Here is a 72,089-nt window from a genome sequence, read left to right as displayed (position 1 = left end):
ACTGTATGGTACGTAAGAAGTGCCCATCAAGCCAATCCAACTTGTGGGAGGTGCTTCAGGAAGCATGGGGTGAAATCTCTTCAGATTACCTCAACAAATTGACAACTAGAATGCCAAAGGTCTGCAAGGCTGCAATTGCTGCAAATGGAGGATTCTTTGACGAAAGCAAAGTTTGAAGGACACAATTATTATTTCGATTGAAAATCATTATTTATAACCTTGTCAACATCTTGACTATATTTCCTATTCATTTTGCAACTAATTTCATGTATGTTTTCATGGAAAACAAGGACATTTCTAAGCGACCCCAAACATTTGAACGGTAGTCTCTCTTTTAAGCTAAGGATCCCATCTCCTGCTTCCAGGCAATTCACCACCTACATTACAAGGTTTGGACTTGCACCAAAGAAATGACATGTCAGCACAAGGCATATACAGAATCTAGTATAGTGATTAGCCTCGGATACATTGTCTACTGGTATCTTTTTTTAATTTGAGAACATATAGCTGAACAATATGTAAACAGCATGTGAGTTAAGCTATTCTCTGCTTCAGATGCACCATGTCAATGTGTGCATTGCATAGCCCATAAGGCTAATGCCATCATACTGTAGGTCAGTGGTTCCCAACTCCGGACCTCGAGTACCCCCAACAGAACAGTTTTATTGTAGCCCTGGACAAACACACCTGATTCAAAGGGTCAACTAATCATCAGGCCCTCAATGAGTTGAATCAGGTATGTTTGTCCGGAGCTACAACAAAAATGTGTGCCGTTGGAAGTACTGATAATGGTGTTGCATGCTGCAAAATGGGTTCACATGGCTGATATCCTGAAAGAATTGTGACAATCAAATAAAACAATATAATTGGAGCGCTTATGACTGAACAAAAAGGTCATGTTCATTTGAAAATACAACACAGAAACACAGACAAATGAGAGACAGACTCCGTTCCCCTCTTTATTGCAGGACTGTGATATGTGATTAATCAACATTAACACTAGTTCATCTTGAATAATAGTTAAGATAACAATTAAAACACGTTTTTTTTATTACCTAAATGAATCAACACTTTCATATAATTTCAAAGTGTACAAGTAAGCGAACTCATATGTATAGGTTAGACATTTTAGTAACAAGAAGGCTATTATTACTAAAACGTAATTTCAGGTGAACAAAAAAAGTCAATACCAGTGGCCAACCTCACTCCATTGATCCCTGATCTACTGGGTGAACAGACTTCTGTTCCAGCCCAGTAATAGCACACTTTATTATTAACTAATTAAGTTTGATACATTGAATCAGGTATGTTAGTACTGGGCTGGAACAGAAGCCAGCACACTCAGCAGAGTTGGTCTGCTCCAGGTGTAACAGTTGTATACATTGTGTGACTTTTAAAATTCATTTTTGTTCACAAAATTTGCTAACATAGGTACACATATAATCCATGGTATACAAGGATTATTCTCTTGGGACATTCATTGGGACCTCTTCATCTTCAGACAGGTTTTGACACATCTCTTTATCTGAGGACAGAAAACATCACAAAGAAACAGGCTACATTATACTCAAGTTACAGTAGACAACCCTGAATATTATGTTGCTATATCTCTCTGTCCACAGTTTCTTGCTAGAGACTGGAACTAGAGAATAGTTTCATAATATCCTCCCACAAAGGTACCTGCCATATCCGAGAAGCCTAATCTCCCTTCTCTGACAGCTGAAAGTGCTGGCTAATCCTTTCACAATCTTCCATGGCTGTTAGCTAGCTACCTACCTAGCTAAATCAAATACAATTGTATTTGTCACATGTGAAATGTTACAGTGAATGCTTACATACAAGCCCTTAAACAACAATGCAGTTTTAAGAAAATACCCCCCCCCCCCCCCCCCCCCAAAAAAAGGTAAGAGATAAGAATAACAAATAATTAAAGAGCAGCAGTAAATAACAATAGCGGGGTTATATACAGGGGGTACCGGTACAGAGTCAATGGGTGTGGGCACCGGTGTCAAGGTAATTGAGGTAATATGTACATGTCGATAGAGTTATTAATGTGACTATGCATAGATACTAACAGAGAGTAGCAGCAGCGTAGAAGTGTGTGGAGTGTGGGGGCAATGCAAATAGTCTGGGTAGCCATTTGATTAGCTGTTCAGGAGTTTTATGGCTTGTGGATTAAAGCTGTTTAGAAGCCCGTTGGACCTAGACTTGGCGCTCCAGTCCTGTTTCGGTGAGGTAGCAGAGAGAACAGTCTATGACTGGGGTGGCTGGAGTCGTTGACAATTTTTATGTCCTTCCTCTGACACCGCCTGGTATAGAGATCCTGGATGGCAGGAAGCTTGGCCCCAGTGATGTACTGGGCCGTACGCACTACCTTCTGTAGTGCCTTGCAGTTGGAGGCTGAGCAGTTGCCATACCAGGCAGTGATGCAACCAGCCAGGATGCTCTCGATGTTGCAGCTGTAAAACCTTTTGAGGATCTGAGGACACATACCAAATCTTTCAGTCTCCTAAGGGGGAATAGGTTTTGTCGTGCCCTCTTCCCGACTGTCTTGGTGTGCTTGGACCATGTTAGTTTGTTGGTGATGTGGACGCCAAGGAACTTGAAGCTCTCAACCTGCTCCACTACAGCCCCATCGTTGAGAATGGGAGTGTGCTCAATCCTCCTTTTCCTATAGTCCACAATCATCTCATTTGTCTTGATCTCATTGAGGGAGAGGTTGTTGTACTTGCACCACACGGTCAGGTCTTTGATCTCCTCCCTGTAGGCTGTCTCATTGTTGTAGTTGCAACGAAAAAATACAACAAGACAGCTTACTAGCTAATATGAAGTTAACAAGATGGTGATATTTAATTCACATAGCTAGCTACAGTATATAAAGATAGTTAACTATCGAACATTACATACCAGCTCATTTGAGATAGCCTGCACACTAAGCTTCTGTATCAAGCTAGTTAGTTAATAATACATCTCTTTCAAAATATATTTACTTACTTGAATAGGTTCTCCCACTGACTCCGTTTTCTGGGTTCTTAATAGTGGGCCATCTTCCCAAAGTGTCTGGCGGTAGCAAAACTTAGCCGATTGGAGGATTTCCAACAGACTCAGTTTGGTCTTCCAACATGGTGTTTGGTACAGTTGTTAGGTGCAAGCCTTCTATACAAAAACCCCATCCAGCCAAACAAGCTGACATATCAGGCGGTCTTTTCAAACACTAAAAGTGCATTATGATACTGCAATGTAACTTGCTAAATACATAACCTCTCCCTAATGTGTATAACTAACATTGCACCTGATGTTAAGGTTTGATAGGATGTAACATTAGCCAGCTTGCAACCTTAGCCATGGTTCAATTCGAACTGGCTAGCTAAGAAGATCTCAACTTATTTTAATTTGCTAGGTAAAGTGTACGCATACTGTCTTTACAAGCAAATCAATATGATTGCATATTTACAGCAGAAAATTTTGTATTTTTAACACAAACACAATTTTTTGATAATAAAGGTATCTACACTCAAGCTGGCCATGTTTGTGCAATGTTCATATACAGCCTACACTTGTTGGGATATTAGTTCTAGGATTTGTCCCCCGGGAAAGATCTACTAGACAAAACTAGACAGTTGTAGAATATTGTGTTGACAGCTGAGCTGACTGAAGACCTGGCATTCAAATTGCATTTGTTGATAGTCCGAGTCGGTTTTTGAACGTTGCAGCACCGCCAGCTCACAGTAAAAACTTGACCTTTTTCAAACACAATTTTCTTGTTTTAGACAATTAAAAACTACATTTAAGAAATGTACAACATTTGTAAAGATGACATTGAAACATTGCCTGCTTCCAATTAGAAACAATTCATATTGTAGGGCGTCCCTCGTGACTCTTTCATGATGATGCTAGCTGCCACTTGAGTGAGTGCTACCTAGCTAATAATCGAGCAAAGACCAACAACACAAACTAATGGACTTTACAGCTACAGGTAGTGAGTGGCGTCACAAACGGACTAAACAAGTTTAAATGGCTTACCTGTGATAAAATGTTTTCCACACATGTAGCCTACTTGGACACCAGGTTGCCACATTTTCCACTCTCCCACGCCTAATAGCCTGAAGCCACAAGGCTCTTTTCACAGGCTCTATTTCCCAACCTGGGTCAGGAGGTCAGAATTTTTCACCTGGTTACATGTACATTGAACACCACAGCAGCTTTTCGCCATTTTTTTGTTATTTCTGTTTTTCTAAAAATCAACAACGAAGTGGTCACTTTTTTTTAATGGGGTGCTATGGGAAATAATGTTTGTTTTCCCAATTCATGGGCGTGGTCGAAGGGAATTCATTCTTATGATGTGAATATCAACTTGGAGTATATCATTTCCACCAATGGTGTAGTGGAGGGTATACGCAGAAATATGCCGTATACCCACTTTTTGTTTTTGGTGGGCATTACGTATACTCACTTCTTAATCCCCACAATGCATATCAAAGTAGTGGTTTGGAGGTATACACCGCCGTATCAATTAATAAGGCTGATGGGACAGATCCGAATGTTTAGCTTAAAATGTTGACAAACTATTGTTTCACATTTTAAGCGCACCAATGTGCACTCTGTGGTAGGCCTTCCAAAATACAATTTGAAAATACTGTTCTAAAATGTGCACCGCACATGCAAGTAGTTTCATTGACAGAGATGGAAATATCCATTTGAAATTTAGAAAGAGGGGAGATCTATAGATGCAACAACTATCATGGGTTCCTAATATGACTGGGGTAATGCCTTTGGCTGCTAGACAATTAAAGAAAGTTTTTATAAAATAATTGCCTCCACGTTTCTATGGTGGGATTTTGGCTATTGTCTACTTTGAAGCAAGGTAAGACATGCCTCATAATATGAAGTAAATTGTCCAGGTTTCAAACAATTAAGGAACAGGAAAAATATAGCGATGCTAATGATAGGCCTAACCGTCTTCTGGTAGATGGAAAAAACGTTTTCAATTAAACTAGATACAAAGTAGCCTATGCCTACCTGGCATAATGGTATCATGACTATGTGCATCAATTCAGTGGCAATTTGTTTTGCAAACTCCATCTCATGCGCAGTACAGAAACACCACTAAACAAACAACAGTGCTTGCTGCCTGCTCAGTTGAATTAAAGGTTAACTACACTCAAAAATCACAATTTTGGTCAACGGCCTTTCTTTCAATTATTATAGCAGCTGTGAACAGATTTGTTTTTCTAACAATAATATGTTTCAATATCGCAAAATGAATTTGCTAACAACCTGTTATTCGCGTGGCTGTTGTCATCAACCGGAAACAGGGTATGCTGTCTTCTCAACGTTCTTTTTACTTCATTACTCAAAATGATGACACCGAAGCAGACAGAATTTTCACTGTGAAAGAGGCTTATCTATGTTGGTTGGTGATACGGATTTGGATGCGTACTTGCACTTTGAAAAGCGATGATGTCGAGGTGAGTGAAATAAGTCAACAGCAAATATATGTTTGGTGTTGTCGATGTTTGATGCTGTGAAACCTGAGGAATGGCGCTTGTTAATCTTAACAAGTCATGTCATGATAGCTTGGTTGGTACAGGTGAGTACATCAGCGGTGGAGCTCAAATGATTGACCTCTGTCTTATGGAAATAGTTGCTGTGTTTAGCTGTATATAGTCACCTAACTATATTGTTGGTTGTTTTGTCTTGTTTCTGCTGATGTAATTCATATGGGAACAGTCCATTTGCTTGCTATAGCTAGCTAACTAGTTAGTCTGTCAGGCAAGAAAAATTGAGTGTAGCGGTAAATTCACTAGTTAGCCATACAGACAACCAGCTTCGTTTTTATCTGTTGGGTTTAGGTTATGGTTTGTAATGTTTGTTAGGTGTAGATATTCATAGGCTATACATTGCCTAGGTTTTCCTATTATTTGACAGTTTAGCTGTCGCATTAGGTTAGTAGATGCCCGCGCAGTGGAGCTCATAAGATGAGTTGGATATTTGTTTACATAGCCAACTAACCTGTTGCTTGTTTTTCCGGTTTCTACCGATGCAATTAATTTTGAAACTGTCCCAGCTTTGTAACTAATCAGCTAACATTGGCGAACTCTGTAGTTAGTCTGTCAGACAAGAAAGCAAAAGTTGATGACCGAGAGAGAGAGAGTGACAGTGAAATGGGAGGTGTGTAACTGTATCACACAATTTATTATGGAAACTCCATATTAGGAAGAGAGTGTGTGTATGGGTGAGAAAAATAAACAGGAAGGAAGAGAGACCGTGTGAGAGGGAGAGAGAGAGGTTATGTTCCTGATCACAATTGTATCCTATTCATTGCTCCTCTCCTCTCCCTCTGTTACTCTGTTCCTCTAGGTCAGTGAAAGCAGAAGGAAGTGATGTGAAGAGTCAGGGCTCAACAGCTGAAGGCAGGGAGGAAGGAAGAGGAGTTAGACATGATTAGAGGGATAGAGATGTGGAGCAAGGAGGGAGGAGTAGAGCAAGAGGAGAGTGAAGAGGACGGAGAGTAGAGCGAGAGAGGAACATGGAGAGGAGGAAGAAAAGGGAGAGGAGGAGGGGATAGGAAGAGAAGGGAGAGGGGTGGAAGAGGAGGGATAGGGAGAGGGAGAGGATGAATCAGAGGGAGAGGAGGAGGAAGAGGGAGAGCACGCTTGAGTGTGTGTGCCCCAAGTCCTGCCATTCACCCTTGTACCACACAGCCTGTATCACACAGTGGCAGGGGATTTGGAGTTGTTTTTAAAAGTGTCAGGAACTTAAATCTGTTCCAGACATTGTAATGGATTATAACAAGAAAATGGGCAGGGTTGAAAATCTTGACCAACTGAGGAGCTATTACAATGTTGGACGCACAGGCAGAAAATGGTGGAAGTATGCGTTTTGAGAGATGCTCAACATTTCCATCATAAATGCGTACATTGTGTGGGGGACCCTGCAAAGGCCTCTTCCCAGAAACCGCAGGTGCCGGTCCCTGAAGGCATTCAAAATGCAGCTTGTGCATTCCCTTTGTGATATGGCAGGAAGTGGGGAGCCAAGAGAATGGAACCAAGGCATGTGGACCGAGTTGTAACTCATTTGGAAGCAGGTGAAGTTTGAAGGGCTCAAGAGAGGGTGTGTGGTGTGCATCTTCTGCAACATTGTTGCAGAAGTAAGAATCATTGTCAATCAAATAGCCTCCTTTGTGTGGATTTTGAAATACTTTCTGAATATCGTCCTCTGGTCACATTTTGGATAATTGTATTTATTTATATGTAAATAATATTTATAAGTATAATATATTATACTTGCTACATTTTAAGTGAGTAATTTTGTCAAATTTACTAGAATTTAACATCTCTGAAGGTTTTTTTGTTGTGTTGGGTGTTCATGAATGTGGTGTCACATTAAAGAGGTGGTGCTCTTTAAAAGTAAGTTAATTTATAATTGTCATTTGTTATTTGTTTATGAGCTATGTATGTTTGTTTGAAATGTGTGAGAAAATGAGCTTTATCTTGAAAATTCTCAGTAATCTACAGCATCATTCTAGAATTCTATTGGGGTCTAAAGGGTTTAGCATTGTTGTGGACATAGAACATACAGTTTGTTATTTTTCTATTAAAAAAGTGTGACTTTGAGAGTGAAAACCTGAAAGAAATGGTAAAAATCAATTTGACAGCCTCATTTATCTATTTCAATAGTAGGCCTACTATTAGCCTACTTGCTCAGTACAGCTTGGCTGTGAAAGACCAATATGGGATTAATCATTTTAGATAATTCAGAGTGTATTTCACTGTTTGTCATATAATTTTTCACACAGGGCACCTTCACTTGCCGGGTCAGCTGTTTGGGAAATGTTTGGCAAAATTAGAGTATACCCACGTTTCGAGATACCATTTGTCGTGGCAATTTCCTGTATTACTAAATGAGGAGAGTTTACAAACCACACACAAGTCAGAATTATATTTTAAAGTCCATCTTTAATTGTATGAGCGTCACCATAGCCTTTTGACTCTCAGATCAATTCAGGGTCTATAAAGGAATTCTCTGAGAGTGCTTACAAAAAATACTTAGTATCTTTTATAGCCAAGATACAACCCTCTCAACTCACATGACAAACCACAGATCTTAGGAACTTCACAAAGGGCCTTTTACTTGAGAGAGGAGTATCCCATAGCCAGATAGCATTCGCTATAAATTATCGTTCAGTTTGGTCTCTTAGACGAGGTTCTAATTCTCGTTCTTGGTACTTAATAGTACCAAAACATTACCTCATCCAATGGCGTATATAAGTTGTCAATTATAGATACACCCATCTCAAATACAACCCCTCCTGGACAAGCTCATGGAGGGGAGTGAGCCTCTAGGTCATATACTAGGTCAAGATGCATGCAACATCAGAGGGGTAATACAATGGTTCCAGACACTGCCATACTCCTCCCCCCAATGGGAAAAGGAGGGAGTGACTGGAGTACAGACATGGTGGAGCCCTTCACGTGGTTTAGAAATAGTTACAGACACATTCAAATATGAAGACAATGTTCAAACCTGACTTCTCCCTTTCTGATATTCTGCATATTACCAGACATGTAAAAGAGAAGCCTGACTTCTCCCCTCTCTGGGCCCCAAGTGACTTTTCCCTAGAGAAGAAAGGAAAATGCAACTGCCAACAGTATAGTCTAAAAGAAGACATTCTAATGACAAGTATAAAGTAAATAAAGCATCTTATTTATCTATGTTACCTAACTAATTCTGATTCAGCTATGACACATTACACCACTGGTTTTCACGGTAACATGTCTTTACATGACGCGCTAAAATGTACATGTCGTGATAAAAAATAGTTGAACGCTACTTTCGCAGTAAGGTGTCTCATGAACCACATTCCAGACAAAGGTACTTATTGCTATCTTGGCATAACTGTGATTTGACAGAGAAATATCAGCTAGCTACACTAAGCAAAAATCTAAACGCACATGTAACACATGCAACGTGTTGGCCCCATGTTTCATGAGCTGAAATAAAAGATCCCAGAAATGTTCCATACTCACAAAAAGCTTATTTCTCTCAAATTTGGTGTATAAATTTGCTTTCATCCCTTTCAGTGAGCATTTCTCCTTTACCAAGGTAATCCATCCACCTGACAGGTGTGGCATATCAAGAAGCTGATTAAACAGCATGATCATTACACAGGTGCAACTTATGCTGGGGACAATAAAAAGCCACTAAAATATGCAGTTTTATCACACAACACAATGGCACAGATGTATCAAGTTTTGAGGGAGTGTGCAGTTGGCATGCTGACTGCATGAATGTCCACCGGAGCTGTTGCCAGATAATTGAATCTTAATTTCTCTACCATAAGCCACCTCCAACGTCATTTTAGAGATTTTGGCAGTACATCCAACCGGCCTCACAACTGCAAACCATGCATATGGCATTGTGTGGGCGAGCTGTTATCTGATGTCAACGTTGTGAACAGAGTGCCCCATGGTGGCTGTGAGGTTATGGTATGGGCAGGCATTACGGACAATGAACACAATTGAATTCTATCAATGGCAATTTGAATGCACAGAAATACGTTGACGAGATCCTGATGCCCATTGTCGTGCCATTCATACACCGTCATACACCGCCTGCAAACTAACCAGCCATGATACCCATTGAGCATGTTTGGGAGAGGTCTGGATCGACGATGATCTGGATCGACGTGTACGACAGAATGTTCCAGTTCCTACCAAGAGAAACACACCCCAAAAAACCCCACATTAAACCACACACCAAAGTCCACTCTCATTTGGGCTTCAGTAATGGCCGCTGCATTTCTTAATGAGCACCGGAAGAAACACATGCGGAATAGGTGAATGCAGTTCACATTTAGGAAAGATATTTATGAATGTGTTCAGGCTAAAACTCCCCCTCCCCCAAGACTGGGATATGTCTCACATGGCACCCTATCCCCAACATAACACACTACTTTTGACCAGAGCCCTACGGAACTATATAGGGGATAGGGTGCCATTTGGGATGCAGCCTGGGTAACCACAGTACAGTCTCCACTTTGACCATAATGACCACCTGTGTAGCAATACCTCTGAATATTATTTGTTCAAGCAGCATATCAATTTTCTGCCTAATTCAACAGAGCTTAATAGCTTATTACTCACTTGCACCATTTCATTTGCTCTTAACCATATCGTTTTGTTTTTACTTGAAACATTCAGAAATTAGTTCAAATTTATATTTTCACAACAATATGATATTCTATATTTCCAAAATGCTTTTCATAACCTACCAACAAAATAAAATGATAATTTCTTAAAATACATTACATTTTACTTAGACCATGAAACTACGCCTCAGTTTTCAATGAAAGTGAACGAATGACTGCGTTAGCTTCAAACCGCCTCCACTAAATTGACATTTCAGTAAATAGCATTCAACAGTCACTCACTGAGTGACTTCCAATGTTCAATGTGTCAAAAATCTAACAATGTGCCATAAATCTAACATTCTGCTTGACAATGTGTTGCTGCTTACTGCTATGTAAGCACTGATTGGTTTAAACCCGAACCAGCTACTCTGAAACGCAGAGGAGGAAGAGCGAGAGCTTTTTGAGTATTGTGAATATCAGTTCAATGTCTTGAGTGTGGGTGATGAAGGCTTTCTTCTCCAGGTACAAGCAGCCAATTCTTGGATTATTATCCGGTAAGGGCTTTTCTGGAAGTAATTTACAGCTCCCCAGCCACCCATCAGCAGCGAGCGTGTCCGTGAGTGTGCTTCATGTCTTGTTTAGGAGCAAGTCTCTGTCATCACAACAAGCACCCTCCTCTATCTCCATTCCGAGGCTGCCACTTCTGCACAGCATCACATCAACACAGAGCACTGAGACGACCAAGACCTTCACTGTAAATGAGGAGCAGTGAGAGAATACAAAGAAGCACTAGAACCCTGAGATTATTTTCCAACACAACTGAGTTCACAGTTAATATACAACAAATAAATGATTAAGTATAATGTTGATCTTTTACAGTGTATGAACATAAATTTGAATTGGAGTTCAATGTTATTGCAGATTCTACATTTAACTAGCTTGACGATGATCTGCCCTCAATTTGACCTCCATATTCATTTTTTAATATACATTGTCACAAAATGCATACATAGATGCAATCGTTGGTTACAGAGGAGCCATACACAAGAGCCATATACAAGTCCATGGTTCAAATGGTTACCTATTAACAGGCAGCTCTACCTTGGTGACATTACACACACAAAAATACATAGTTCATTAAAGCTCCTCTAAATCCTTTTCACTCTACAGGGACCATTCAGAGACTATCAGGTCAATACTGCCCTCTACAGACAAAACATAATTTGGATGGCTCTTGATTTGTCAAGCTCCACAGGTAAATAGTCCATGTTCACACCACACAGGGAGTAGAAAAAAAGAAATGATAGATGACGAAATGCTGTTTAAGCTAAAGCTGCATGTGTTAGTTTATCAGTGAAGCTCAGACATTTTATTGAGAGTGGAAATTAGATGGGCACTTTATCTTTGATCGAGGTCAAGCCTCACAAGGAAAATGGCAGCAGGATAAGATAGGGGGATTAAGACAGTCTTGTAATTACAGACCACAGAAAAATTATGCAAAACATCATCAATCAATGCTTGAGGTCATACTAATACCTGGGCAGAGTGCATGATGGGACATGGCATGGAAATTGGTTCAGTACTTCCAACGGTGGCTATCTCCTCAACCAGGTGCAGTCTTTGGAAACATATTCAAATGGTATGTTTAATTGACTCTCATAGTACACCTGTATTATAATCGTCGGGTCGTTCCATGAAATGAGTGCCTTTTGCATCCATTTGATATATTAAGTAGAAATTGTGCACTAATATTGCATTTTAAAAGTCTGTTATATTAAGTGAAGTGTCCTTTAATATATACCACATGGAGAATTCAAAAAATCATTGATCATTGAAATCATTGACATGTCCTTGTCAAAAGGAGGATTTTAACCCACTTGTTCCCAAAATGTTTCAAAATTTCCTAGTTATTTTGTTGCTTTGACAAAGCCATTTCTGAAGACTATTATTTATTTAATGTGATTAGTGATTCATTTATGCCTGTCCCTCATTTTAAGGTCAACCCTGTTATGTGAACTAAACTCCCATTTTAATATGTGAAACAATTCTTTTTTTAAATATTTATTTTCAAAAGGAACATTGAACATCTAATATTAAAATTAGAGAGTAAAAGGAGAGCTGGTTTTACTCTTCTTTTATTAAACATTTTCTCATGTTTTGTGGTAGAAAACTGAGCTGGTCAAGCTTGCATTCAATTGCCACTCCCTGTTGCACACAACACGCTTCCATTCCTCTGTCACAAGGGTTTTAAGATGAAATCATCAACCCTGTTACTTTATTTGGCACTATTTCTTTTTATTTAACCTTTTGAGATGGGAATTATTATTTTTATTTTTTTAAGCTGAATTCTTTAAGAAAGAATGTGAAAATTAAGTGAAATCAGTTGTTGTTTTTTTACCAAGTTACACTTTTCAAAAGGCACTGAATTTGTGGAACGACCCTGATACACTTGTGTATTAAGAGCATAAGAACAATTTGTGGGGGGGGGGGGGGGGGGGGGGCGATTGTGAAGTACAGGCTCAAGGTTATCCCAGGTAAGGTGTGACTGGCTGCTCTAACAGAGCTCTAATACGAGCTGCCAACCTGTTCCGACATTGTGTGCATCCCAAATGGCACCTTATTCCTGATGTAGTTCACTATAGAGGGAAAAGGATGCCATTTGGGATGCACACTTTCATATTAATGGCATGAATAGAATTTCAAAACATCCCCAGGACAATAGTCACTGTTTTGATAACTTAAAAAAAAAAACTTGTCAGAAGCATTGTATAAATCTCGATGAATAAAATGACCTGAAATATCACGGTGGATATATCTGAAAAATGTGCAGTTATTAAAAAATAAAATAGAAGTGGAAGCTTAGCAGATGGGATCTATTTGAACTCTGTTATAACTGATGTGTCCTGCGCTTTTATATCTCAGGATGGTGGCGACATCCATCATAACACCACAGAGACAGAATGTGTTGCATATGGCAGCGAGAATATGGTGTGTGTCCCAAATGGCAACCTATTCCCTTTGTAGTGCACTACTTTTGAGCAGAGCCATATAAGCCCTGTTCACAAGTAGCGCACTACATAGGGAGTAAGGTGCGATATTGGATGCAGCGTAGTAATAATTCCAGTTAATCACTGTCAGCAGATGCCGGTATTAATAACTATTCACTCATGGTCGCCGGCATACCATGTCATAAATGATTGTGTGTAGAATTTATGAATCTGAGAAACAAATTAAGCTGGAGGAAGGCATGTGCCATTGGTTTGATAGTAGAGGACGAGGGGTGTAGTGTTTAGGATTCTCAACATATCCCTTTCCTGTCCTCTCAACCAAGTCATTGCATGCACAGAGAGCAGAGAACAGGGGTGCTAAAAAATGCATTCTATGTATTATTTATGCAACTTTCACAGCAGTGCGAGCTGCAGAGACTGAAAATGCACCTTGTCGGCTTTTGGTCCCCACGTTGAAATCGATGGAAAGCTTTGCTAACCTGCCACCAGCCACATGAGCGATTGAATTCAAATAGACATTGAGGCTTAAAATACTTCTGCAAGGAAACTGGGGGGGGGGGGGGGGGGGGGGGGGGGACTTTCAACGCACTGCTGCCCGCTTGCAGTTCAGTTCTGCTCCCACCACCAATGAATAGTCAGTCATCTGTATTCTCAAATAGCGGGTCTACATATCATTGCAGAGCAGGGCCCCATTTCCATATGTGTCTTGTCCTGGGGATGTTTCACTCAGGCTTCTTCATGTCTGAGCAACCACGCAAGCACTAATTTATTGACATGAAATAACTGTCATTACATCTGATGCACACGCACTTTGTTTGATCCACCATGGTCAGAAAGAGAGAGTGCCTGAGTGAAGCACGCAGTTGCAAGCATCAGTCAGACCACACACCAGCTATAAGGGAGGTGGTGTCTAGCTCACCAGCCATTTCACAGAGTGTTTACACTATTAAAGAGTGAGGCCCAAGGTTCCTAAGCTCATTCTCTCAGATCCGGTTTCCCCCCAAGGTATTACAGAGGAATTTTACCACCTCTTTAAGATCAAAGAGGGGCTCAACATGCAATGACGCAGAGCCCTATGGAATTTTAATTGATACATTTGAATGTTGACAAGATTCATAGGAAAGTAGGAAGTCTCCATCAAAAACTAAATTGGAATAATGTGCAAGAACCAAGGACATGTCGTTCTGATTGTGACTTCAGTACGGTTTATTTTTCTATATATTTTTTATGTATTTCTAATTACCCCTTTGAAAATCCATGCTATTAGGATCCATCCTAGTAATGTAAAAACCACCAGCACACTGGTAGTCTTGATGGTTCAAACAATATAATACTTCTTATTTCAACATAATGTAAAAGTTAAGGGCTTCTTGGTATAATGCAACCTAAAGTCACACAGAGCATATCTTGGTTGCAAAATGATGGATATTTGTATTTCCCTGAGAGAAATTCTCCTAAGGATTTTCCACCATAAAATGAAACCTACCATGACCAGACCCTTACTGTTTGAGCCAAGAAAATGTCTCTCCTTCACACTCCCTGCCTGCAGAGCTGTTTAGAACCCTATATAAACCAGACTCACAATTCCCCCAGTCTAATAAACAACACTTTTCTCTATTCTTTCAAACGGCATGCAGTGGCAGACTGCTGTATCTAATTTCACATTGCAAATATTAGAGTGAGGATTATACACACTTGGCTATGCCAAAATATGATTCAGTTCACTGAATCAACAACTCCCCACTTGGCCATGCCTTTTCATGCTTTTCTCTAAATGTTGTCACTTCAAGTCACTAAATTATAATTCCAAATGGTTCCCTGACACAGATGAATCAATAAGCCAACTATTAGAATGATAATTTATTGATTCTATACGTCAGCTCTCTCAACAGGAAAATGTATTCTAAAAGTAATGTGATGATTTCTGTTCGACATACAGTGGAAGTCAGAAGTTTACATACACTTAGATTGGAGTCATTAAAACTCATTTTTCAACCACTCCACACATTTCCTGTTAACAAACTATAGCTTTGGCAAGTCGGTTAGGACTTTATCTACTTTGTGCATGACTCAAGTAATTTTTCCAACAATTGTTTACAGACAGATTATTTCACTTATAATTCACTGTATCCCAATTCCAGTGGGTCAGAAGTTAACATACACCAAGTTGATTGTGCCTTTAAACAGCTTGGGAAATTATGTCATGGCTTTAGCATCTTCTGATAGGCTAATTGACATAATTTGAGTCAATTGGAGGTGTACCTATGGATGTATTTCAAGGCCTACCTTCAAACTCAGTGCCTCTTTGTTTGACATCATGGAAAAATCAAAAGAAATCAGCCAAGACCTCAGAGAAAATATTGTAGACCTCCACAAGTCTGGTTCATCCTTGGGAGCAATTTCCAAATTACTAAAGGTACCATGTTCATCTGTACAAACAATAGTACGCAAGTGTAAACACTATGGGACCACTCAGCCGTCATACCGTCCAGGAAGGAGACGCGTTCTGTCTCCTAGAGATGAATGTACTTTGGTGTGAAAAGTGCATATCAATCCCAGAACAACAGCAAAGGACCTTGTGAAGATGCTGGAGGAAACGAGTACAGAAGTATCTATATCCACAGTAAAACGAGACCCCTATCGACATAACCTGAAAAGACGCCCAGCAAGGAAGAAGCCACTGCTCCAAAACCGCCATAAAAAAGCCAGACTATGGTTTTCAACTGCACATGGGGACAAAGATCGTACTTTTTGGAGAAATGTCCTCTGGTCTGATGAAACAAAAATAAAACTGATTGGCCATCATTATGTTTGGAGGAACAAGGGGGAGGCTTGCAAGCGGAAGAACAACATCGCAACCGTGGCAGCATCATGTTGTGGGGTTGCTTTGCTGCAGGAGGGACAGGTGCACTTCACAAAATAGATGGCATCATGAGGTAGGAAAATTATGTGGATATTTTGAAGCAACACCTCAAGACATCAGTTAGGAAGATAAAGCTTGGTCGCAAATGGGTCTTCCAAATGTACAATGACCCCAAGCGTACTTCCAAAGTTGTGGCAACATGGCTTAAGGACAACAAAGTCAAGGTATTGGAGTGGCCATCACAAAGCCCTGACCTCAATCCCATAGAACATTTGTGGGCAGAACTGAAAAGTGGGTGCGAGCAAGGAGGCCTACAAACCTGACTCAGTTACACCAGCTCTGTCAGGAGGAATGGGACAAAATTCGCCCAACTTATTGTAGGAAGCTTGTTGAAGGCTACCCGCAACATTTTACCCAAGTTAAACAATTTAAAGGCAGTGCTACCAAATACTAATTGAGTATGTAAACTTCTGACCCACTGGGAATCTGATGAAAGAAATAAAAACTGAAATAAATAATTCTCTCTACTAATTCTCTCTACTATTATTCTAACATTTCACATTCTTAAAATAAAGTGGTGATTATAAATGACCTAAAACAGGAAATTGTTACTGGGATTAAATGTCAGGAATTGTGAAACTGAGTTCAAATTTGATTGGCTAAGGTGTATGTTAACTTCCGACTTCAGCTGTATAAAGTTTAATAAATCGTGTCTCAGCTTATATTTGCATTGTATGACAGGGCAGAAAACTGGGACCCATTTGAAACTGTCCAAACAGGGTGCTCTGAAGTCTAGTTAGTGATGTGTTCCTGCCTGCCTTTCTACCTGCCCACCCTCAGTTTATTATTACAATGCAGTATAGATCCTTGCCTTGAGACCTGCTGGCATTACTCAGATGCCTAACAACACTTGGCACAGGGGTGACTCAGGCTGTCCTGCTTTATATTCACTCAGTGTGATACCTAAATAGCAGAGCAATCCCATAATGCTTTGCATTTGACAGATTTTTATAAATCTAATATAGCCTGTGCACTAAGTGTTATTGCTTGTAATATGGTGTGAAACTGTCTCTGGGTTTTATAGGAACAATAGCTGTAATGATAATTGAGAAACCTTGCACCAGAACAGTGTGATTGGTATATTTGCGCTCCATTGTACTCAGTCCATGGTTGTACGTGAGAACTTATAGGATACCATACAATTGTCAGCTCACTTTCAGCAAAGGAAAGAGAAAATGTCAACTGAGACTTATAGTATAAACATCAACACCTAAAAATGTCAGGGACATACTGTATCCTGGACAAAGATGTTAAAGAGGAGAGAAATTGGTATTTTAGACCATCATACCATCTGCATGATATCAATAGACATCTAGGGTATAGTGAATGGAGTGATTTTATTTCTCGCCCTATCATTTAAAAAAACACGTATTGATGTGTATGTGCCATTATTGTTGCCTACACTCCTCAATCTTCAGAGGAGAGACAGAAAGCAGATATCCTTCTGAGAGTTAAATATTAACGATAGTATTAATAAGGTTTGATAAAGCCAATGGTTCATTGATTTAAACGTCATCTCTCGCACAAGATGCAGAGGTAACTATTTAACTTGGTCGAAAACAAATATTCCACACAATACAACATCTATATATACACTGTATGCATTATATTCTACACTCAAAATGTTAGAAAGCAATAAACATTTGAATATATACAAAGCAGGCCATATTTCCTGTATTGATCATCTTACTATTCCAACGTCCTGGGGAATGTTTGCAACCAGTAAAAGAGCCCTTAATGTCTCCCCGAGAACCGCATATTAATAAATGGTTGACATGCACAAACCAGATTGGATAACTGTACCCAATTATTCCAGCAGCATCCAAGTAAACTGTGCTAGAATTTAAGCAACCCCTAAGCATATTCAGATTAGTTTTTTGAAACAATTACAATTTGAGGTACTCTGTTCTGTTGTTATACTGCTTATAAAAGCTACATAAGCTTGCAATTATAAAATGTCTCTTTCAAGTTACATCATGGGGATTTAGATTCTTCTATTTGTTTCCACTGTATCTAACCATGTCTAAGGCATGCCTAATCAATGATCCAGTCCCACACCACACATCCAACTACCCACTGCTAGGGAAGTCAGTTCTTATTGGTAAATACTGTATGTCCAAAAGCTGAAGAACATACGCACATCCAGCTACTTTCCGCAGGTGCTGGAGTTGTAGGCAAACTCATGGAAAACAGAAAGGAAAACACTGCTGCTCATGCTCCCAGGTGATATTTATTTACAACGTTTCGAACCCTTAGGTCTTCATCAGGCATCCATATCCCAGGTGGGGGTGGAATGTCCTATATATATATATATGGGCAGTACTCAGTGACAATACTGTATGTCAACATAGAATATTCCATTTGTTTATATTTGTCCACAGAATACATTAGCGCCCTGGTGCCGTCTAGTTCTTGTGACTGTACCTTAGAGTCCCTAGCATACTGTGACACAAGCTGCTAGAATATTGACAGAAACTGACATCCGCTGACATGACAATCTCTCATTTCATCTTCAAAACATTGTGACGGATGGCAGGAGAGAGAGCACGCTCAATTTGTCTGAAGGAATGGATACTGAAAATGTTAGAGATAAAATTGCTAACTATTGCTGATACTGATCGGTGCTTAGCAAGACAATAAATTACAGGGAGAAAAATATATGCTGCTATATACATACATTCATTCTAGACTAATTACATCCTAATTAATGTGAATACACAAACTGTCAAAATAAATGTACAATTGGATGTAGCAGAAAATGACACATTGCAATCTTCCTATTTTATTTTTGGTCAAGTGCTTTCCATAGCAAATGTCCATTAGGGACAAAGGACGTGCCAGAGAGCTCATTATCCCAGGGCTTGTCTCAGAGATGCCGGTAGAAACCCCCCGACCGCATCAACCTGGATTACACTCTTGAGACTGCTTGTCCTAAGAGATTACAAAATGTTTGGAATTATACAGAGTCTCATTAAATTGAGGACGATGGTAGCTGAGCTGCTGGAATTCATTATAATTATGCCTCAGTCATGGTTATGCAGTGTTACTTTCAACTTGCAAGCTCACACCATTTTGCAGAGGGTAAACATCATTGTCCTCTCTTTGCCCTTTTATGTTTGATGCATAATTGTTCATGGACCACAGGTAATTTGGCACGCCAGTGACAGTGAATAAATTCACAATTCACAGCTTCAACGTTTTGTAAAAATATGCAGCAAGACAATGTGTCTACAGTCAGTAGCCTTGCAATGCTATTCATTTTGCACCAAGTGCCTTCCCTCTGCAATGCACATACATGAAAAGGCATAGTCGGCCCTCACATCACGATGTGGAACTAGTGTGGGTTGGCTCTGAGGGTTGCATCAGCTCTCTTTCTTTTCACTGCCCTCTCAACACTGACTGTGGAGAGACATGCGAGTCATTCCCCTTTCCTCAGCCATCCTCTTAGCCAAAAACCTACTTAAAAAATAAGATCTTTGAACTTCCCTCTATGGTCGCCAAGGCATGGGGAAAGCCTCTCTCCACCACTTCCATCTTCACCCCTCAGACGACAGACAAAATGGCATCCAGGACAAGCTGTAGTGTTGGCTGTATTTTGTGCACTAATGAGAACATCTGTGTGGTACCCGCCAGCCTTAGCAACTGTCTCCTAGCAAAGGTGGCATGCGGCTTGGGCAGGCAGCTGTGGTTGTAAAAGTGGCAGTTTACACTGGCACGGAGGTTACATCAGCGTGGCACTAAAATAACTCTGCAGTCAGAAGGGGATTTAATACATTCTCACTGCCATTTTTTTTTATTTCAATCTCCAGAATTTAACTGGTCTCTTAAGTTCCCTTTCTGTGTAGTTTTTTTTGTGTGGAATTTAATCGTGTAGAAAAACAACATTGGAGGTGATTGACCTCACTACTTGATTCAGTAGTGAGGTGGTAAAAATGTTGTAAAATGTGATCTGTAGGTTGAATGTTCAATGTATGTGAGGCTTACTGTACTAGAGGTTATTGTAGTACCCTGGATAAATGTTTTTAACCTTAATTGCTTCAGTTAATGTCATGTTGTCTGAGATAAGGTTGTCTGAGGGGAAACATCAAATGGAACAATGCTCCCCCCTATTGGACATTCCATGTTTTCACAAAGTCTGAGTAACAGATTTGATGCATAATATATACAGGATTTTATTGTGTGGCATGAGAATTATAAGCAAGAAACATGAATTTGTCAAACCAAAACAATTTAATGGTGACAGTGTCTTCTGTCTACATTGTATATATATTATTTCACTTTCAGGACAGTAGTTTGACTAGCAGAGGAGCTGCCCCTGAGAACAACTGCAAGCTAGCAAAAAAGCAGAATTTCAGAAAGCCAAGTGGAGCCAAGTGGAAACATCAATATATGAGTAAGTCTCAGCTTCAGGACAACAGTGTAAACTGGGCTTAAGTTGTGGAGACGTGGAAACGCCAGTTCCAGCTTCGACACCACAGGCCGACACATAATTTATACTGGTGCGATTAATGGTCATCCACGGCTCGGACAAACCTAAAGTGCCAGCATGTCCAGCAACAATATTCTCCAGGAGAATCGAATAGAAGTGCATCTGACACTCCTTCAGACTGCTCCGAATTCTAATTCACATATATAAGTCACGGTACTTAGTCGTCCCACATCTCCCCAATGTAAACCCACCTTTAATATGAGTCAGAGTCTCAGCTTTAGGACAAAGGTGTAACAGCAATGTATATTTCTCCTGGTTCCCTTCGCCATCTGCTGGCCAGTTGACAGAGATGTGATAGGGTTTCAGCTCATTTTCAGAGACAAAATCTGGGGCATGACTCACCAGGTCATGGCCCCTGAATGATTTGGGGAAGGCAATCACGTCGCTGATACTGGGGGTTCCGACTATAATGGGCCTAGAGAAGAAGTGAACAAGGGATTTTAGTTAGGGGAATGAAACGATGACTCACAAATTATGCATCACACTTGGCTGAAGGAAGACAAAGGGCCTGGTCTACCAAGTCTACTACTTAGCATCTGTAGGACAGATGGTGAAATATCAAAGCATGAGAAACACAGCTGGGTTTGTCAGTTATGATGGTTCTTATGGCTGATTAACCCCATGCAATCCCACCATGAGGGGGAGCCCCAGAGTCCAGTGCCTCTAGCAGGTGAGACAGGAGAGACGGATCGTCCTGGAAGACAGAACAAACCAGTCAGGGCCCTGTTTCCCAAAAACATCTTAAAGGGATACTACTGGATACAATTTGTCTCTACATCCAGTATGAATGAAGATAAAGGAAGTTTTGTGAGCCATTCCTAATTAGTCTATGGTATCTAGTAGCATGCTTCCAGTTATTGTGCTAACGCTAGTAAGCAATTGCGCTAATGCTAGTGACAAACTTTTTCAGAAAATAAAAGATCAACACCAAACGGATCCTTTGGTCATATGTAAGGCGATCAAAACAAAATGCAGAGGCAATCTACACCGGTCACATCTGCACCTGTAACGCTAGCTTAGTGTGCAACAACTGGTGGTGGTGACTATAACCAGAGATACTGGAATACAATGACTTCTCTGGTATAACTTAGCCAACAATGTTAGATATGTTTATTGCTGGTTAAGTAGGTAGCTACAGTTTACAACAACAAACTGTACTGTCGTCACCACCCTGAATCGAATCCAACCTGGAGCTACAGTCAGAAAAGCATAGAATTAGCTTGACTCAAGTTACTACCCTGATGACACAGACGGCTTCATCAACAATGGTTACGTGAAAAGTTGTATTAAAAAAAGCCCCAGTTTGGTAAACTACTAGGTTTATTACACAGCCAAGCAGATACAACTAGTAGAGTCATATTGGTTGTGAAGTGCATTATCAAAAAGCTTTGTTCTTTCTTTATAACAAAATGCTATTTACCATTTGGCTGTCTATTGTATCACCCTGCCACAGACCCTCCCAGTCAACACCACTTCATAAGATGAGTAAGTACATTGTTTATGAGGATTGCCTGGTCAAAGGTCAAAACAGTTTCGAGTTTTGTCCCAATTTACCTTCATAACCTAGCCTGGTGGAACCAGCCTGATAGCTGCGTTTACCATTCCATTTCACATCACATAATGAAATCTGAAGTGAAATAGAAAGGAGAATTCAGCGATCAGGTGGAACTACTGTGGGTTGGCTCTGAGGGTTGCATCAGCTCTCTTTCTTTTCACTGCCCTCTCAACACTTACTATGAAGAGACAGGCGAGCCATTCCCCTTTCCACAGCCATCCCCTTAGCCAAAAACCCACAAAAAAAATAAAGTCTTTGAACTTCACTCTATAGTTGCCAAGGAATGGGGAAGGTCTCTCTCCACCACTACTATCTTCACCCCTCAGACAACAGACAAAATGGCATCCAGGACAAGCTGTAGTGTTGGTTGTAATTTGTGCACTAATGAGAACATCTGTGTGGTACCCGCCAGCCTTAGCAACTGTCTCCTAGCAAAGGTGGCGGGCGGCTTGGACAGGCTGTTGTTGTAAAAGTGGCAGTTTACACTGGCACGGAGGTTACATCAGCGTGGCACTAAAATAACTCTGCAGTCTGAAGGGAAATAATACATTCTCACTGACAATTTTTTTAATTTCAAACTCCAGAACTCAACTGGTCTCTGAAGTTCCCTTTCTGTGTAATACTTCTTTGTGTGGAATTTAATCTTATAGAAAAATAACATCGGAAGGTGTAGATCCTGTCAAGCTCTGTCAGGTTGGATGGGGGAGCGTCGCTGCCCAGCTATTTTCAGGTCTCTCCAAAGATGTTCAATCAGGTTCAAGTCCGGGCTCTGAATGGGCCACTCAAGGACATTCAGAGACTTGTCCCGAAGCCACTCCTGCATTGTCTTGGCTGTGTGCTTAGGGTCGTTGTCCTGTTGGAAGTTGAACCTTCGCCCCAGTCTGAGGTCCTTAGCACTCTGGAGCAGGTTTTTATCAAGGATCTCTCTGTACTTTGCTCCGTTCATCTTTCCCTCAATCCTGACTAGTCTTCCAGTCCCTGCCGCTGCAAAACATCCCCACAGCATGATGCTGTCATCACCATGCTTCACCGTTTCCTCCAGACGTGACACTTGGCATTCAGGCCAAAGAGTTCAATCTTGGTTTCACCAGACCAAAGACCGTTTCTCATGGTCTGAGAGTCCTTTAGGTGCCTTTTGGCAAACTCCAAGGAGGCTGTCAAGTGCCTTTTAGTGAGGAGTGGCTTCCGTCTGGCCTTTCTCCCATAAAGGCCTGATTGGTGGAGTGCTGCAGAGATGGTTGACCTTTTGGAAGGTTCTCCCATCTTCACAGAGGAACTCTGGAGCTCTGTCAGAGCGACCATCGGGTTCTTGGTTACTTCCCTGACCAAGGCCCTCCTCCCCCTATTGCTCAGTTTGCCCTGGCGGCTAGCTTGCTGAGTCTTGCTGGTTCCAAACTTTTTCCATTTAAGAATGAAGGAGGCCACTGTGTTCTTGGGAACCTTCAATGCTGCAGAAATGTTTTTGTACCCTTCCCCAGATGTGTGCCTTGACACAATCCTGTCTCGAAGCACTATGGACAATTCCTTCGACCTCATGGCTTGGTTTTTTTCTGGCATGCACTGTCAACTGTGGGACCTTTTATAGACAGGTGTGTGCCTTTACAAATTATGTCCAATCAATTGAATTTACCACATGTGGACTCCAATCAAGTTGTAAAAACATCTCAAGGATGATCAATGAAAACAGGATGCACCTGAGCTCAATTTCAAGACTCGTATCAAAGGGTCTGAATACTTATGTAAATAAGGCATTTCAGATTTTTCTGAAAAATGTCTATAAACATGTTTTCACTTTGTCATTATGGGGTATTGTGTTTAGATTGATGAGGGGAAAAAAATAATTTAAGACATTTTCGAATAAGGCTGAAACGTAACAAAATGTGGAAAAAGTCACTGGGTCTGAATACTTTCCAAATGTATGTTTGTTTGTCAGATATCACCTCTCCTAACTGCCATTGATAATAGAATAGTGACTATGTACGTGTTCACAGATGCATCTCCACCACTTGGAGACTTGTAAGATGATGTGATGGAGTTCTGACCGACGTCACTGAATGGAGAGAGACCTGACACTCAACACATCCACACTGTGGAAGTGAAGGTGATTACTAATAATACAGTACAGCACAAATGTCCAGTATTTGCAAGAACCTTTTCATTCCTTGTGTCACTGATAAACTCTGCCTCAACTCTGCCTATTTCTTCAGATGTAGAAGACTGGAGATGCTTTTGCCAGACGCCTGCCTCTGTTGTTTGATGGGGAGACCATAAATGGATTGGTTTTATCTGACCTGTTCAAACTCCAACATAGTACCTGTTTGTGTGTCAAATATTACCTATCCTAACTGCCATTGGTAGTAGAACAATGACTTTGTGTATGTGTTCACTGAAACATGTATGGAGCCAGCACATGGAGACTTGCAAGATGATCTGATTAAGTCCAGACTGACAGATGGGCTTGATGTTTCTAAATTGAGAGAGACCTTGAAAGTTAGCAAAACACTTAGTTTAGAATATCTACATAAATTCAACAATTGCATTTATCATATTACTCTGTAGGCTACTGAGCTAGTCAAAGCTTATTCTGGCATCTCACCTGCAGGAAGTTTGCTTATAAAATGGCACCGGAAGAAATGGCAGCAGTTTTACGGGCGCCCAACCAATTGTGCTATTATGTGTGTGTGTGTGTGTGGGGGGGGGGGGGGGGGGTTTGCGTTATTTGTAACTTATTTGGTACATAATGTTTCTGCAAAAAAATTGCTTCTGGATAACTGGACAGCAATCACTCACCTCGGATTAGACAAAGATTTTTACTTCAACAAGCAGGACGCACAGGACATTCTCCGAACATCCGACAAGGCCAACATCCCAGTTATTTGCAAGAGGAAGAGACGCAGGTACAGAGGACACAGAGTGGGGTGCCTCGTAAGGATCCGCAGAAGGCAAGTGGGGAAAGCTGCCATTAACCGTCAATATTACTCGCCAACGTGCAATCATCTGTGCATATTTGTAAACAACAGCTGGTGCACGAAATGTAAGGAAGTCTCTAGATTTTGCTCGCCTGAGGTAGAGTATCTTGTGATAAAATGCAGACCACACTATTTGCCTAGAGAGTTCTCAGCTATACTTTTCGTGGTTGTTTATTTACCACCACAGACGGATGCTGGCACTAAGACCGCGCTCAGTCAGCTGTATAAGGAAATAAGCAAACAGGAAACCACTCACCCAGAGGCGGCACTCCTAGTTGCCGGAGACTTTAATGCAGGGAAACTTAAATCAGTTCTACCTCATTTCTATCCACATGTTAAATGTGCAAACAGAGGGAAAACAATTCTAGATCACCTGTACTCCACACACAGAGACGCGTACAAAGCTCTCCCTTGCCCTCCATTTGGTAAATCCGACCACAATTATATCCTCCTGCTTACAAGCAAAAATTAAAGCAGGAAGCACCAGTGACTCGGTCTATAAAAAAAGTGGTCAGGTGAAGCAGATGCTAAACTACAGGACTGTTTTGCTATCACAGACTGGAACATGCTCCGGGATTCTTCCGATGTCATTGAGGAGTACACCACATCAGTCACTGGCTTTATCAATAAGTGCATCCTCCCCACAATGACTGTATGTACATACCCCAACCAGAAGCCATGGATTACAGGCAACAGTCGTACTGAGCTAAAGGGCAGAGCTGCCACTTTCAAGGCCCGGGACTCTAACCCGGAAGCTTATAAGAAATCCTGCTATGCCCTCCGACGAACAATCAAACAGGCATTGCGTCAGATTGAATCGTACTACACCGGTTCTGACGCCCGTCTTATGTGGCAGGGCTTGCTAACTATTACTGACTGCAAAGGGAAACCCTAGACCCACTCCAATTTGCATACCGCCCAAACAGAACCACAGATGATGCAATCTCTATTGCACTCTACACTGCCCTACGTGAGAATGCTATCCACTGACTACAGCTCAGCGTTCAACACCATAGTACCCTCAAAGCTCATCACTAAGCTAAGGACCCTGGGACTAAACACCTCCCTCTGCAACTGGATCCTGGACTTCCTGACGGGCCGCCCCCAGGTGGTGAGGGTAGGTAGCAACACTTCTGCCACGCTGATCCTCAACACTGGAGCCCCTCAGGGGTGTGTGCTCAGTCCCCTCCTGTACTCCCTGTTCACCCACGATGGCCAGGCACAACTCCAACACCATCATTAAGTTTGCAGATGACACAACAGTGGTAGGCCTGATCACCGACAACGACGAGACAGCCTATAGGGAGGAGGTCAGAGACCTGGCCGGGTGGTGCCAGAATAACAACCTATCCCCTAAACGTAACCAAGACTAAGGAGATGATTGTGGACTACAGGAAAAGGAGGACCGAACATGCCCCCATTCTCATCGACGGGGCTGTAGTGGAGCAGATTGAGAGCTTCAAGTTCCTTGGTGTCCACATCAACAACAAACTAGAATGGTCCAAACACACCAAGACACTCGTGAAGAGGGCACGACAAAGTCTTATTCCCCCTCGGGAAACTAAAAAGATTTGGCACAGCTCTTCAGATCCTCAAAAGGTTCTACAGCTGCAACAGAGAGCATCCTGACTGGTTACATCACTGCCTGGTATGGCAATTGCTCGGCCTCCGACCGCAAGGCACTACAAAAGTTAGTGCGTACGGCCCAGTTCATCACTGGGGCTAAGCTGCCTGCCATCCGGGACCTCTACACCAGGTGGTGTCATAGGAAGGCCCTAAAAATTGTCAAAGACCCCATCCACCCAAGTCATAGACTGTTCTCTCTACTACCGCATGGCAAGCTGTACCAGAGTGCCAAGTCTAGGACAAAAAGGCTTCTCAACAGTTTTTACCCCCAAGCCATTAGACTCCTGAACAAATGGCTACCCAGACTATTTGTATTGTGTACCCCCCCCCCCCCAACCCCTCTTTAACGCTGCTGCTACTCTCTGTTTATCATATATGCATAGTCAGCATGTAGTCATAACTCTACATTAGTGTACATACTAGTGTACATACAATTGGGCCGACCAACCAGTGCCCCCACACATTGGCTAACCGGGCTATCTGCATTGTGTCCCGCCACCCACCACCCGCCAACCCCTCTTTTACGCTACTGCTACTCTCTGTTTATCATATATGCATTTTCACTTTAACCATATCTACATGTATATACTACCTCAATCAGACAGACTAACCGGTGCCTGTATATAGCCTCGCTACTGTATATAGCCTCGCTACTGTTATTTTTACTGTTATTTTTATTTCTTTACTTACCTATTGTTCACCTAATACCTTTTCTGCACTGTTGGTTAGAGCCTGTAAGTAAGCATTTCACTCTACACCTGTTGTATTCGGCGCATGTGACAAATTAACATTGATTTGATTTAATTGCTGTGATTGAGGTGGGGAGAAACAGCTGACGGATGGGTGTGTCTTGGTGGTTGCAAGGACACACCCAAGAAACACACACATCAAACCACATCCCCAAGCCAACTCATGTTTGGCTTCTGTCACCATTTCTTGAGGAGCAAGCCAAAATACGATGCCAAATCAGCAGGTGCAATTCCCCTTTAAAAAGCCAAGCATTACACAATATCTGCTAAATCATTTCAAGCAATGTTGTCCCTGTATGTTTATGTGGTGCGTGTGTTTGTCTACCATTCACTTTGTGTAGCCAGTTAGCAATAATGATAAATGTCTTCTGGGTAGACAGAAAGACTTTTCCAAAAACGTTCTCAAATGAATGTTAATTGCAAAGTAGGTTATTTTCTTGCAAAATGCGCAATGAAAGTGGTATGACACTCAAATCAAAATGCGTTTTTCTTTTCAGCCCTCAAAAATGGACTTCTGATGTGATTTAAGCATTGACATGGGCTCAGAACATCCAATGTCATTGTTTCTCTATAAATAATTGTACGTTTGAGAGTGTAAAACCAAGAAAAGGGTGCCTATTTGAAAGCTAGGAAAGAATTAATGAGTAGCTCGCGACAATTTAAAAGTAGCGCTCATGCTGGAGAATGTTGGAGACCCCTGTTATAGGGTAAGCATTTGAACAAGCCCTAAGGTAATATCTCTCTTGGAGCAGATCCATTGTCAGTATTCTAATGTTAAGGTAAGATTTGAATGGAGAAAGCTGATCAGAGAGCTCTTACAGAGGAAGTAACTTAAGGCCAAGCCACACCATTACAAAAGTTGGCCATGCGCAGCAGATAACCTTCTGGGTGTTGACGAACGGTGGCGATTCAACATGCAGAATTCAGGAAATGAACAGAAAATAACACCCGATGTTCTGTTGTCAGAGGCGATAGGGTGGCCACTGTTGCTTTTAACCATCCGTTGGCACAGTCTGTTTAGTCCTCAGGTCTGGCTTATTATTTTCATCACTGGAAGGCTAATGACAGTATAATCTAGCCTATCGCTACAGTAGTGAATAGTGTCTTATTACCAGTAATAATAAATATTACCTTCCGACCTTGCAGCAATTTAGGAGATCCGTGCAGCTCAGAAACTTTCAGATAAAGAGGGAGCAACAATGAGCGCTGTGATTACCAATCCTAATCAGTTGTTTATTTTGAGAGGCTATAATTGCAGTACTAATGGTGACTGTGCTTGCATATCATCCTCAGCCTGATAGAAATTACTGTGTTTGGGAAATCAGCATTCTGGTGCTCTTACTTATCCAGTCCAAGTTCATTACTTTGAGGATTCTCTCCAGGACATGCTGCTGCTCTGAGGCCTTGTGAATAAGAATGGATCCTCCCCCGATCTCACACCTGTTCAGGACCAGGTCATAATGCTAGCCACGTACCTGCCATAATGACACACGAGGAATAGATGAATGATACAGACAGTGTAGGCCGTTAAAGGATGCTCTCTGATTTAAAATGTATTTATATTGACTTATGGGATACTCTTACAATACAAATTAAGTATACTTGGCTATGAATTTTGCTTGAATATATATAGTTTGGTTTGCTGAACTTCTTGTTTGGACTACATCTGGTTTGAAAATAGCAGTGACAGCAATGCTAGACGGGGGGGGGGGGGGGGGGGGGGGGGTGTCTTTAAAAAATAAATCACCTGGATCAGCACCACCTAGTTGTGAGAACCTGGAAATATCAGGATGTAGGATGGGACATAAACCTAACTACTTGTTAGACATAGAGAACTGATACTGTATACTCAATGTTAGGGTGGGATTTGCGTGGTGTGTGGCGAGTCCATTGTTGGCTTTTGACAATTTCTCTGGATTCCTTACTGATTGTTAGAAAAAATGTATGGTACAAGTTGGATGTTAGGTACTATATTTATTGAATATTATCTGAATCCTATACATTAAAATTGCCAATTTGGATGCAATCAATTAGCTTCTCTCAGAGATCAAATGTATATTTCAACAACATAATGTCGCAGGAATGCTAATCTTATCTGTTTTCTAACTACAGAAATGATTTCAGAACCATCTGAGATGGTGGGTGTCATGGCTTGCTGAAATGACATGGAACAACACCAGCACATTTCAACGAGTTTTCTATTTGTACAAAACAGCAAGCAAGGGCACAGAAACAAGCTTCATAAGGTCAGTCAACACTGTTGAGAGGGTTTCGTCTCTCTATAAATATGTGCCCATGGAGCCACTGTGAGGCTGGGAGTGGAGGAGGTGGGTATCCTCAGGGAGAGGTTCGGTGAAGGGATGGTGGGCTGAATCAAGCTGCCCGGGGTCGTCTTCTTTTGGCAGGAACAGTGGGAAGTCTACCACCCACAGGAAGTGAAACGCTGAGGGGTTTCCAACAGCCATGCCTGAGCCTTCTAGGGGTTCAGCACATTGAAGCCCCAACTTGCCCAACAAAGGGCACTGTGGGAGGAAATAATGGAAATCAGGAGACTCAAAGCTGCAGTCATCGTGAAAAAATATATATATTTATTTTCAGAATGCACTGGCCTTCAACTGCTTGTTCACAAAATAATCTTTGACGCCTGACAATTGACTATTGCGAGGGTGGATTGTTCTCTTCCTTCTATTCTGACATTTGATTGCAATTGCTTCCACATCTTTTAGACAAAAGAACACTATTGATCCACAGATATTTGAAAGACTGTTTCTTTTTAACAAAACACCCATCATTTTTGGTGCACCAGGCCCAATTACGTGTCTGAGAAAAGATAAAACAGTAACTCAAACCTTGAAGTGTGTTGTGAATATGAATTTTCCTGTGCAGTTCATGTCAAAACAGCCACTTTGACCACCACATCACTCATTTCGACTAAAAGGGTTATCTTTAATGGGGTGAAGTATGCAGAAGAACAAGTCTATGTCCCAAATTGCACCATATTCCCTAGCTAGTGCACTACTTTTGACCAGGGCCCTGGTCAAAAGCTAGTGCCATTTGGGATGCAACCAGTGTGACCATATCAGAGTGAAACTCACCACACATTCCTGCATACCAGCAGGGATGAGCAGCAGGTCCCCAGGTCTGGCCTGGGCCATCTGAGGCAGACTTCAATGCACCATCTGCCTTCACCATTCCTAGGAGGAATGGACAAAACACACCACAACCAAAAACACCAGGCTTATTTGATATTCATCTGAAGCAGCTAGCCCCTGGGCATGGCACTGACAGCCTTGAATGCCCAGAAGTCATCAGGTTTTCATATCCCTCTAACCATAAATTGCTAAACCCAATAAATTATTTGCATAAATGGAGTCACAATAAGCTGTGCATTTACCAATCATCTCACTTCGTTATAAAGAGGGTCCTATAAGATGTACAGGATTGCACCACTCTAGGATTGGTGAGGTCTACTCTTGCCTCAGGGCAAGTATGCAATGTCTTTCGTTCAACATTTTCTTCACAATAATCTTGGTTTATTGATCATATTCCAGATTCATATTTCATGAAGACTGTCTGTTTTCGTTTGCTGAGTGTATTGTAAAAGCAGCAGGGTTTTTTAAAACATGAGGTAAACATACCTGGTTGAACAGGTATGTTTACAGCAGCGTTAAAGAGGGGTTGGGGGGGTACACAATACAAATAGTCTGGGTAGCCATTTGATAACCTGTTCAGGAGTCTAGTGTCCTGGCAGTTTTTTTAGGGGTGCCTGATCCTTGCCCTTCAAATGTTTCTGTTGTGAAATAAAGATTGTTCTAATGCACTGTTTACAAAACATTCCTAATAATGAGTTGCACCCCCCCCCCCCCCCCCCCCCCCCCCCCCCCCCCCCCCCCCCCCCCCCCCCCCCCCCCCCCCCCCCCCCCCCATTCCCCCAGCCTCAGTTTGTTGGGGAATGGACTCTACAAGGTGTTGAAAGCATTCCACAGGGATGCTGGCCCATGTTGACTAATGCTTCCCACAGTTGTGTCAAGTTGGCTGGATGTCCTTTGGGTGGTGGACAATTCTTGATACACACAGGAAACAGTTGAGTGTGAAAAACCCAGTAGCGTTGCAGTTCTTGACACAAACCAGTGTGCCTGGCACCTACTATCATACCCCGTTCAAAGGCGCTTATATCTTGTGTCTTGCCCATTTGCCCTCTGAATGGCACACATACACAATCCATATCTCAATTGTCTCAAGACTTTAAAATTATTCTTTAAACCTGTCTCCCCTTCATCTACACTAATTTGAAGTGGATTTAACATAGCTTTCACCAGGTCAGTCTATGTCATGGAAAGAGCAGGTGTCCTTAATGTTTTGTACACTCAATGTAAACCATCATCACAAACTTAGACAATCTTTATTGGACCCACAAATCTTAACAAAAGTAATAGGTGATATGAACCTACTAGAACAGTCTACTAGAATGCCATTTCAAATCCAGTGTTTGCAAGAAAAATATAGGTTTTAGTTTCACTGTACTTACTGCTCCATCCGGGACACACATTGCCTGGAAACAGCTTCCTGGTTGGTTGAGAGCCTCTTTCAGGAACTCTATTTCTGTGTTGGGAAATGTTTCACAGATGTCCATGAGCTATACAAGTGCAGTAGGAAACACCATTTTTTTGCATTTCAACTTAAGATACTGAAGCAGGATTTGATATTTTCTTCCTTCACTATCAGACTGTAGCTTTTAAAAATACCCCCCCCCCTCAAAAAAAAAAAAAACATTAAATAATTTTCAAGTATTTTGACCAAACTGGCGAATCGTGTGTCTGGCATGTCCCCTCCATAGTCCTTCATTGCTTCTTCATACATCATGTAGGGCAAGGGTGTGGAAAAATAACATTTCTCCACAGGCCAGGCATTCAGGACCAAGCCCTCAATCAACTGTCAGATTCCAGCTTGATCCACATATTACATTTCAATATCCACCTAGTGTCACGCCCTGGTCTTAGTATTTTGTGTTTTCTTTATTTATTTGGTCAGGCCAGGGTGTGACATGGGTTTTTTATGTGGTGTGTTTTGTCTTGGGGTTTTGTTAGGTATTGGGTTTGTGGCTTAGTGGGGGTATCTAGCATAGTCTATGGCTGTCTGGAGTGGTTCTCAATCAGAGTCAGGTGTTTATCGTTGTCTCTGATTGGGAACCATATTTAGGCAGCCATATTCTTTGAGTGTTTCGTGGATGATTGTTCCTGTCTCTGTGTTAGTTTGAACCAGATAGGCTCAGTCACTTTGGATTTCTTTTTTCCTTGTTTTGGAAGAGAAGAGAAGAGAAGAGAAGAGAAGAGAAGAGAAGAGAAGAGAAGAGAAGAGAAGAGAAGAGAAGAGAAGAGAAGAGAAGAGAAGAGAAGAGAACGAGCGCCATTCTCCTTGCGGAGATGGTGCTAAATACATCAACACGATTAGGTTTGCTTGGAAGGAAAAGGAGATGGAGCCTTTAGGACGGGAATCTTTTGGAAGGATAATATTGATGGGGATTCTAAAGCTGACGGTGAAGGACGTGTTTTGTTTCCAAGGCAACTCGTTGGAGGGAGCATACGACGTGGCACTATATACAGAGGCAAAACACGATGATATCCTGAGAAGGGCAAGAGCAGTGGGAGGTGAGAGGCCGATGTGCCACTACGAAATAACAAGCCTGGTGAAGAATCATTTTAGGGTTGTAACTGTCAACATTTACAACCCTTACGTTAAGGACGAAGAGGTGAGGGCTTTTCTGGGGAGATATATGGATAACGTCTCCTCAGCAAGGCACCTCAAAGACTCCCTTGGGTTTTGGAATGGGAGGAGAGGTTTCCAGGCCTTCCTCAGAGAGGACCCAAAGGGACATGGTGGCTACCTCCATCCTCCTGCTATGTTCTCCCTAGGGGCTGACAGGGGGACGTTGTTTTATGCACGTCAGCCCCCATTTTGCAGACGCTGTATGGCCTACGGTCACATATTCGCCTCATGCAGTACAAGAAAATGCAGATTTTGTGCATCTGAGGATCATGAGGCGAGGGATTGTGACAAGCCTAAGACGTGCCATGGGTGTGGCTCGTCAGCACACCTGTGGCGGGGGTGCCCGGTCCGTCAGCGGTCATATACGTCTGCGACTGGGGGGGGAGCAGGGGCGGGGGATGGGGGAAGAAGAGGAGGGGAAGGAAGCACGCCTCATGATCAGAGTACAGGTCCAGAGGGGAAGGCCACAAGGAAGGAGGAGGAGCAAGAAGCGGCGGAAGGAAGAGAGAAGGAAACGGAAGGCACGGGAGTAGGAGAACCAGGAAAAGCGGCGGAAGACGGCAACCGAGTGGAGGAGCATGAGAGAGAAGAAAGCGATGGAGGAGTGGTGGAGAAGGAGACGGTGGAAGAGCAAGTGGACTGGGGGGAATGTGCCCTGGTGGAAGAGATGAGGGGTATGGTGGAGGAGCTGGCGGGGGGGGGGGGGGGGTTGGTATCTCTCCACTGCCGTCATCACCAAAGAAGAGAATGAAGAGGAGGGAGCGATTGGCCGACAGTGAGAGGGAGGGGATGGCCAAGAGAGTGATGGGGGTGGGAGAAACCTCTGGGTTGCTGCTGGTTTCCACAGGCTCTCAATATCTGTTGGGTGGGGACACACCTAACAGGACTCAGGACTGGGTACAGGAGGAGGTGGGGAGTTTTTTGTTTGGGGACTCAGCTTCCCCGAATTTTTTCCAATCCAGCTGCAGCACTGGGGAGGGGGAGGATTGTGGGGGTAGACCCAGGGTGCAGGGCACCCCGGAGCCAAACACTATTCCTGCATCCTGGGTTGGTGAGATGGAGGAAGAGGGGGGGTTGTTGGGAGTACAGATGGTGTTATCACCGGTGGATATGGAGCAGGGGAGCATCGGGTGAGTCTCCTGTTTTTGTTTTTTTTCTGTCTGGGTTTAGAATTTGAGTGTATTACATGTTTTTATTTTATTCTTTCATGGGGTCTGATTTTACTTTTGTTAGTTTAAATGTAAGGGGTTTAAGGGATTGTGTTAAGAGGAGGGCGGTTTTTAGTTATTTGGAGGGTGTGGGGTTTGATTTTTGTTTTTTACAGGAGGTTCACCTGAGGGATGGAGGTGATGTTAATAGGTTTAAGAGGGAGTGGGACAAGGGGGAGTCGGTTTGGGGTGTTGGGGGGGTGCACTCATCGGGGGTAGGGATTTTGTGTGGGCACAGGGAGGTTAAAGTGGAGGATTCTTTTGTGGTAATGCAGGGGAGGGTTATAGGGGTGGATGTCACGATAAGGGATTGTAATTTTAGATTAGTGGTGGTGTATGGACCACAGGTGGTGGCAGACAGGAGGGAGATGGTGGACTGTCTGACGCCCCTGTGTGTCACAAATAGGAAATTAGTGATAGGGGGGGATTTTAATACAGATTTAGGAAGAGGGGGGGATAGCAGTGCAGGCGCCATTGCCAGGCTAATGGCTTGCCATGGTCTGGTAGATGGTGGTCTGCACACTACTCCGAAAATGGACGGTCCTACATGGCGCAACTCCAGGGGGGTTGAGCGGAGGCTCGACTATATTTTTGTACCCAGGTCTTTGGGTAAGTTGTCTGGGCGGCTGTTGCCTGTTTTCTTTTCGGATCACGACGGGGTGCTTCTGCAGGTGGGGTCGCCAGTCTGCCTCTTTGGTAGGGGGTACTGGAAGCTAGATCGGGATGTGCTGGAGGAGCAGGCTTTTGTTGACGGGTTTTATGGTTTCTTTTGGAGGCTTGAGGGTCTCCGGTCCATGTGCGAGGGGGTGTTAGAGTGGTGGGAATTAGTTAAGGTGAGGATTAGGGCTTTTATAATAGGGTATTGCAAGAGGAAAAAAAGGGAGGAGAGGAGGGAGGTGGATCGTATCCAAAGGTTAATTGAACTCGAGTACGAGGCAGGCAACCTCGGCGGGTCGTTTGACTGGGAGAGATCCGCAACCCTAAAGGCGCAGCTCAGGGAGTTGCAGGAGCGGAAGGCTCGAGCTTTCCTGGAGCGTGCGCATAGTGGCTTTCTAGAACACAATGAGACTTGTTCTGCTATGTTCTTTAAGTCGGTTAGGGCCAGACAGAGTAGGAAGGTAATGCATGGCGTTAGGGAAGAAAATGGTAGAATAGTTAGAGAACCAGAGGATATGGTCAGGGTGACAACTGATCATTTCCAAGGTTTATTTAAGGAAAGGGAAATAGATGTAGAGCAGGGAAATGTGTTTTTAGAACACTTGTCCAGGCGGTTGCCGGAGGACATTAGAGAAGTGATGGAGGCCCAGATCTCACTAGAAGAGGTTGAGAGCGCTCTTAGGAGGATGGGAAAAGGGATGGTGCCTGGGATAGATGGGCTGCCGGCTGAGTTTTATCTCAAGTTTTGGGGTATACTTGGACCAGTGGTCCTCGAAGTCTTGAAGGCCATCCTTGAGACGGGGGTCCCGGGGGGATCAATGGCTGTTGGTGTGCTGTCACTTTTATATAAGAAGGGGGAAGTAACAGACCTTGGCAACTGGCGGCCGTTGACCATGCTGTGTGTAGATTACAAGCTACTTGCAAAGGTTTTAGCAGACCGGTTGCGCACAGCCCTTCCCTACGTCGTCCATGAGGATCAGACGTGCGGGGTAGAGGGCCGCTCTATTAGATGGAACCTACAGTTAATCAGGGACTCCATCGCTTGGGTTGAAGATAGAGGACTGCCTTTAATGGTAGCAGCGCTAGATCAGGCGAAAGCCTTTGATCGCGTGAATAGATCATTTTTATTCAGAGTGTTAGGTCGATTAGGATTTGGGGAGAAGTTCATAGGATGGATTCGTATATTATATGTCGGAGCGGGGTGCCGAGTTAGTGTAAATAGTCACTTGGGTGACGTTTTTGACCTCTCGTCTGGGGTCAGGCAGGGGTGCCCACTCTCGGCTCTCCTCTTCGTTCTGTACATGGAGCCTCTGGGGGCTGCCATTAGGGCAGACACAGGGGTGGAAGGCTTGTTGATCCCTGGAAGTGGTGGGCTGCGTGTTAAGATGACGCAGTACGCCGACGACACTTCCTTGCTGCTGTGCAAGGACTCGTACCTGACAAGGTCCCTTGCCATCTTTGGGGATTTCACCCGAGCGTCGGGAGCAGTTCTGAACCATGCAAAGTCTTCCGTCCAGTTTTTCGGAAGATGGCGCGGTAGAATGGATGTGCCCGGGGGGTTATCTCTCTGTGAGGGGGCCCTGAGGATTCTCGGGGTCCATTTTGAGACCTCCGGCTCAGCGACGCTAAACTGGAACATGCGTATCGCAGTGGTACAGAGGAAGCTAGCAATGTGGAAGGCTAGGTATTTGTCTTTTATGGGCAAAGTCCTGGTTCTAAAGGTGGATGTGTTGCCGTCTCTTTTGTATTTGGCGTACATCTACCCATTGCCGGCTAGTCTGAGGAGGCCTCTAGTGAGGCTTGTGTTTCAGTTCATGTGGAGTGGCAGGTGCGAGTGGGTCGCCAGGGCACGCATGCTTTGTCCCATCGGGGAGGGAGGTAGGGGGGTACCACATTTCCCCCTCAAGCTGGACGCAATTTTTGTTTCTTTCTTGTTAACGGAGCTTGCTCATCCAGTGATACACCCGTCCGGTTACCTCCTGCGGGTGTTCTTCTCGTATCAGGCGAGAAGCGTAATGGTGTGGTCTAACACGGGTCCTCGGGCGGAACAGCTGCCGTGGCACTTTGGTCATGCGGCCAAGTGGCTGCGTGAGCACCCTGAGGTTGAAGTTGCCCGAGTAGGTTTAGATCACAGGCACCTGTACGAGGAGGTCAGAAAGGCAGGGAGTCCGGCGCCTGTAGTGGGCATCTCGGAAGTGGTCTGGGAGGGAGTGCAGGCGCGGGGTCTGGACAACAGGCTCAAGGACCTGAATTGGTTGAGCCTCCATAAGTGCTTGCCGGTACGTTCCATCATGTACCGGTATAGTTTGGTGCAATCCCCCACCTGTCCAAGATCTTCTTGTGGCAGGGAGGAGACTGTGCGTCATGTCTTTTGGGACTGTGCCTTTGCCGGAGTAGTATGGGCTAGGGCACGGGTGTTGTTAGGTTTGGTAAGGGGGGATTTTGTATTGACGTGGGCCAGGTTAGAGAGAGGTGTAGGGAGAGCGAGAGGGACGGATAGGGACAGGTTTCTGCTCTGGCTTCTCATGAGTCTCTTTAAACGGGGGCTGTGGGAAGCCAGGCAGAACATGGTGAAGACAGGGAGAAATTGGGGGGTGAAAGGGATAGTGAGGAGGGTGGAAGGAGATTTGAGGGGGAGGATGACAAGGGAGGAGAGGAAGTGGGGGCAGCATGCTGCCCGGGAGAGGTGGAAGGGGGGTTTAGGGCTGGGTGTCATTTAGATTTGTAAGGGGATAGATTAGGGACGGGGAGATAGGGAAAGGTAGTTTGTAGGATGACGGGGAGGGAAGATGCTCCCCTGAGGTTTTGTTTGGGGTTTTTGTTTTGTTTAAATTAAAATACCACTATTTGAGTTTGTATGGAAATTATGAGTTGTAAAGAATGAATGGTATTGATGATAATAAATTATTTTTATAAAAAAAAAAAAAAGTATAGGCTGTTAGGTTTTCTCATTACGTTTATTGTTTTGTTAGTTTGTTCATGTGTAGAGTCTTTATTAAAGTACCATGAATAGAAACCACGCTGCGTTTTGGTCTGATCCTTGCTACACCTCCTTCAGAGGAGGAGATAGAAGAAAACCGTTACACCTAGGGAGGATATAATAGAGGAATGAGGGCAGAATTAAACTTGAATTATATGTTTGTGTAACGGCTCTCGTTTGTAGGAGACCAAGGCGCAGCGTGGTAGGTGTACATCGTATTTTTATTGATGACACCAAACAAAATAAACAAAGACAAAAAATAAACACGCACAGTTCTGTCAGGTTCAGATACTAAAGAGAAAACAAGATCCCACAAAACCCAAACGGAAAATGACAACATATATGATCCCCAATCAGAGACAACGATAGACAGCTGCCTCTGATTGGGAACCACACTCGGCCAAAGACATAGAAAACAGAATTTCCCACCCGAGTCACACCCTGACCTAACCAAACATGGAGAATAATAAGGATCTCTACGGTCAGGGCGTGACAGTATGTGTTGCCAGCGAAGATCTTTAACAGAGTGGGAGTCAAACTAACCCCATTTAAAACTGTTCGACGCTCATCTGCAAAGATTTTTTTACTGTATCTGCCCTCAGAAGTCGTTAATCAAGTGTCTTTATAGAGCTAATCACTGCATTACCTGGGTGAATTCTGTCTGTCTGGTTTGGAACCTTCATCTCTATAGCACTGGGCCAGTTGAAAGTACTTGCAGACAAAACATTTACATCCAATTCGGTTCCAATTCACATGCCAATTTTCACGTTTAAAAAATTGCTCAAAACCTCTGAACTAGGCAGGCACATCAAAAGGCAGGGTTGCACCTGTGCATGGATTTATCTAACTTTTTTCTTCCTTCCTCCCACATTCACTTTAAGAGTAAATGTAAATAAGTTTCCCGTAAGAAGATGTTTATGTATGAAACTGTATCAACTGTAACAATGCCTTGGTGATTCAATACAACCAATCCATGTTGTTTACCTATCAATGACAGCCACCATGAGAAGCTGTTTAAACTGTTGAGGACTCTGAGGCAGGAAGTAAAATCGACCAGGTTCTCTTGAGGGCACCACAAACTTCTTTGCACCCTGGAAAATACATAAGCATGAGGGGAGGACTGGCTCCTCACTGCTCTATAAATAATTTAATAGAGGAGCTACGAGACTATAATACACATAATCTATCCAAAATTGTGTTTGGATAATGTAAAATGTTGTGTGAAGTGCACCTACCCCTGGAGTGGGTGTTTTCAACATCCACAAACCCTAGAATGGAAACAAAAAATAATTAACTCAAATAGACTACAATACTGTAGGAAAGGAACTGGAGAGGTAACTCAAGGACACGCACCATGCACATAGCAGAGGTACTCTCTTATCTTCATAACTAGCTGGGACCTCAGTCTCAAGTTCTACTGCATTTGTGACGAATGAAGGTCCAGATACCGATATTATCACTCCCTGATGTGTTTTACCTGTCTTTGCACTTGTCTCTACCCCCTCCAGGTGTCGCCCATCTCCCCCATTATCCCCAGTGTATTTATACCTGTGTTCTCTGTTTGTCTGTTGCCAGTTCGTTTTGCTTCGTGAAACCTACCAGCGTTTGTCCCCTTGCTCCTGTCTGTTCTTGTTCCTATTTTGTAGTCTTTCCCGGTTTTGATCTTTCTGCCTGCTCTGACCCTGAGCCTGCCTGCCGTTCTATACCTTGCCACACCTCTCTGGATTATTGACCCATGCCTGCCCTGAACCTGAGACTGCCAGCCATTCTGGACCTGTTGCACCCTTTCTGGATTACTGACCTATGCCTGCCCTTGACCTGTCGTTTGCCTGCCCCTGTACTGGAAATACACTTTTGTTACTTCGACACTGTCTGCATCGGTGTCTTCCCTGAAATCTGATAGATATTGCATCCGAAGGGATTCAGATTTCTTTGAACACAGAGTAAAGCTCATCATTACTGAAATAGTATTGATAACAATGTGTGTTTATGTGTCTGATGTTATTATGTATACATAATGTAAGCGTAATCATATAATCTACTCACTTTCACAAAATCTTTGATTTCACAGGGCAGCTTATGGCAGACATTTAGAATCTCCACACTCTCAGCAATAACCTCAACCTCTCCTGTGGGCATCTTCTACAATTTACAAAATGATGACACAATCAGAAGGGAGTCATTCACATGAACACTGATGGTGAATATTACTGCCACTTATATTGTCACCACAGTCTCACCTTGTTGTCTTGGCCATCTGGTCAAAGTCTGGCCGTGCCTTTCACCCTGATCACTGATTCTGGAGGTAAGTCACAAGGCTTTTATCAGATTAATTTTGGCCTAAACCGAGATACAAATACATAGCCAATATATAGTCAAGTTAAAATATATTACATTGGAATTTGATTACCGAAAATATAAGATAGTTACAGTAGTCTTTTTGGAATAATTAATGAAATGGTAAAACAGTCTTACCTCGTCTAAAGGGATAAGAATTTGTGCCAAGCCGCTGAAATCTCAGGATAAAAAATACATCCTGTCTGATTGGTGCAAAACAATATGTTAACACGTCAGCACAATGCATTTCTTTCCATTTGAAGGCTACTTTAAATATTCATATAAAACAGTATGTTCGTGCTTAAAACAGAGTGAAACATGTCAAACCTCAGGTACTGAACCCAGCCACAGAGTGACTTCTTCTCCTACATGGGCAGCTCATAGCTCCCCACAAGTGTGACTCTGAAGTAACAGGCTGCTAGAATCTGGAGAGACAAAGTTAGTGTTATGCTTGTTCTATATTAAGCATAGACATCATTATTCATTAAGTAGTCCTTCAAACCTGGTCCTGGACACCCACGTGTTTTGTTCCAGCCCTGCAGTAACAAACCTGATTCAGCTTGAGCATTATGAGTAGTTGACCACTTTACATATTAATGCTGGGCTGGGGCAAAACCCTGCACACCTCTGTGGGTGTTCATGACCTGGATTCCAGAACAGCAGTGGTCACCAACCCCAGTCCTGGAGAACGATGTGTTGTTACATAGTTATTTAGTATGTGAATCAGGTGTCAGTGTTGGACTAAAACAAAGGCCTGCACAAAACCTCTGGGTCTCCAAGACCAGAATTGATTACCTGACATTAAGGCAAGTAACATAGCCTAGCTGTTGTGCACATTGAGTGATTGTTGACATTTAGAGAACACTTCAAATGCCTAATGCTGAGTTTGATTAGATGTCATTGCCTTGCAATTGTTGCCCTTTGCCAGTGTTGGAAAAAGTACCCAACTGTCATACTATTAAAGATACTGTAATGGCTGTCGTAGGTGGAAGAAGGTGAGGACCAAGGTGCAGCGTGGTACGTGTTCATACTTTTAATAATGGAACTGAACACTGATTAACAAAACACAAAGAACAACCGAAACAGTTCTGTCTGGTGCAGACACAAAAACAGAACGCAAACACCCACAACCAAAATGGGGAAAACAGGCCACCTAAGTATGATTCTCAATCAGAGACAATGAACGACACCTGCCTCTGATTGAGAACCATACTAGGCCAAACACATAGAAATATAACATAGAAAAAATAACATAGACTACCCACCCCAACTCACGCCTCGACCAACCTAACACAAAGATATAAAAAAGGAACTAAGGTCAGAACGTGACAGATAATGTAATAGAAAATGACTCAAGTAAAAGTCACCCAGTAAAATTCTACTTAAGTAAAAGTCTAAAAGTTTTGGTTTAAAATATACATACAGTGCCTTGTATTCGGCCCCCTTGAACTTTGCGACCTTTTGGCACATTTCAGGCTTCAAACATAAAGAAATAAAACTGTATTTTTTGTGAAAAATCAACAACAAGTGGGACACAATCATGAAGTGGAACGACATTTATTGGATATTTCAAACTTTTTTAACAAATCAAAAACTGAAAAATTGGGCGTGCAAAATTATTCAGCCCCTTTACTTTCAGTGCAGCAAACTCTCTCCAGAAGTTCAGTGAGGATCTCTGAATGATCCAATGTTGACCTAAATGACTAATGATGATAAATACAATCCACCTGTGTGTAATCAAGTCTCCGTATAAATGCACCTGCACTGTGGTAGTCTCAGAGGTCCGTTAAAAGTGCAGAGAGCATCATGAAGAACAAGGAACACACCAGGCAGGTCCGAGATACTGTTGTGAAGAAGTTTAAAGCCAGATTTGGATACAAAAAGATTTCCCAAGCTTTAAACATCCCAAGGAGCACTGTGCAAGCGATAATATTGAAATGGAAGGAGTATCAGACCACTGGAAATCTACCAAGGCCTGGCCATCCCTCTAAACTTTCAGCTCATACAAGGAGAAGACTGATCAGAGATGCAGCCAAGAGGCCCATGATCACTCTGGATGAACTGCAGAGATCTACAGCTGAGGTGGGAGACTCTGTCCATAGGACAACAATCAGTCGTATATTGCACAAATCTGGCGTTCATGGAAGAGTGGCAAGAAGAAAGCCATTTCTTAAAGATATCCATAAAAAGTGTTGTTTAAAGTTTGCCACAAGCCACCTGGGAGACACACCAAACATGTGGAAGAAGGTGCTCTGGTCAGATGAAACCAAAATTGAACTTTTTGGCAACAATGCAAAACGTTATGTTTGGCGTAAAAGCAACACAGCTCATCACCCTGAACACACCATCCCCACTGTCAAACATGGTGGTGGCAGCATCATGGTTTGGGCCTGCTTTTCTTCAGCAGGGACAGGGAAGATGGTTAAAATTGATGGGAAGATGGATGGAGCCAAATACAGGACCATTCTGGAAGAAAACCTGATGAAGTCTGCAAAAGACCTGAGACTGGGACGGAGATTTGTCTTCCAACAAGACAATGATCCAAAACATAAAGCAAAATCTACAATGGAATGGTTCAAAAATAAACATATCCAGGTGTTAGAATGGCCAAGTCAAAGTCCAGACCTGAATCCAATCGAGAATCTGTGGAAAGAACTGAAAACTGCTGTTCACAAATGCTCTCCATCCAACCTCACTGAGCTCGAGCTGTTTTGCAAGGAGGAATGGGAAAAAATGTCAGTCTCTCGATGTGCAAAACTGATAGTGACATACCCCAAGCGACTTACAGCTGTAATCGCAGCAAAAGGTGGCGCTACAAAGTATTAACTTAAGGGGGCTGAATAATTTTGCACGCCCAATTTTTCAGTTTTTGATTTGTTAAAAAAGTTTGAAATATCCAATAAATGTCGTTCCACTTCATGATTGTGTCCCACTTGTTGTTGATTCTTCACAAAAAAATACAGTTTTATATCTTTATGTTTGAAGCCTGAAATGTGGCAAAAGGTCGCAAAGTTCAAGGGGGCCGAATACTTTCGCAAGGCACTGTAAGTATCAAAAGTAAAAGTATAAATAATTTCAAATTCCTTATATTAAGCAAATCAGATGGCACCATTTTCTTGTTTTTTTTTATTTACAAAGAGCGACGAGCACACTCCAACACTCAGACATCATTTGCAAACATTACTTAAGTAATACTACTTATATTCACTATGGTGAAGGGCAGTGGTGTAAAGTACTTAAGTAAAAATACTTTAAAGTACTACTTAAGTAGTTTTGGGGGGTATCTGTACTTTACTATTTATATTTTTGACTACTTTTATTTTTGGCATCCTCTCTGTTCTGCTTTTATTGGCCATTTCAGATACTTACTAGGGATGGGTCATTTGAGAACGAGAGCCTAAGAGCCGGCTCTTGTAGGTGAACATTGGGAACAGGCTGGCATATCAGAAGAGCCAAATCTATTTATAAAAATATTTAAAAAATTAAGATATCAATAATCAAAATATTTAATTGAATAGAATTAACTCATTCAAAGAACGAAAAAAACAATATAGCTTAAATGCTCAAGACACACATTCGTTCTGACCGTCTGCTCAGACTAACAGCCTCATCTGTTGTTCCTGTCAATCAGACACGCAGTGTCAACCAATGAACCAAAGATGCGTGAGGGAGGGCAGAGCCAACTCACTCACAGTCACACACTTAGCAGTCGAGGAGAGAGAGGACGGACAGCTGTGAAAATAACAGCTGGAAAATAAATCAGAAGTACAGTAGCATTTGGATGCATTTTAATAATGTAGACAATGCTAGAGCACAGTGTAGAATTCGCCAAAACGAAATCTCATATTAAGCCGGTTCTACGCACAACCTACACCGGCATATGCGAACTCTGCACCCAACTGTGAAGCTAGCTGTAGCAGAGCTTCGAGAAACAAGCGGGCTTGCTAGTGATAGTGGTGGAGCCAGCACCTCCACACGTGGAAATGTATCCACTCAGTCAAGTAGGCCTACTTCGTGACCCACAGTAACGCAGTCTTCCATGGACCAGTTCATGCCTAAATCTGTCTGTAGCAAAACAAGGCCAAAATTATATTGCATTGGCTAAAATGATTGCCACCGATTTCCAGCCATTTTTGATCGTGGAGGACAGAGGTTTTAGAAATTATAGCAATAGTCTAAATCCAATGTACACAATTCCAAGCAGGTAAAACCTTTCAAAATCAATTATTCCACAACTGTACGAGAGCACACAGGCTTCAGTGCGGGAAAGAGTCCAAAAAGCTACTGTAGTTTGCCTTACGACTGACTGCTGGACATCAAGGGTAACCACTTCTTACATGTCGGTTACATGCCACTTCATTGAAGATTTTTTGATGTCTAGCTGTCTTCTGGACTGCTTTGAGTTCAGCGACATACACACCTCAGAGAACTTGGCAGAGGAACTGCTGAGAGTGGCCAGAGAATGGCAAGTAGATGGAAAAGTGGTCTGTTGTGTTAGTGACAATGCAGATAACATAACCATAGCCATGAACATTTTTAAATGGACCCATCATCCATGTCTTACCCACACAATCAACCTGATTGTGTGGGTAAGGAGCACAGTAGGTGCTGAAAAACTAAAGTCTACACAACGCCAGATGGGGATGCAAGATGAAACCTAAACAAGACTGCACTACAAAGGGCATTTCAACATTTTATATGTTGAAGCGGTTTCTTGAGTCAAAGGTTTCCATCATCTCTACCCTGGCCATTGTCAATGCACTTGTTGATGCTTTGACCCAAGTGGAATGGGAGGTGGTGGAGGAGGTGTGCAAAGTCCTGGAACTCTTTGAGCAGGTCACTGTGGATGTCACTACTTCCGTCGAAGTCTGTTCCTCTCCTTGTTCGGGCGGCGTTCGGCGGTCGATGTCACCGGTCTTCTAGCCATCGCCGAGCCACCTTTCATTTTCCATTTGTTTTGTCTTGTTTTCCCACACACCTGGTTTACATTCCCACATTACTTGTCTTGTATTTAACCATCTGTTCCCCCCATGTCTTTGTGTGAGATTGTTTGTTGTCAGTGCATGTGCACTTCTGACTGGTTTTGCGATGTGTTATTTTACCCGTATTTTGTTGTTCTGGGTACAGCTTGTTTTTGCATTATTCAAGTGCTCCAGTTGTTATCCATTTATGCTCTCCTGCGTCTGACTTCCTGCAGCCAGTTACACACCGCTTACAGTGGAGATCAGTGGAGAGAGGTACAGTAAACAGTTATTACTACATCATTATTTAATCCAGTATTATATATGTATATGAGCAGTAGATTAAATATGTAGTATCAGTAGACAACACATGAACCTGAACCAATACGTTACAGTTCTTTCTTTTCAGCTATGTGACAGCCTCAAAAATGATACTCCCGTGTAAGTGTCTGCAGCGAATCACAGTCAGCCGCCAGAGAGAAGTAAATGTAACCACAGGACATGTGACAGAGTTGATGGACACCCTATGTTCACCAATGGACAGAAAGTTCCACAGAATGGAATATAATCACGTGCTGTCAGAAACCTCTGCACTTGACCCCATGTTTAAGAAGTTAGCCTTCAGTGATGCCAGAGCGATTGATGACGCTCTTCAAAGAATAACCTCAGCAGCAGGGAGGGACAGCCCCAGCAGTCAGCTGGCTCAGGCGCCAGGGTAACAGGAAGAAGAGGGATCAGATGGAACAGAAGCACCAGCAGTAGTGCCACAAACGTCTTCTGTTTGGATGCTGTTTGATGAGAGAGCAACTGGGGATGCAGCACAAAGGAATCCCTCAGCAGATGTCATAATGCAGGTCTGATCCTATTTGGAGGAGCCCCTCCTCCATAGATCTGCAGATCCTCTGAGCTGGTGGGAGAACAAGGCCTCTGTCTACCCATGGCTTACTAAAGTCATGACAGGGAGACTCTGCATAGTGGCCACATCCTTTCCCTCTGAGAGGGTCTTCTCGAAAACGGGACAAATAATTATTGAGAGAAGAAACCGCATCAGCCCCTCGAAAGTGAGGCAGCTTGCATTTCTGAAGGCAAATCTCTCATAAAAGAAAAATGTGGTCAGCATTGCTGTGTGCTGCTGGTTATAACATGGCAATAAAGAAGAGAGAGAAAAGAAGGACCAGTTTAATATTTTAAGTGGGATGCTGCAGTTTTGCACATTGTTACTTATTTTTCTTTGATATGGTGCAATATTCTATTATTATGTTGTTCAGATTGTATTCGTTTTGAATTGTTACATTTATATGCACTTTGTTTATATACATTAAAAAAGTTATACTTTAAATGCACATGTGTAATAGCATCCTTTTTTTTTTACATTTATTTCAATTTGTGGGATACTGCAGTTTTGCAAATTGTTATTTATTTTTCTTTGATATGGTGCAATATTCTTGTGCTGTTCAGATTGTATTCGTTTTGAATGGTTAGAATTATATGCACTTTGCTTATATACATTAAAAAGTTATACTTTAAATGTTTCATAACAAACCAATGCATTTTGAAATACATTGTGGTTAAGGTAGAGTATGATTTAATTTAATAATTTAATTATAATTATTTTAACACCAATCGTAGTCAAACTATGCAAACTGTTTTAACTTGGAAAAAATACATAACATATTTTTTGAAAGATCCGTATGGGAGCCAAAAGAGCCGTATCTTTTTGGTGAGCTGAGCCGAACGAACCGGCTCACTGAAAAGAGCCGGAATGCCCATCACTAATACTTACAAGCTAAACAGAAAGCTAGCTGTCATCTAAACTTGTAAAGATCTGTCTTGTAAATTGGCCGCTTGTTGTACATGGATGCTAAATAACATGATTTACTGGCAACCTCGATGTGGAAAATTAAACGTTAGTTGCATCATGTCGATTATTCTCAAAACGGCAGCGTTTTCTAGCTAAAAAAAGCGCCTCTTCATTCATTGTGATTGTGATAACCGGTGTACTCTAAATTCCGCCCATGATTCCTCCGTGTTCAGTCTGAAAAGACAGCGCCATTGACAAAACTCAATAAATGTGGATGTGCTTGGTTCCGACAGTTACTTTTTGGTGTGTCCATTCTTTGGATTTACAGATCAGTCATTTGTGTAACACATTGCGGAGGAGAGTGTTCTATTTCTGGCCAAAGTAGTCAAACGACGATAAAGATATATTACAATATTTGTATTCTTTATGCTACAAAATATCATGCGAGCATTTGAAGATTCAGCTGTATGAAAATATAACTAGATTTTTAGATGTGGATCCATGAATTATTCGGCATAATTGCCGAGTGAACATAAATCTGGAATTCGGCTAAAATGTTGAATGATGCTGTACTTGACTACATTTCCTTATCAAGATTCCAGTTGCATCATGGGAAAGCGCGAAGTTCAAATCCACTTCCTGACTTTGCCGGTGTTATTTTTTTCAGTGATGGAGGAACGAAAAAGGTACAAATATAGTCCACTTTCTTACCTATTATTAATTAATTTCGAAAGACAGCTATGTTATCGAGGTTAGCATATAAAAAGATTGTTAACTAAGCTGTTGGTCAGCGAGGAAAACGAGATCGTATCAAAACAGCGTCTGCTTTGCCAAAACAAAGCTTGCCAGCTAGCGTCAGCAGCCCCTTTTGACAAAGAACAAGGCCATGCTCGTTATGCATAGGGACACAAGCCATGAGATGCCTAATTGCTATTATAAACTGGTTACCAGTGTAATTAGAGCAGTAAAAAAAATACATGTTTTGTCATAGCCGTGGTTTATAAGACCGTATACCACGGGTGTCAGTCAATCCGCATTCAGGGCTCGAACCACCCTGTTCATAAACGGGCTTAGAAGCTCTTATACGCTCAAATCCAAATGTTATTCGTCACATGCTTCACAAACAACAGGCGTAGAGACTAATGGCGAAATTGAGAAAATAATTGAAATGTGAAACATGTAATAATAACCGTAACAGAGAAATGATGACTTGGCTATATACATTGGGTACCGGGACTGTACTGTACATTGTTTTAACTGTCTTTATCACAGTTGCAGCCGAAAGTATTTTTCAGTGACATGTTTTTGGCAACCTTCTTCTATTACACACGGGTGTTCAGAACATGCACATGCTAGATGGCTAATTAACACAGGCGGTAAAATACCATGGAGATATGGCCGTGAGGGAACTGTAACACTATAAAAGTGTGTATCAATGTAAGTTTTTATTTTTTATTATTTTTATTATTATTTACAAGCGATGCATGTTAATGTTCAGACCGAGCAATGGGCTCTTAACAAAATTCCCCCATACGGAAGACACCTTTGTCCAATGACTCTTATGTGTAATTTTTATGGAACTTAAGTCATGATTAAGAGCTAGAGTAAGAAGTAGATATGTACATAACTTTGTATAAATATTTACAGATACAGTAGCAGCAACGTATGTAATGAGTCAAAGTTAATGCAAAAAGGGTCCATGCACATAGTCCAGGTAGCTATTTGGTAAACTATTTAGCAGTCTTATGGCTTGGGGCTAGAAGCTGTTCAAGGTCCTGTTGATTACAGACTTGATGCATTGGTGCCATGCAGGGTGCGGTTGCAGAAAGAACAGTCTATGATTTGGGTGGCTGGAGTTTTTGACAATTTAAAGTCTTCCTCTTACACCGCCTGGTATAGAGGTCCTGGGTGTCAGGGAGCTCGGCTCCAGTGATGTATTGGGCCGTACGCACTACACTGTAGCGCCTTGTGGTCAGATGCCAAGCAGTTGCCATACCAAGCGGTGATGCAGCCCATCAAGCCTCTAAGGTGCAGTGTTGAGTAACCGGGTGGTAGCCGGCTAGTGATGGCTATTTAACAGTCTGAACATCTTGTGATAGAAGCTGTTTTTCAGTCTCTCGGTCCCAGGTTTGATGCACCTGTACTGACCTCGCCTTCTGCATAGTAGCGGGGTGAACAGGCTGTGGCTTGGGTGGTTGATGATCTTTTTGGCCTTCCTGTGACATCGGGTGCTGTAGGTGTCTTGGAGGGCAGGCAGTGTGCCCCCGGTGATGCTTTGGGCAGACCGCAACACCCTCTGGAGAGCCCTGCTGTTGCGTGCTGTGCAGTTGCCGTACCAGGCGGTGATACTGCCCGATAAGATTCTCTCAATTGCAGATCTGTAAAAGTTTGTGAGGGTCTTAGGGACAAAGCCACATTTCTTCAGCCTCCTTCATCAAACTGTCTGTGTGGTTGGACCATTTCAGATTGTCAGTGACGTGTATAGGGTTGCACAATTTGGGGAATATTCAGAGGTGGAAACTTTCCGTGGGAATTAACGGTAATATTTTGGAATTAATGGATATATATGTAAGTTATAATTAATACTATTTAAATGTTTCTTTTTTATATTGGATATATTTATGTGAAGAAAAACATAAACCTTTTACCTTGTCATAAGCAGACATAATTGCAAATCCTTCCAATAGAAAAAAAACTATTTAGGTACGAATGTAACTTTAGTTGAGTTGACTATTCACATGGGATGAATTTACTGAAAAACAAAAGAAAGGGAATATTGAATGATCCATCGCATCTCCCAAAAACATTTTCAACATACATCTGTAAAATGATAGTCTAGAAACGAAAGCATTGGTTGTCTTCCTGTCAGGCTTCCATGTCTTCTTCCTGGACCCCCTCAATGTCCACCTCTTGAACATCAGACTTTCAGGCCTCGTCTTCACTGTCACTTTCCAATCTTGTTGAGGATGGCAAGTTGTCAGGCTCAAAAAGCCTCAAATTTGCCTGGATGGCCACCAATTTTTCAACCCTTGTATTGGTCAGCCTGTTGCGTGCTTTGGTGTGTGTGTTCCCAAACAAGGACCAGTTGCGCTCTGAGGCGGCTGATGTTGGTGGTATTTGGAGGATGATGGAGGCAACATGGGGAAAGAGCCTCAGATCCACAAAGTCCCTTCCACCATATCTAGTGGAAAGCCCTTGCTTGGAAGTGTACTTCACCAGACTGCCAAGAACCTTGCCCTCATCCAGGCCAAGGTGGTGAGACAAGGTAGTGATGACACCATAAGCCTTGTTGATCTCTGCATCAGCCAGGGTGCTCTTGCCAGCATACTTGGGGTCCAACATGTACGCTGCGGCGTGTATTGGCTTCAGGCAGAAGTCTTCATTCTTTTTGATGCATTTCAGAACTGCAGTTTCCTCTGCTTGGAGCAACAGTGAAGTGGGCAGGGCAGTACGGATTTCTTATCTTACATCTACAAGCAGAGTCTGAACATCAGACAGGATGGCATTGTCTCCCACAATCCATGCAATGGCTACTGCTATAGGTTTCAGGAGTGTCAGGCTGCTTACCACTCACTCCAAAAATACATCATCCAGGAGGATGCTCTTGATGGGGCTGTTCATATCGGCAGACTGTGATATGGCCTTTTCTTGGAGAGACCCCTTTCCCTCCAGGAGACTGTCAAACATGATGACAACACCACCCATACGGGTGTTGCTGGGCAGCTTCAATGTGGTGCTCTTATTCTTCTCACTTTGCTTGGTGAGGTAGATTGCTGCTATAACTTGATGAACCTTCACATACCTTACCATTTTCTTGGCTCTCTTGTAGAGTGTATCCATTGTTTTCAGTGCCATGATGTCCTTGAGGAAAATATTCAATGCATGAGCAGCACAGCCAATGGGTGTGATGTGAGGGTAGGACTCCTCCACTTTAGACCAAGCAGCCTTCATGTTTGCAGCATTGTCTGTCACCAGTGCAAATACCTTCTGTGGTCCAAGGTCATTAATGACTGCCTTCAGCTTATCTGCAATGTAGAGACCGGCGTGTCTGTTGTCCCTTGTCTGTGCTGTTGTAGAATACTGGTTGAGGGGTGGAGATGATTTTGTTAATTATTCCTTGCCCACAAACATTCGACCACCCATCAGAGTCTGCTTTCTCTATGATTTGCTTGACCTTCACTTGAACTCTGTTGAACTCTGCATCCAGCAAATCAGTAAATCAGTAGAGGGGTGTGTGCTGGGCAAAGAACATTTCAGAAATCTCTTCCAATACACATTGCATGTGAGCATCAGAGGTGAACCAGTTGCATACACAGCTCGAGGAAGACATTCATCAGCATGTTCCTCCATTGAGCCAAAAAAACATCTGATTCCAGAAGGACCATGAGCTGTTGCTATCGATAAGGTGTCTGATTCATCATTTTCACCTCAAATGGAAATAGAGGGACTTTTGTCAGAGTTTGCTTGTTGTGAGCGCTGAGGGAACTTTTTGCACTTGGCTCGTGTCACTGGGCAGCTCGTGGCTGGGTTTCTCTTTGTAATCCGTGATAGTTTGCAAACTCTGCCACATCTGAAGAGCGTCAAAGCCGGTGTAGTAGGATTTGCTCTTAGTCTTGCATTGATGCTTTGCCCTTTCTGATGGTTTGTCGGAGGGCTTAACATTTTGTTCTATTTGTTCATCAGCTAACGTCACTTCCTGTGAATTTTGAATCATTTAATTATGTAATGAAAACAAGCAGATAAAGGCTTCAAAGTTAATAAAGGTCATGTTAACTGAATGACATCTCTTGGAACAAAATTTATTAACTCTCCTAAATCTGTGTTAATCTCAGGCCTTATTTTTGCCGTTTATCCCAAAACACATTTTCTTCCCCCCATAGGAATGGAGGTAACCAGAGGTAACTCATTTGTTTTTTTAGGACTACAATCTGGCGAGCTCTAATTTGATCCAATGAATGGTACCATCAAATTAAAATAGTTACAGTTTTATTTGAAAATGTGAATGTTTTTTTTTTGGTGGCTTATATATTTTTCATTGACATTTCTAAACTTCCCATGAAGTTATCTCCTCTTTACCTTAACCTCATCGTACAGGTATTGTCAGCACAAATATGTATATAAAACAACACCTAAGTTAGAGGTAAGGGTAGAGTAGCTGAGAACATTTGGTTTTAGGGCCTTGAGTTTTTTTTTTTACGTACCTCGCCATGGGTGCCACTACATGGGTCCACTTAGCCCTACACAGTGGAAACCTCTCCCACTGATATAGTGCCTACATTGGCTCAGCATGGGTCTGTCTAGTACTGTTTTGTACACACTGTGTAGTCACATTTCTCTAGTTTCAGAGAGTACTGATTTTCTCGCACGATAAAGGATGTTGGATTGCACAAGCAATATATAAGATGCCGGCGCTGTGTCTATTTCGGCCAGTTCCGAGATAAAGAAAAACACCTAAACTTCCAATGTAGCATTTGCCTGCTAACCGCTATAGAGAAGAAATTGCTACTTTGAGTAAACAAATCGATAATTTGCACCAGCTATTGGGGAAGCCACGTCCTTCTACCTTCTCGTTCTCCACTCCATTGGCAGCAAACAACACCAAGCTGAGGGGGGTCTCGCCATCAGGCAGACTATCGTCATTGGATTGGCCATTGCAGTTCGGGGATGCTGGTTCTTCTCCAGAGGCTACAGCTAGCGGCTCCTTTGTGGACCAAGCGGTACGGCGTGGGACTCAATGCCAGCGAGGACCTCTATCTCAACCCTCGACAGCAACGGAAGCAATAAGTGTTCTCTAGACGTCAAACAGCTTTGCTGCTTTGGATCTTGACTAGAGGTCGACCGATTATGATTTTTCAATGCTGATACCGATTATTGGAGGACCAAAAAAGCAGATACCGATTTTTATTATTTATTTATTTTTACATTTTTTTACATTTATTTGTAATAACGACAATTACAACAATACTGAATGAACACTTTTAACTTAATATATTACATCAATAAAAATCTATTTAGCCTCAAATAAATAATGAAACATGTACAATTTGGTTTAAATAATGCAAAAATATGTGCCGTGTAAAAAAGCTAACGTTTAAGTTCCTTGCTCAGAACATGAGAACATATGAAAGTTAGCAAAACTTGAGCTGCTGGCAAAACGCACGAATGTGCTGTTTGAATGAATGCTTACAAACCTGCTGCTGCCTACCATCACTCAGACTGCTCTATCAAATCATAGACTTAATTATAACATAATAACACACAGGAATACAAGCCTTTGGTCATTAATATGGTCGAATACGGAAACTATCATTTCGAAAACAAAACCTTTATTCTTTCAGTGAAATACGGAACCGTTCGGTATTTTTATCTAACGGGTGGCATCCCGAAGTCTAAATATTCTTGTTACATTGCACAACCTTCAATGTTATGTCATAATTACGTAAAATTCTGGCAAATTAGTTCGCAATGAGCCAGGCTGCCCAAACTGTTGCATATACCTTGACTCTGCGTGCAATGAACGCAAGAGAAATTAAACAATTTCACCTGGTTAATATTGCCTGCTAACCTGGATTTCTTTTAGCTAAATATGAAGGTTTAAAAATATATACTTCTGTGTATTGATTTTTAAAAAGGCATTGGTGTTTATGGTTAGGTACAGTCGTCCAACGATAGTGCTTTTTTCGCAAATGCGCTTTTGTTAAATCATCCCCCAGCGTTGCATCGATTATATGCAACGCAGGACACGCTAGATAACCTAGTAATATCATCAACCATGTGTAGTTATAACTAGTGATTATGATTGATTGATTGTTTTTTATAAGATAAGTTTAATGCTAGCTAGCAACTTACCTTGGCTTCTACTGCATTCGCGTAACAGGCAGGCTCCTCGTGGAGTGCATTGAGAGGCAGGTGGTTAGAGCGTTGGACTAGTTAACTGTAAGGTTGCAAGATTGAATCCCCTGAGCTGACAAGGTGAAAATTTGTCGTTCTGCCCCTGAACAAGGCAGTTAACCCACCGTTCCTAGGCCTTCATTAAAAATAAGAATGTGTTCTTAACTGACTTGCCTAGTTAAATAAAGTTTTTTTTTTTTAAGAAATCTGCAAAATCGGCGCCCAAAAATACAGATTTCCGATTGTTATGAAAACTTGATATCGGTCCTAATTAATCGGCCATTCCGATTAATCGGTCAACCTCTAATCTTGACGTTCCAGCACCTTCAGGTCCGCGGTCGTCTGATCTGGATGATGATTCTTCTGCCTGCGCTGTGTTTGCGCCTGGAGCTCTAATCCCTGTGATCTGTTGTGGCCGAGTTGGAAAAACCAAGAATAAAAATGGAGCTGTACAAAAGGCTTCGGAAGGAAATAATAATGGTAAACGGCTAGCTACCGTTTTAATCAGTAGCTCAGTGGTAAAGCAAGTGTCAATCCAAGATACACGCACACTTGGCTTTCCAGGTGCTAAAGTCACTGATATAATAAGGAATTTTACCAGTAGTCAAGAAGCAGATTCCCGACCTGACAACAGTTGTTGCACGTTGGGCTAAGGCTAGAGAAACGTATTCTAGCTCTGACTGGCAGACTTTTAGGCGGCTGAGAAACCTGTGCATCAGACTTGTTCGAAGAACAAAATTGGATTACTATGTGACTAGTTTAAATGACTGTTATGGGAATCCAGCCAAATTCTGGAAAGTACTTAAAACATTAAAGAACTATGCACTCCACACTCCCAAATCAGATAGGGTTGGATACTGGACTCATTACTGATAAGAACACCATTGCTAATGCCTTCAACAATCACTTCATTTTAGCAGGCAATCTTTTTGAGAAAATGTCGACCACAAATGAAGGAAGAAAAGATGCATATGAAGGGATTATGCATGAAGTATGCTGATGGTCAGGGTTTCTCACTAAGCATCTTCACAGAGAAGAAAGTTATTGATGCCTTGCTAGCCATAGACACTAAGAAAGCAACAGGGATGGACAAACTTGACCCAGGGTTGCTGGATAGAGCTGCATCACTTATCTCTGGTGCTTTTACTCATATTTGTATCCTCACGTTAACCTCTGGGGTCATACCTAAGATTTGAAAAACTGCCTATGTGCTGCCTCTGCACAAAGGTGGGGATACTGGTGACCTTGATATTTATCGACCAATCTCTAAGCTGTCTTGTAAAAATGTTAGTCATTGGTAAATGTACAGCTGTGCTCTTTCTTGTCTGACAACTGCATACTGAACAAATTTCAGTCTGGTTTTAGACCGGGGCACAGTACTATCACAGCCTCCACACTGGTTGTAAATTATATTGTAAGACTGTTGGATAAGAAGTTGAACTGTGTTGCTTTGTTTGTTGATCTGTCGAATGCGTTCGATACAGTTGATCATTCTCTTCTGCTGAAGAGACTGACCTCCTTGGGGTTGGCCTCAGATACATTTGTGGTTTCAGAATTCTCTCATTGATAGATCTTAGGCTAAACAATCTGATTTTGTCACTGTTCACAAAGGAGTCGCACAAGGTTTGATTTTAGGTCCTTTATTATTCACTATATACATAAATTATATCTGTAACTCAGTGAAAAAATGCAACTTTCATTTCTATGCTGATGACACAGCACTATATGCCACAGCCCATCACTCGCTCAAGCATTTACATTCCTGCAGTTTGACTTTGAATTGCTTCAAGATGCACTTGTAGATCTTAGGCTGGTGCTTAATTCAAGTAAAACTAAGTATATGGTATTTTCACGATCCAAAAGTTTACAATTGTAAAATCTGAACATTGCTACCCATGACGGCTTGCTTTTGGAACGTGTTCCCACCTGTAAATATCTTGGAATTTGGTTAATGATAATCTCTCTTTTAAAACTCACACACCCCTCTGTGGGTGAGAGAGGGTCTGGTTATCTATTGCCAAGCTGATCTGATCCATTCGGATCCTCAGAACAGTCATGACATTGTGAACAGGCACAACTCCGCTAGTTTTTTCTCAAAGTTGCCGGAATATCGTGTCCTTCTCATCAGTACACTCGTAACAACCTAAGCATTACGAAACTTCTATCAAATAAGCCATACATTTTGTTGACCAAATTCGACACTCACTGACTTGCTTGGTGAGTGAAAAAAATAAAAACGCCACCTGCTGAAGAAGACAGATAACTGGGCCCAAAATCTATCTCACTTCACCTCTTCCTCTGTGCTGCCCAGCATTTTTATACATGACCCTAAGCATGATGGGACATTCACTGCTTAATTAACTCAGGAACCACACCTGTGGAAGCACCTGCTTTCAAATACATTTTATCCCTCATTTACTTAAGTGAATCCATTATTTTGGTTATCTGTATGTTTTATTTAGTTATATTCTTACTACAGTGTTTCCCTCCACCTTTGAAAGGGAAATATGTTAGATTTCACTAGAAGTTATATAGTCAGAATAAGAACCAGGTGCCGTTCTTTTCCTTTATCAACTAAAGCAGGGTTTCCCAAACTTGGTCCTGGGGCCCCCCTGGGTGCACGTTTTGGTTTTTGCCCAAGCACTACACAGCTGATTCAAATAATTAAAACTTGATGATGAATCGGCTGTGTAGTGCTAGGGCAAAAACCTAAACGTGCACCCAGGGTGGTCCCCAAGACTGTTTTGGAAACCCTGACCCAAACCTAAACAAGTTCATATCAAAACAATGAATGGCATTTACCCATGTAGGCCTAACGATTTCATAAGATGGAGATGTAACTTTGACTTTAACCATTTTGTTTTTTGTAACTCATATCGAAACGGCAGATCATCTTATTTGTGCCTGTCAACTTACTAAAACCTTTTGGGATGCATTTTGGTACTGGATCACATATAATGAATGGTCTATTCATACCCACCCTAACATTTAATAAAATATATATTTTTTAAATGCAGGACAGGAAAGCCGAATGTATGATCATGTTTTTTTTTTTTCACTGCCCCGTTTGTCTTTTTAGCAGGCCAATCATATGGGAAGCCTATTTTTGTTAGGATCTAGCCCGGTGTTAAGATGGGCCTACTATAGGAAAAAATGGGATTCTCCTTCCTACTCCCCGCTCGTTCATGCTGTAGCTTATTTTACATTCAGCAAGCGTACATCTCTCCTCAAATAGGCTATTAGTAGGCGAAAGAAAATAAACCGAAATAAGTGTCCAACAAGCTTTTTTAGACTGTCTTTTCATGGGACTCGACAAGATTTAAAAGGAATATTCGTGCGTAATTGCGCCACATAACAACGAAGACAAACAGCAGGCTCGAGATGTAGCCTATAGCCAGTTAAGCATATGAATATTAGCCCATCATTCATAAGCTCAATGTTAGGCTTAATACTGCAGTGAGTTTATCCAGTCAATATACACAGCGAAAGAAAAAGTTTATCAGATAATGAAATCATATATAGGATCTATCTGATGTATGCCTGTGCGCTCCTATGCTTCACTGAGTGTGCGCCCTAATAGACCCCGGGTACGCAGCAGTTAAATAAGATATCCTCATGGTCTGTTGAGTCTCGGTCTTCGGTGTGTATCAACGTATTCTGTGTTTATTTTGTTTATGCTTCACAATGCTAACCGGAATGTAGGTAGCAGCCATCTGGAAATGAGGTAATCGGCTCGGTCTTCCCTTATAAATTTGTATGCCCAAATATGGTAGTAAATCGCACCAAAGATTTGAAGGCACCAATCAATAGCCAAGATACCCTGCTTTTGCAGATAGGGGTTACTTTCTCATACCAGACTGAATTGATTTAAAAAAAAAATCTAATAAGGTCCCCAAGGGGACTTTACAATTAAGAGGTTTTATAATAATATCTGTAATTTGATTCCTAAATAGACCATCCTGTGTTTTATTATTTTATTTAAATATGCATTTTTTCAGTCTGTTTATTGAAATAAATGTTTTATTGAAAATGTATGTCACAAACTACTACTTTTCATAATTTTCACCTATTCTTATTAACTTTGTATGCATGGTGTGTAAAATAATACAATGTTTCACTAACTGTCCTAATGTGATAATCTGTTCTTTACAGCACTGAGGAGACCCCACGCAACAATGCCTTGGCACAACGAAGGAGCAAGAGTTACAGGCAATCAATGCGAAGCTGTGTTGAAGCAACTCATCTGACATACACATCAGGCCTTTTGACAGCTCTAAGAATACCAAGAAGTAGAAAGGCTCCAAAGTCATGTGATATCACAGTAAGTAGCTAAGGCCAATCAATGTGGTTGTTGTATTCACAATTCTTCTCATACATCATTGTTGACGAGTCAACTAATCTGTATGCTTGATTTGTAGCCCTGCTTGACATATTCTAGCAGGGCTTCAAGAAGGGCTACAAAAACATCAGACATCATTTGAGTGTATAATATTTGTCTCTTTGCTGTCTAGAAACAGGTTGACCCAGACCAAGTAGCACTTCTGGTGAAGAAGGAATGGCAGCTGTCGTATGTCACACCTTTGTACCAGTTCAGACACACTCAGTTGAAATCCTACTCAAAGCAACTATCAGCTTTCATGGTATCAGAGAAGCAACAGGGCCTGGCGATTGAAGTTGGTCAGGAGTTGGGCTTCAAGGTCAATTTTTCTGTGGTCCTTGGGTTGGCAGAGACGGATAAAGATGCTGAGACAGTTTTCATACAGGTAAGGGTTTTTCCTCAAAATGTAGTTTGGAGTTCATACTTTATTCTTCGGTGGAATCCCTTGACTGTGGTGTTTATTTCCATCTGTTCTCATCACAGATTCTCTCCAAACAAGTGTTTTCTGCAAAAGATGCTGCTCCGAAGGTTGTGTGGAGTGGCTGGCTGACCTGCGTCAACGGTGACTTGGATTATCTCCGATCACTACCCCTGGAATTTGTCAGTTTGCCTTTGTTCTGCACCAGAGGACCAGAATCGCTCACAGTGTTGGTCAAAACCTGGTTTGAAAAGACATTTGACTGTTGCTTCGGCCCTCTTGGTATCAACTCTACCAACCTCCAGTGGCTCGCATCCCTATGGACTGGGTGCCACCCCACCATCAACATCCAGTACCTGAAACTGGTCTGGACTCTCCCAACACTACCCCCTATGGACGTTACGTACACCGTCCACCCACAAGATGCCTGGGAGCTTTGGGACAGCATGCGGCAGGTTGACACGACAGAGGACAGCATCAGCATTGATGAGGTCACCGGGTTCATCAAAGGGCTGCAGTCACACTTCTTCAGGCACTTCAGGATAGACTTGTCCGCTGGGTCACTGATGCAGATCTCCACGGCTTTGGGTTCTTCTCACCATAGTGGAAAAATCAAGGTAGATATGTTGGCCTTTCCATATATGTGAATATCTAGTCTAAACACAAGTGACTGGCTATTTGTAACATGTAACTTGCATTTCAAATGGGCTCAGCCACACACTTAAAAAGTTGAACAATTTGTCTGTACTGTATGTAATTAATACAGTATGTATTTAACTTGTGAATGGATTTCCAAATAACCCTTTTGTAGCTGACATGTGGTATCCGTTATCTAACTATTCATTTTCCATCACAGATTGCAAGCCCTAATTACATCCCCACCATCCTGCAACTGCTGACAGAATGTGCTCTTCTGAAGATGCCAATCTAAGCAGACTGTCTTTGACATCACAAATCAATGTTTGTTTGTGTTTTGTAAAATACCTGTATAACCCCAAAATTACTGTCCATATGAAATTAAACCATTTTACTTTTTTTAATATATTCATGTATTGTATGAAAAGGCAAATGCATACATTTCAAAATAGCTACGCTTTTGCTGATTGTGTATTGCCATTGTTCTGTGGTTTCAGTCACTCTAGATATTATTCACTACAAGCGCAATAGTGTAGAAGTAAATGTGTTACAGCTTAAACTTGCAAATGTTGGTTTTGTCAGTGTGGGGTGATAGTTGATTAATCAGGTTTGATACATGGTAAACCGTCAAGTAACTTGGGCAGTTCTGAAGATATCATTGTTTCAGTCCAGATACAGTAATTGGCAAACTGTAAGAAAGCCTGGTGATTTCCTAAACGGTAGAGATGTAACAACCAAAAAGAATAGTACCTGTAAATACATTTCCATTTTCAAAAACAATTGTTTGATGAGCTTAAAGTTTGAAATAAAGTGTTTTTATTAACAGCATGGGGTATTTTGTCACCTAATAGGGGAGAAATAAAGCACCCATACATTTGCCCTCAACGGTTCCATACTTTTGTGAAAGGCTGCGTTAACAACAGCAGCCCAATTCTGATATTTTTTTCCAGTTATTGGTATTTTTACCAATCAGAGCTTTTCACAGTTGACTTGATTGGTTAGACCAATTTGTGGAAAACAATTGGGCTGCCTGTGTAGATGCAGCCACTGATTAGCTCTTAAACAGATCTGATGTGATTGGTCAAAAGACCAATTAGTAGGGATACATTTTCAAAATATTTGGTCAGGCTAATAATTACTTGCATAATCTGACGTGTGAGTTTGCATGATTGTATATTTTGCTCAATAGCAGTAACATGAGATTCATCAGGGTTTACATAATTAAAATGTCTAAGCATATTACTGAATGTCCATCTGTTTTGCATGGTCACCAATGAAGGGGTGCATAATACATCAACCAGTTCATTATTCCTTACTGTGTGTTAGATGAACCGCAATGCAACTAATTCCTCAAGGATCATTTTTTATAGATTAAAGTGCAAGACTGTCTCAAATGTGTCCTATAAGGTAAAAAAAAGTTACTCCAAAAAATGGGCAACAATCTTGTATGAAACAGTTGTAATATTGTGTAAGTGCCACCGTACCAACAATTGACCCCAGTTGTGAACGTAGAACTCCAGGTTATGCTCAGTGTGTCAAACTAATAAAAACCGCAACAAAAAATTATCACAGTGCATTTAATTTAATTTATAGATTTAAACAACTGCCTAACAAGTTCATCCACTTTCCACAACGAGGATCAAGGGAAGCAGTGAGACCACATCCTGCACCTTCAGTTCTCTGAAGATTCTTCTTCATGCCCCATTTAATATTTCAAAGGAAACTAGACGTTGGTATAATATAACCGGTACCACAGCAAAAATCTGAATTGTATCTTAAAGTGCGGCTGCAGTATTCATTTCAGTAACCGAAAAAATAGGAAATTAAGGGTTTTCCCCCCATGATGTCAAACAATACTTCATGTGATTGATCTATTCAGAGTTAGTTCCTCTTGGCCAGTCAAGTCATAATACAGGAAGTACAGAAGAGAGATGAACCGTAGGCTCCAAGATAAGCCTTCCAGACTTGACACAGGAACCGTAAAGCTTATAGTCACAAGACATTTCCTTGGCTTGCCAATAACATGGCTGTGTTACAGTTAATATAGACTTCGTTCCTTGCATGATAAACAATGTTTCTTTCGGAGGCACATGCGACGGTGAGGCCTTTGACCTGGAGGTGCTACCATATGTGTGATTCACAGTGAGTCATTTTGATAACACCAACCCCTCCTCCAAGTCGCCTATAGTTCATTCCACCATAGAGCCTGGAGGAAGAGAAGGAAATTAATATCTTCACGTTCAACACAAGCCCTCTAGGGATAATATGTCTCAAGTAACCTGTTGCATGCGGTTACCTACCTCCATGTGTTAGCGTCAGGATCATAGACCTCTATTGTTTTGAGATACGTTGTCCCGTCAAAGCCACCCACAGCCATTAACTGGCCATTTACCACTGCTAGTCCAACCTGCAAGACAAACAATGCTCCAAACATCAACAGGTGTAAAGCAACATATTTTTTTTCTAGCTAGTTAAACCCAACTTTGACTAAATTACCTGATTTGATTGAAAAGTCCAACACTTTACCTCTTTATCTTAAAATAAATCACCCAAACCAAACAGAAATCAATGTGAAAGATCCAGACTGACCCCACTACGTCTTGAAGTCATGGCTACAACAGCTGACCACTGGTTGGTCCTGGGGTTGTAGCGCTCAGCACTGCTCAGCTCGGTGGTGTCGTCCCGGCCTCCTACGGAGTAGATCATGTCCTGGTACACTGCACAGCCCAGGTGTTTTCTCCTGGTGCCCATGGGAGAGACGGTGTGCCAGCGGTTCTCCTGGGGGTTGTACCTTTCTACTGTGGTAAGATTAGAGCAGAGGCAGAGCAGACATGGAGTAAGAAAGGGGGTTAGAGCAGGGTCATATTCATTAGTGTACACTATAAAGCGTAGCAAGTTAACAAGTGTTTCTTATTGGGGCGGCAGGGTAGCCTAGTGGTTAGAGTGTTGGACCGGAAGGTTGTGAGTTCAAACCCCCAAGCTGACAAGGTACAAATCTGCCGTTCTGCCCCTGAACAGGCAGTTAACCCACTGTTCCTAGGCCGTCATTGAAAATAAGAATTTGTTCTTAACTGACTTGCCTGGTTAAATAAAGGTAACATTTTTTTTTTTTTTTTTTAAATTGGACAAGTTCAGATAGTCTCCCTGTTTCAGTCCGTTTTCATCCATTTGGTGCCTAATGACCACCCAGATCTCTAGGGAACTATAGGGACATTATGTGATTCTAGGATCTCTTTTCTTAGGATCTCTGAAGCTTCTACAGTGGATTATCTGTATAAATAGTGTACACCCTGTTAATTACGTGTTGACTAATGAAAGATATTGCACTGTTTTCTAAGTGCCTAATCTGTACCTGTATTGAGAGGGGACGTGCCATCTGAACCTCCCACTGCATAGAGGAAGCCCCCCAGTACAGCCACGGCTACACCCAGGCGCCTGGTGCTCATCGAGGCCACGCGCGTCCATTTGTTCTCCTTGGGGTCGTATCTGTAACAGATCATGCATTACATTACTCAGTGGAGTCAGCTTTCTGTGATATTTCAGGAGGCATGTTAATGGTTTGTTATAATACTTAGTATTGCAAGATGAATTGTCTTTGCCTCAGCATGATAGAAAACAGTGTGATTTGTAAAAGACAAATACAGCAAATTAAACCGTGAATATGTATTGTAAGTGTGACCTTTCAACAATGTTGAGGCAGGATACTCCATCTTGGCCCCCTACTGCATACAGATACCCTCCCAGGACAGCCACACCCACACTGGTCCTGCATGTGCTTGTGGGAGCTACATCACTACTCCATTGATTTGTCTTGGGGTCATACCTGTAGTGGAGAGTGAGTTCAGTACAGTACAGTACACTAAGATAAGGAAGTTCAACAATGGAAGGAAGACCAGCCTTTTGATAAGATCTAGGGTGTGTTCCAATATTCCCTATATAGTGCACTACTTTGACCAGAGCCCTGTGGAACCTGGTCATATGTAGTGCCATTTGGGACAAGGCCCTATAAATAAACATTAACAAGGTGGTGACTCAGTGGACATCGTTTTCAAAACGGGGAAGGAAACGCTAACCTCTCCACACTGTTGAGATATGAGGACCCGTCATGGCCTCCAACAGCATAGAGAAGATCGTCAAGGACGCTGACACCCACTCCACAGCGCCTCTTACTCATGGAAGCCACCATGCGCCACTCGTTGGTCTGTGGGTCGTATCGTTCGACACTGGAGATGGCATCCCCACTGCACCACCCGCCAACTGGGAATATCAAGAACAAAAAAAAACTTGGTACAAATTTGTCTCTTCTAACCCTACCCTTTAGAATATTAAATGGCAACATGTTGGAAAAAGTACACGACTGTCATTTTGAAATACCTTTGATAGCAGAAGTGATCAGACATGGGTACTAAGAGAATGCAGCGAGGTTCAAGAGTTAAAATACTAACCTGCAAACAGCACTTCTCCACACCGGATGGGCTTCCGAGGGCGTGTTCTTGGCCCTTGCATTAGAGGGCGCTCTTGGGGCAAGAGCAGGTAATTCTTTGCCTCATCAACCAGGTCTCTGCACTCCTCATCACTTTTGATGAGAGGGTCTGATCCTACCGTTCCCACCAGGAATTTTGGGCTCAGAAGAGGAAGACGAACATGCTGGAGGACCTATAACCAGAAAACATATCCTAACTCAATGACTTACCAAGTGGAATAAGTTACAGACAAACACTTTTGATTTTAAACATGTTCTTAGTGTTCAGTCCTTCTTTTGTGAATCAAAACTACAGGTATATATCAAGTTTAATGCAACACCACATACCATCTCATACAATTATTTATTTATATAGCAGGTATTATCACCTGCGGCAGCTGTGGCCGGCGCTCCTGAATGCTGTACTTGACCCAGGCCATGACTGCGTTGAAAACCTGCTCCTCACTTCGCACATTCAGTTCGTCACTGGAGATTATATCTATCAGCTGGTTGGCTGGAAGCAGCATGAACTCCTCACTCTCCATCACCTGAGGGCAAAGCAAGCAAAATGACCTAAGTCACTAATCAGGTGAAACCTGTTCAAAGTCCACAAAAAGACAGGGGCTGTGCTCAGGAGAATGATGCATGGTAAGGCAGTCAAGTTAAACCGGCAGCAGCATCTAATTCCCAAATTCTGAAAGTTCTGTGGCAGTTATTTCCTAACGTTGGGGTTTAACTTAATGGAAATTCTAAAACTGTATGTAAAGAAAACAAAATACAATGTAGAAAAGGTATTAACTTTATTGCTGGGATTCACATTTAAGGCTGTGGGGCAAAAATTACTCAAGGACACCTCTCTCTGGAGTTCACTAACTGATAACCAGTGTGGATTTTCAAATGACTAGCTAGACCAAGTAACCAAAAAATGTCTCTGATAAGCAGAGCTAAGATGAGCAACATAGTTTTTTTCTAAATGACAAAGAAACACTTTGTAGATTGCGCCTCAGAGAGTGAGTGCACAGAGACGCACATGTATGCAAGATAGAGATCTTACCTCTTGAAAGTTGTGCTGTGTAAACTTGTCAGCTATCCGCAGCAGCTCGCGGCAAGAGTGGGTGTCAGCAAAGGCACGGATACCCAGGCAATTTGAGGGGTCCAACTGGCGCTTGAGGAACTCGCAGCAAGCCTCCTGAATCTCGGCCAGCTGTAACAGACAAGCGGCGGGCAGCAATGTCTGCACATTGCCTTCCTCAACGGTAACCTGCGAAGTGTAGGCAAAGTCAATGAGCAGCTCCATGGCCCGCTCATCAATGTCCCGGATCACAACCTCTGTCTGACGGCTCTCGGCCAGCTCGCCTGTGAACATGGCCCTGAAGTAAGGGCTGCAGGCCGAAAGGATCACTCTGTGGGCATAGATCTTTTTGGCGCCGACCACCAACACGACATCACACAGTTCTCTGTGCTTGCGTAGCAGATTGATGACCTCTAATGTCTGGCGAGGGTGCTTGTCGGACACATAGGGCATGCGTGCCGGCTGGGGCACACCCTCTGGGAGCTTGTTGGGATCACCCAGTGTGCAGCGTGCGGTGATGTCCATTCCGGTGTTGTCTGGGCGTGCGCTGGTACCCCTGCAGAACAGACACAAAAGGCCAGACAGAATAGGGATAAACATCCACAATTCACACTAACATTGATTTATCACAAAAAACAGCCACCACAAAAATCCAATCAAAGTTAATAATTGGTAATGTCAACATTGGTATTGGTGGGAGCCAGTGTCAAAGTTGATCTAATAATTCCTTAAGCTAAAAAGACATCAGCTATGTCTGTCTGAACTACGGAAAGTTGAGGTCTAGATGTGAAAGAACCAAGTACCAAAATAGACATCTCCTTTCAACTAGGCTATGACTTACTGGTGGTCTAGGGTGCAATCCAAGGTCTCTTCAGCTAGCAATCCAAGGTCTCTTCAGCTGGCCCTAGCCCTCAAGGTCTCTTCGCTGGCCATGGCAGAACACTGACATTCCTGTCTTGCAGTCATACTGCTCGTTCTGTGCGTGGTGGTATTGTCATGCTGGAGGGTCATGTCAGGAAAACCTGCAGGAAGGATACCACATGAGGGAGGAGGATGTCTTCCCTGTAATGCACAGTGTTGAGATTGCCTGCAGTGACAACAAGCTCAGTCCGATGATGCTGTGACACACCGCCCCAGACCATGACGAGCCCTCCATCTCCAAATCGATCCCGCTCCAGAGTACAGGCCTCAGTGTAACGCTCATTCCTTCGATGACAAACGTGAATCCGACCATCACCCCTGGTGAGACAAAACTGTGACTTGTCAGTGAAGAGCACTTCTTGCCAGTCCTGCCTGGTCCAGTGACAGTGGGTTTGTGTCCATAGGCGACATTGTTGCCGGTGATGTCTGGTGAGGAACTGTCTTACAACAGGCCTACAAGCCCTCAGTCTAGCCTCTCAGCCTATTGTGGACAGTATGAGCACTGATGGAGGGATTGTGCGTTCCTGGCGTAACTCGGGCAGTTGTTGTTGCCGCCATGCTGTACCTGTCCCACAGGTGTGATGTTCGGATGTACCGATCCTGTGCAGGTGTTGTTACACGTGGTCTGCCACTGCGAGGACGATCCGCTGGCCGTCCTGTCTCTCTGTAGCTCTGTCTTAGGCGTCTCACAGTACAGACATGGCAATTTATTGCACTGGCCACATTTGCAGTCCTCATGCCTCCTTGCAGCATGCCTAAGGCACATTCATGCAGATGTCAGGGACCCTGGGCATCTTTCTTTTGGTGTTTTTCAGAGTCAATAGAAAGGCCTCTTTAGTGTCCTAAGCTTTCATAACTGTGACCTTAATTGCCTACTGACTGTAAGCTGTTAGTGTCTTTACACTAACAGCTCCACAGGTGTATGTTCATTAATTGTTTGTGGTTCATTGAACAAGCATGGGAAACAGTGTTTAAACCCTTTACAATGAAGATTTGTGAATTTATTTGAATTTTTACGAATTATCTTTGAAAGAGAGTTTTGTAGAATCATTCTGAACTCAACAACCCTTAAATTTCGATCATATTACATTAAAACACATTTACAGTGCCTTGCGAAAGTATTCGGCCCCCATGAACTTTGCGACCTTTTGCCACATTTCAGGCTTCAAACATAAAGATATAAAACTGTATTTTTTTTGTGAAGAATCAACAACAAGTGGGACCTAATCATGAAGTGGAACGACATTTATTGGATATTTCAAACTTTTAAAAAAAATCAAAAACTGAAAGATTGGGCGTGCAAAATTATTCAGCCCCCTTAAGTTAATACTTTGTAGCGCCACCTTTTGCTGCGATTACAGCTGTAAGTCGCTTGGGGTATGTCTCTATCAGTTTTGCACATCGAGAGACTGACATTTTTTCCCATTCCTCCTTGCAAAACAGCTCGAGCTCAGTGAGGTTGGATGGAGAGCATTTGTGAACAGCAGTTTTCAGTTCTTTCCACAGATTCTCGATTGGATTCAGGTCTGGACTTTGACTTGGCCATTCTAACACCTGGATATGTTTATTTTTGAACCATTCCATTGTAGATTTTGCTTTATGTTTTGGATCATTGTCTTGTTGGAAGACAAATCTCCGTCCCAGTCTCAGGTCTTTTGCAGACCATCAGGTTTTCTTCCAGAATGGTCCTGTATTTGGCTCCATCCATCTTCCCATCAATTTTAACCATCTTCCCTGTCCCTGCTGAAGAAAAGCAGGCCCAAACCATGATGCTGCCACCACCATGTTTGACAGTGGGGATGGTGTGTTCAGCTGTGTTGCTTTTACGCCAAACATAACGTTTTGCATTGTTGCCAAAAAGTTCAATTTTGGTTTCATCTGACCAGAGCACCTTCTTCCACATGTTTGGTGTGTCTCCCAGGTGGCTTGTGGCAAACTTTAAACTACACTTTTTATGGATATCTTTAAGAAATGGCTTTCTTCTTGCCACTCTTCCATAAAGGCCAGATTTGTGCAATATACGACTGATTGTTGTCCTATGGACAGAGTCTCCCACCTCAGCTGTAGATCTCTGCAGTTCATCCAGAGTGATCATGGGCCTCTTGGCTGCATCTCTGATCAGTCTTCTCCTTGTATGAGCTGAAAGTTTAGAGGAACGGCCAGGTCTTGGTAGATTTGCAGTGGTCTGATACTCTTTCCATTTCAATATTATCGCTTGCACAGTGCTCCTTGGGATTTTAAAAGCTTGGGAAATCTTTTTGTATCCAAATCCGGCTTTAAACTTCTTCACAACAGTATCTCGGACCTGCCTGGTGTGTTCCTTGTTCTTCATGATGCTCTCTGCGCTTTTAACGGACCTCTGAGACTATCACAGTGCAGGTGCATTTATACGGAGACTTGATTACACACAGGTGGATTGTATTTATCATCATTAGTCATTTAGGTCAACATTGGATCATTCAGAGATCCTCACTGAACTTCTGGAGAGAGTTTGCTGCACTGAAAGTAAAGGGGCTGAATAATTTTGCACGCCCAATTTTTCAGTTTTTGATTTGTTAAAAAAGTTTGAAATATCCAATAAATGTCGTTCCACTTCATGATTGTGTCCCACTTGTTGTTGATTCTTCACAAAAAAAATACAGTTTTATATCTTTATGTTTGAAGCCTGGAATGTGGCAAAAGGTCGCAAAGTTCAAGGGGGCCGAATACTTTCGCAAGGCACTGTATACATGTTGATTTGAAGATTTCCAACAAATCTAGCCTATATAAAAAATTAACTACTCTCAAATTTCTGTCACTTGCAATGAAGAATGATGAACTAAACAAGGACACAATTGTCATTGGATGTCAAAGGACATAATTCTTTGACAGATAAAATAATTTTAATTTAAATTGTAAAAAATCAAGCCACAACAAAAAACATCTGGAGCTCATCACATACCTGCGCATTGGCTTTCCATCCATGCACAGAAAACAAATTTTGGTCCCACAACTTTTTGCCAACCTTTGTGAATAGAAAAACAAGGGAAGGATAAGTTTCAATTCATTGATAGGGAGGGATGCTAGCCCGCACAAGTCACTACCACTGCAACACACATAACACCAATGTTGATGTAGCCAGCAGATTCAACCAGCATGCTTACAGCTGCACTAGGGTCAGACAGCCTTCCTGTTTAGATTAAGATACTGCAGAGCTGTCTCCAGTATTTATGCTGCAATAGTTTGTGTTGGGGGGCTAGGGTCAGTCTGTTATATCTGGAGTATTTATCCTGTCTTATCCGGTGTCCTGTGTGAATTTAAGTATGCTCTCTCCATTTCTATCTTTCGGAAGACCTGAGCCTTAGGACCATGCCTCAGGACTACCTGGCCTGATGACTCCTTGCTGTCCCAGTCCACGTGGACGTGCTGCTGCTCCAGTTTCAACTGTTCTGCCTGCAGCTATGGAACCCTGACCTGTTCACCGGGCATGCTACCTTGTCCCAGACCTGCTGTTTTCAACTCTCTAGAGACAGCAGGAGCGGTAGAGATACTCTGAATAGCCAACTGACATTTACTCCTAAGGTGCTGACCTGTTGCACCCTCTACAACCACTGTGATTATTATTATTTGACCCTGCGGGTCATCTATGAACATTTGAACATCTTGGCCATGTTCTGTTATAATCTCCACCCGGCACAGCCAGAAGAGAACTGACCACCCCTCACAGCCTGGTTCCTCTCTAGGTTTCTTCCTAGGTTCTGGCCTTTCAAGGGAGTTTTTCCCAGCCACCGTGCTTCTACACCTGCATTGCTTGCTGTTTGGGGTTTTAGGCTGAGTTTCCGTACAGCACTTTGTGACATCAGCTGATCTAAGAAGGGCTTTATAAATGAATTTGATTGATATAACTCGGAAAACCTACCTCAATTGAGGGATGAGAAATGCATTGTACTCCAAATGGTCAACTGTTACATAGAGAATACTGAACAACTGCAAAAAAACTAGCAGTAGTGCAATCTTCTCAGTGTAACTGGGATAATGGAACAATTCGGAGTACAATGCATTTCTCATCCCTCAATTTACATTTTCTGAACCATATCTTGCGCTGGCTCTGCTGTGTCTTAATCTACACATGAAGGCTATCCGACCCTAGTGCAGCTGTAGGCAAGCGGGTCAGATCTGCTGGCTACTTTTGATGCAGATGAGATTGAACTCTATCTAGCTAACTAAACAAGCTAGACAAAACCTCAAACTAAGCTAGGAAATGACTGACACTTACTAGCTAACTAATTCATATATTTATTTAGCAGTCTGCAATCCATTTTAAAGACTAGTAAAAAGATAACATCAGCGATAGAGATAGTGCCTACAAAAATACACCATTACTAACTCCGCTATGGTTCGTTGGACAAAGCCTATGGTGAAATGGCGTTTTTGTAGAGTTTTTGGATAAATGCCAAAAACAAGGTCTGTGGTAAATACAGGCTTAGGAGGATCTTGTATGTTTTGTTCTATGAGATTATCTTCATCCGCTAACGTCACTTTTTAATTAATTCTTAAGCATTTATGTAATAAAAAAAAACACATAAAAGCTTCATAATTCTTAAAGGCATTGTTAACTGACCGATATCTCATATAACAAAATGTAAAAGATCTATGCCTGGCGTAACTCGGGCAGTTGTTGTTGCCATCCTGTACCTGTCCCACAGGTGTGATGTTCGGATGTACCGATCCTGTGCAGGTGTTGTTACACGTGGCCTGCCACTGTTAACCTTAGGCTTTTGTATAAACGCTGAAAATAAGGTATATTCTTTCCCCATAGGGATGGCTGAACGAACCAGAGGTAAATAATGTCCGGGTTTTAGGACAACAAACTGTCTAAGTTAAAATCAAAGATTTTATAACTAAACCAAGAGACCAAAGCTTGTTGTGTCCAATGGGAACAAGCAAGGAGGTAGGCAGAGCCAATCAAGGTTGTGGGCAGAGCCAAGCAAGGAGGTGGGCAGAGCCAAACAAGAAGGTGGGCAGAGCCAAGCAAGGAGGTGGGCAGAGCCAAGCAAGGAGGTGGGCAGAGCCAAGCAAGGTGGTGGGCAGAGCCAAGCAAGGAGGTGGGCAGAGCCAAGCAAGGAGGTGGGCAGAGCCAAGCAAAGGAGTGGGCAGAGCCAAGCAAAGGGGTGGGCAGAGCCAAGCAAAGGGGTGGGCAGAGCCAAGCAAAGGGGTGGGCAGAGCTAAGCAAGGAGATTCAGATTCTAGTTTTGGGAACAAACGGTATTGAGATCAAATGTTTAATTGATGAGACGTCCATCTCATTCCATCTTCTCTCACTGCCATATTTGGTAAAGAGTGGAAACGACAACCAGATGCTTGACATTTAAACATCCAGTGAAATTTCTGTGTCTATATCATAGCGTATTTAACATTTAGCAAGCTAGCTGGCTTGCCAACTTGGAAATATTCTAACGTTTGTTAGCCTTTTCCTGATCGCTAAGTTAGCTAGCTAACCACAAATATTTTCGGGAGAGAAATGCTATTGTTACTGGATCAAGAACATAGGTCTAAAACCACTACTTACCTTATACTTACATTCGAACGTCTAGCAAAGTGTCAGATAGCCAATATTTGAAATACTTTGCATGATCACAAGCTACGCTTTTGACATTCCATAAAATTCCAATCAACAGGAAATGTGCACTGGAGAGCAAGGTCCCCCTCAGAACGATTATAGGCTAAGGTTCCGATGTGCGCACTGTACAATAATGGATACATGTTTGTGGGAATCTTCTTTACCGTAAACGCACTGTTTTAGCATATACACTTTCCACACCATTGAAAATACAAAAAAAGTTTTTTAGCGATTTATGTTAGCAGGAAATTAGAACAAAAAGTTACCATTGTATCCGTGGAAACAATAAATATAATGTATCCATAGACGTCGAAGGAGTACAAAAACATTTGGAAAATGTATATTTCTGGCAATTAAGAGGCACCAGAGGATTTGTTTGGGGAAAAGGATGAGATGGGTAGAAATGCACTTTTCACTGCATGTACAGATTAAGTCGGAAGTTTACATACACTTAGGTTGGAGTCATTAAAACTTGTTTTTCAACGACTCCACAAATTTCTTGTTAACAAACTATAGTTTTGGCAAGTCAGTTAGGACATCTACTTTGTGCA

General features: G+C 42.3%; 2 protein-coding genes across 8 annotated transcripts; one reads left to right on the top strand and one right to left on the bottom strand.

The window, feature by feature from the left end:
• The first annotated feature begins 47,712 nt into the window (after positions 1-47,712).
• LOC110530306 (centromere protein L) lies at positions 47,713-60,309 on the top strand. Of its 3 annotated transcripts, none has more exons than XM_021613234.2 (5): positions 47,713-47,847; positions 58,205-58,373; positions 58,564-58,815; positions 58,914-59,465; positions 59,705-60,309. In XM_021613234.2, the coding sequence occupies exons 1-5, from the start codon at positions 47,723-47,725 to the stop codon at positions 59,777-59,779; spliced, it is 1,173 nt and encodes a 390-aa protein (XP_021468909.2). In that variant the 5' UTR covers positions 47,713-47,722; the 3' UTR covers positions 59,780-60,309. The 3 variants fall into 3 exon arrangements, with proteins under 3 accessions (XP_021468909.2, XP_036841833.1, XP_021468910.1); XM_036985938.1 differs by lacking the exon at positions 47,713-47,847 and adding an exon at positions 48,447-48,598; XM_021613235.2 differs by lacking the exon at positions 47,713-47,847 and adding an exon at positions 57,664-57,776.
• Positions 60,310-61,047: 738 nt separating this feature from the next.
• LOC110530305 (kelch-like protein 20) lies at positions 61,048-71,636 on the bottom strand. Of its 5 annotated transcripts, XM_036985936.1 has the most exons (12): positions 71,499-71,615; positions 68,881-68,943; positions 65,860-66,040; positions 65,001-65,574; positions 64,336-64,494; positions 63,930-64,140; positions 63,558-63,741; positions 63,164-63,307; positions 62,837-62,970; positions 62,074-62,282; positions 61,785-61,891; positions 61,048-61,690 (listed from the first exon to the last, which is right to left on the bottom strand). In XM_036985936.1, the coding sequence occupies exons 4-12, from the start codon at positions 65,541-65,543 to the stop codon at positions 61,606-61,608; spliced, it is 1,776 nt and encodes a 591-aa protein (XP_036841831.1). In that variant the 5' UTR covers positions 65,544-65,574; positions 65,860-66,040; positions 68,881-68,943; positions 71,499-71,615; the 3' UTR covers positions 61,048-61,605. The 5 variants fall into 5 exon arrangements, with proteins under 5 accessions (XP_036841831.1, XP_021468906.1, XP_021468904.1 ...); XM_021613231.2 differs by lacking the exon at positions 65,860-66,040 and having other exon boundaries at positions 71,488-71,636; XM_021613229.2 differs by lacking the exon at positions 65,860-66,040 and having other exon boundaries at positions 62,074-62,279; positions 71,499-71,616.
• Between the last annotated feature and the right edge of the window lie 453 nt (positions 71,637-72,089).

The sequence above is a fragment of the Oncorhynchus mykiss genome, chromosome 8 (genome assembly GCF_013265735.2).
Source record: "Oncorhynchus mykiss isolate Arlee chromosome 8, USDA_OmykA_1.1, whole genome shotgun sequence".
Taxonomy (NCBI): Eukaryota; Metazoa; Chordata; class Actinopteri; order Salmoniformes; family Salmonidae; genus Oncorhynchus; species Oncorhynchus mykiss.
Note: the sequence above shows the minus strand (reverse complement) of the source record. Positions and strands in the feature narration are given on the sequence as shown.

What these genes read in the sequence shown, in the direction of transcription:
- LOC110530305 (XM_021613228.2), bottom strand. An exon ending in GATGGAAAGCCAATGCGCAG is followed by an intron (nt 65,575 to 68,880) that starts GTATGTGATGAG and finishes TCTGTTCTGCAG; the next exon opens with GGGTACCAGCGCACGCCCAG. An exon ending in GCCGGCCACAGCTGCCGCAG is followed by an intron (nt 64,141 to 64,335) that starts GTGATAATACCT and finishes TTCTGGTTATAG; the next exon opens with GTCCTCCAGCATGTTCGTCT.
- LOC110530306 (XM_021613234.2), top strand. Translation starts at nt 47,723, where the DNA reads ATGATGCTGTACTTGACTACATTTCCTTATCAAGATTCCAGTTGCATC. An exon ending in CTGAGACAGTTTTCATACAG is followed by an intron (nt 58,816 to 58,913) that starts GTAAGGGTTTTT and finishes TTCTCATCACAG; the next exon opens with ATTCTCTCCAAACAAGTGTT. An exon ending in ACCATAGTGGAAAAATCAAG is followed by an intron (nt 59,466 to 59,704) that starts GTAGATATGTTG and finishes TTTCCATCACAG; the next exon opens with ATTGCAAGCCCTAATTACAT.